General features: G+C 46.2%; 3 protein-coding genes and 1 long non-coding RNA gene across 7 annotated transcripts in view; 3 read left to right on the top strand and 1 right to left on the bottom strand.

The window, feature by feature from the left end:
• The first annotated feature begins 14,042 nt into the window (after window positions 1-14,042).
• Window positions 14,043-17,204, top strand: GPR148 (G protein-coupled receptor 148). The gene has a single exon (XM_038146003.1). It carries the CDS (start codon window positions 14,153-14,155, stop codon window positions 15,209-15,211), a length of 1,059 nt encoding a protein of 352 aa, XP_038001931.1. The 5' UTR covers window positions 14,043-14,152; the 3' UTR covers window positions 15,212-17,204.
• A 1,353-nt stretch (window positions 17,205-18,557) lies between these two features.
• LOC119704680 lies at window positions 18,558-21,262 on the top strand. The gene is made up of 2 exons (XR_005258018.1): window positions 18,558-18,760; window positions 19,850-21,262. It is a non-coding gene; the product is annotated as an uncharacterized LOC119704680 (long non-coding RNA).
• Window positions 21,202-43,131, bottom strand: KLHL6 (kelch like family member 6). The gene is made up of 7 exons (XM_038146272.1): window positions 42,759-43,131; window positions 37,659-37,824; window positions 31,363-31,812; window positions 29,000-29,237; window positions 25,483-25,685; window positions 24,316-24,529; window positions 21,202-21,988 (listed from the first exon to the last, which is right to left on the bottom strand). Exons 1-7 carry the CDS (start codon window positions 43,016-43,018, stop codon window positions 21,687-21,689), a joined length of 1,833 nt encoding a protein of 610 aa, XP_038002200.1. The 5' UTR covers window positions 43,019-43,131; the 3' UTR covers window positions 21,202-21,686.
• Window positions 43,132-58,492: 15,361 nt separating this feature from the next.
• Window positions 58,493-60,652, top strand: part of KLHL24 (kelch like family member 24) — a 23,027-nt gene continuing 20,867 nt past the window's right edge. For 2 of the 4 annotated variants that reach the window (XM_038145658.1, XM_038145655.1), the window contains exons 1-2: window positions 58,493-58,612; window positions 58,713-58,823. The gene's annotated coding sequence lies outside the window, so the exon portion shown is untranslated. Of the gene's footprint in view, window positions 58,613-58,712; window positions 58,824-59,083; window positions 59,260-59,797; window positions 59,952-60,652 lie in introns of those variants that run through there. The other 2 variants (XM_038145657.1, XM_038145654.1) reach the window with 2 other exon arrangements.

Here is a 60,652-nt window from a genome sequence, read left to right as displayed (position 1 = left end):
GCAGTAGTCTAGTGCCAGTGCAGGGCTGGGAGATGGGAACAGTGGTTGGAAAGACAGACAGCCAGGAGCTGAGCCCAGTGGGGCCATGCAAGTGGGGCTGTGTTAGTGTGGGGTGGATGCTCTGTTCTTTGTTGCTTTGTGTTGCTGTGAGGGTGGGAAGCCTGTAAAACAGGACACTTTGATTTGTGGAAACAGATTCAGAATTTATTCTTGAGCTTTAATACAGAGGTTATAGAATCATAGAATGGTTTGGGTTGGAAAGTACCTTAGAGATCATCTCACTCCAACCTCCCTGCCATGGTCAGGACATCTTTCACTAGACCAGACTGCTCAAAGCCCCATCCAACCTGGTCTTGGAGAGGGCAATTTCTTGCCCTAAAATGCACTTACAGAACCTGCACCTTTGAAAAAGAATAGTTGTTTTTTTTTAATACCCCTGTTTCTATGTACCTGGTTTGAAACATCTTACAGGGAATCTAACTTTTCTGGAAAATCAGACACTTTAAGGTGCTTCAAAGCCCTCGATATGTTGGGATTTTGCTGTGTAAAAGGAAAAGGCAGCAGGTAACTGATGAGTTTGCAGAGTTTGAGTGGGAGGTGTATGAGAGTGAAGTGGGGAGTGCTGCTGGCTGCACAGTTACAGCTGTGAAGTCATTTGGAGCTTGGTAGTGTCTCAAAGAGCCTGGTTCTTTCAGAGCTGAAAGAGTGGTATCCCAAAGTGGACAGAAGTCAGCCACAAAATGAGTTAACTTCTTCCTCAGCTCATTAAATGAGTTGCCCAGTGAAGAATGAAGTCTGGGTTCACATGCAGGTACGTGTGCTGTCACAGACATGGTATGAGGGTGACAGGCCTTGATTTCCTCATTGGTTGCTTTGGTATGAAGCTCTGTACAGGAACGTTGCTGCATCCCCTCACTCGGCGGGGAGGGGATCTGTGGTGGACGCCCTGCAAAGCAGTCAGAGGAGTGCCAGAGGGGGCTGCAGGAGGCAGCTTTCCCTGCCTTTGGCTCTTTTACAGATGCTTTCCCCAATGCCAGCATGGATCAAACCCAGGTTAGTCTGCTCCAGATTGGGAAGCATTGCCCCAGTAATTAGAATTACCTAAAATAACAAGGTGCTTCAATACCTGAGTAGTGGAAGAACCTAGGTAATATGCAGAGAAGCATGAGTCAGGGAGGAGGCCAGCTCTGAACTGCTGTCATCTTCTTCCCACAAGTGCTGCAGCCTGTGAGGGGAGGAGTGGGAGCCAGGAGGGCAGGAATCACCTACTTTCCCATCAGGTGAGTCTGTGTGCCTGGCATCATCCTCCCAAGACGCTCTGATCAGGGCTTCTAGATTCTCTGACAATAATATTGTTTTCCCCATCCCATAAAGGTCTTTTTTCAGCAACAGGTATCAGAAGTTGTGATTCTTTTGCCTGATCTACCTGATATGTGCTGCTGTTTCCAGGTGAAATGTCTGATGTAGTTCTGATTATTGAGGTGCTGGCCTGTCACATCCCTTCAGTGTCCAAGCTGAAGTAAAGAAGAAGTAAATAGTCAATGTCAGCTTTCATGGAATAAAATAATGGATTACACAGCATTAAAATGTTTTTTGAGGGAACATTTATTGTAGTATTATGGCTTGGTTTTAACCTAATTTCCAGATCAGAAAGAGTTATGAAATCTTGTTCTTTGTACTTGCTTACTTGTTTCTCCCTTTGAATACCTTCTACACCTATTAGCCAGGTTTAACCTAACTTGACACAGTGAGAGAGGCCTCAGAAAATACTGCCTTTATTTAAAGGTTTCATGAAACTAGGTAGAGATAGGCTGTGTAATGGGCTCCATGGGGGGGAAAAGGCTGGAAAAGAAACTCCAATTTAATTGGAAATCAGAAAAGCTGCACTCCTGGCAGGTAAACATCTTAGCAAAAGCAGTGGATTAACAAGGTCCCAGAAAAGAAGGCTTTGTTACAGTGTTTGAACTGTTACTTCATATGTAAATCAGAGAGAGGGAAAACCTGTTTGTTAAGCAGTAATGCTTTTATAACATTTGATGTGGTAGTAAATAAAACATGAGAAAATGGTAAAAACTTCATTATTTTTCCATGCTTCTGGAAAACCTAATCGTTTTCCAGATTCACTGTAGGATTTAGGTAATGCTGCAAGTTCTGTAGACCCACACTTCTCACCCTCCTCACTGCACAGATGGGGGAATTAATGTGAAGGGACATCAGTATTTCCTGGGTTATCACAGTCATTTGATCAGAGAATCTGACTCAGAACATTCGATATTTCTGTGAAAAATTATTGAGACCCAGCCAGCACCTCTGTCTGATTAATTCAATCCAGCACCGGAGATGGAGTGCTGCACATAAACTAATGCCTTTCTTCTCCATCACACTGTGCTGCCTGATAGTGTCACTGAGCCTTTCTGCACTTGTATTATTGAGAACAAAAACTGAAACTGAGGGGTTGGGGGGGGATATCTTCTTGTTGTTGTTGTTGTTGTTTCCTTTTTTGAGCAAAGCTTCCCAAAGTCAATAGTCAAAAGAAATTAATTTTAGGAAATGCACACTTTTGCAGCACAGGATCCTGCAGTGACAAAGGCTCAATTCCTTGTTCCTTAGGCTCTCCTGGGGATGCTCTAGTGGCTCAGCAGGGAAGCATTCCATCTGGAGAGAAAAACTCGTAAAATGCATTTCTTAGCTGTAACAGCCAAAGATGTCTTTGTTCGGGCTGTTGTGAAACGCTGCCTGTGTTTGGGCTGTTGTTGCACACGGCGACTTCCCACTAGATGGCCCTGCACATCCAACATTGGAAGAGTGTCCATGAGCTCACGGAAATAAATTCTTGGCTCTGAATTTCACTGAGTGTTGTCAACAAACCATCTTTTCCACAGTCTGCATAGGGCAAGCTCAAGTCATCTAAAGTCCTGAACCTGGGCAGCCTTCCTACATAAAAATACCTTGATTTTTTTACTGTCAGCCTGTACCCTGAATATATATGCTTAAAATCCTGCCTTCTCCTATGTGGGAGCTATAAAGCAACTGTTAAATGTGCTTTTCATCCACATATAACAAATTAAGACCTAAGACTCTAGGCTGTGAGATTCTCATGTGTGTGTCCATGAGCAAAAGAGAGAGCAGTGATATTACATCCTGCTCAGTTGGCTTCTTGCACCTGTTCTGCTTAAAATATTTACATCTAGTAGGGTTTCCTAGGGTGGAAAAACACAGAATTAGACTTTCAGAGGATGTAAACTAGCATTATTAACATTTAAGGAACTGCAATAAACAACCTCAGTGTTGATTTTGGTCAAGGAATTTTGTGAGAGATCCCCTCTGATTCTGATTCAGCCTATGCCAGGCCCACTGGAGGCTGTTTTTGGAGGCATCTTCCTTGGAGTGTGCCAGAGAATACTTCCTAGTGTTTGTTCCTCCAAGACCATGGTGTTTGTCCAAATTACACCTTCCTTGCATTTTGCTGATGCTGCCTAGCATTTAATTGCTGGATGCTTGACACGAGTCTCATCTTCCTGCCGTGAGCCCTGAGCAGCCTTTTCTGTGCTCCTTATTCCCAGAGGACAACTCACAGCCCATTAGGGGCACACAACCACTGCAAAACTGAGTACAGCCTGAGGGGGGATGTGTAGCACAGAATGTCTAATTCTGCTGCTCTGCAGGGGCTTACAAAGGGAGTTTCACTAAGGAGCTGACCAGGAGTTCATGTGAAACAGGGCCTTGGGGCTGACTTGGTGCTTTGTGCACAAATGGCAACTCACAGCACCTGCAGCAATCACACAGCAATTTAAGAGATGAAAACAGGCCTGAGGAAGAGACAGAGGCTGAGGGGGTGCAGGTTTGGAAGGACATGAAACTAAAGCCTTCCTTTTCATTTGTGAGGTGACCTGTGGACTACAGGTCTTAAATGGCTGCAAAATATGAAATAGGTTCAGGACAATTTGAAGTAACGAGTTGCTTGGCAGGAAAAGGGCAAACAGTGGTGTGGGGTACCACCAACTGCAGCTGGCAATGAGTAAATTAAAACTGCTTTTACGTGTGGTTGGCATTGTGAGCAGTGCTCAGTGGGGTTAAAAGTTGAAATTAAGTGATCATGACTAAGTAAACCAAAAGAAGAAAACATACGCTAAAGTGTGCCTTTGTGAGTAGGCAGAACTGGGAAGGAAAGTAGCATTCACTGGGAAGGAAATGCAGCAAGCTAACAAGAATGAGACCAAATAATGCTGTGGTGCCCTGGTAGGTGCTCTGTGTTTCACTACATTGCCTTCGAGGGGCTGGAATCAGTTTTTCTTGCTGAGAAGGGTGGTGTTGCTAAATGGTATTATGATAACATAATGAGAAATCAGAGCAGCTAAGTCTTGACAAGGCGTCCATCTCGAGTTAATTAAAATAGAGAAGTCATCCCATGGTGCCAAGGGAAATAGTAAAAGCACAGATGGGGAGATTTGATTGCTTACTGAGGATTAGTGTGGGTAGTGCAGAGGTCTTGAAAGGACAAAGGTACAATCTGGACAACCTCAAAGCTGGAAACAGAAGCTGAGAATAGATGTGGGCATGTGAATTGCAGATAGAATAATTTTAAATGCTACTACTGGTTTGAATTTGTGAAGGGAAAGACAAGCTTTAGGATTAACCCAACATTTGTAATTATGGGAGTTGGGTCTGTGGTGAAGTGTACTTGTACACAGTCTTGGCTTGCCATAATAAATGTCAGCACACTCATACTGTAGAGTGCCAAACCCGGGTCAGGTCTGTTAAACAAAAGACAAATTGTGCCCAGTCCAAGCCAGGCTGGCCTATCCATTTCAGTGGTTCAAGGCAGATGTGGTTCCAAAAGCACCTCAGCACACCAAAGTGCCAATCACAGTTCTGCTGGGGGGCCCAGGAGCAAGAGGCTTTGTGCTCTGGCCTGCAGGGGAATGCAGGTAGCAGGGGACAGGTGAGAGTGGCTTTTCTGTGCCACTCACAGCAGCCATGACCCACTCATGCCCAGTCCCCTCGAGGGATCAGAGTGCAGAAATACAACTGGATCAGCTGGAGGTGCCTTCCACGCTCTGCCTACTCAGAGTACACTGAATTAGACAGCCACAATTTCTCTCCCTCCTCCTCTGTGCATCCTCTCACGGTTGGCCTGGTTCCTGCACAGATCGCAGGGCACAGTACACTGGGGTATTGCATTTGTTGCTGTCCTTGTTGGACTGCACGGAGACACAGGAGGCCTGGGCTGATCAGCTCCTAGGACAGGTTTGCACAGAAAAGCCCTTTCCTCCACCACCCCCTCCACCCAAAATAATCCCCAACACCCAACAAAGGAAAAGATCAGAGCAGGAGTGGTAGTGCCATGAGAAGAGGAAAGAGATAGTCTACAGACAGAAAAAGGGAAATTCCAGGGCAGATAAAAATGGATACAAATTTCTAGATGAGAAAGATTTCTAGATTAGGAAGGGTCTTTTGAAAAATAAATAAGGTACATGAGTGTGGGAACATGTTTCTTCCCAGTGTTCAGCTGATTAGATGCTGCTTAAGCTCTGGATGTCTCTCCATCAGGCTAGAGATCTTCTTGTGCCTAAAAAAGGAACACAGGCTGCTTGTTCCTAAAGCTTCTATATTAATTGAAAACAAAATCAGTAAATTACTTAGTAGTTCAGAGCAGCTTTTGTTGGGCCACTTGCTGTAATCAGTCCCAATTATGCATAAATGATCAGAGAAGCTGGTCATTTATAGCATGCTAAAAACCAGAAAGGACAGCATGAAGGGTGGGTAGGAGGAGCTGACTCTCTTCCAGTTCATTTACAAAAACAAATCCCTTTTTATAATTCTGTATCCCTGCAGACACCCTGTGAGGCTCCAAGGACCCCATTTTGAGTCTGACAAAGAAGGAGTTAACTCACGGCAAGCTGTTCCTTACAGGCTGAAAGGCTTTGCCTGCTGGGGGAGAAAGTCCCCAAGCTGGTGTTTATTGATGGTTAATAATGGGACAGACTTCTCTCTATTTTGGGAACAGAAAGAGTGGGCCTGGGATCTTGCCAGCAAACAGCTTGGGGTGTACCTCGGGTGTATCCTCAAGGGCCCCTGCCTTCCTCTGGTCTGTCCTTCCATGCCTTTCTCTCCCTTCAGGGCTGAGATCACTGCTTCTGTGGTGCTTTTGGCAGTGTCAAGGTGATACACTGGCTGTGAAAGCGAGTGCAGACCACGGGACAGGCAGCTCCTGTGTCAGCCCAAGAACACAGCTGGGGTTCAAGAACTCCTGACTCGTGTGAAAAGCCTGTATTCATCATTGAAAGAATTGTGGTTGTTCAGCCTGGAGAAGAGAAGGCTCCAGAAAGACCCTACAAATCCTTCCAGCATCCAGAGGAGCTCAAAGAGGGATTTTGGACAATGATGTGCAGGACAGGGCCCTGAGCAACCTGGTCTAGTGGAAGATGTCCCTGCCCATGGCAGGAAGGTTAGATGGTCTTTAAGGTTCCTTCCAACCCAACCCATTCTTTGAATCTGTGAGACTGGAGGTGCAGATTTGAGGCTGTGGGGGCAGGGGGACTCCCCTTACGCTGGCTCCTCAGCTTCCCAGGCTGCCGAGAGCAGAAACAGCCTCAGACATGTGATGGCTTCAACTAAAAGTGGGGCTCAGTGCTGCACGTCAGAAACTGCCTCTCAGAGGGTTTGAAGAGGTTCACAAATAGGCATTGTGGGAGACTATCAGGCTCTGAGGGCAGAGAGCTGGGGATGAAAAGTGGCACTGTGTGCCTCGTTTTCACCATCATTCCAATCTCCAGTAGCAGGCAGGAGAGAGAAATAAGCAGAGAAACGGTCTCAGCTTAGAAATTGATGTGGAAGAAATTGGCATGATACTTGGCAGGAAATGAAGAGACACAAGTGGCAGGGGGTGAGGTGGTGTCCTGTGGGATGGTACACATAATTCCACAGCTGCTGTGCTGGAGCTGGAGCTGGCACTGATGTCACTGTGCTGGTTTGAACACAGCTCAAGCAAGATCCAAATTCATGTGAATATTGTGGGCTTCCCAGGGAAACCAGGTGTTTGAAAGGGAGAGGAGTCCTGGGGCAGCTGGTATCAGGGGGACCACCAGAACATCTGATAGTGGGAGTGCTTCCAGGAATGGGACCTGCACAGGAGTGTGTGCCCCTGAACAGCCCCAGAGCATCACTGCAGGACTTCAGTGAGAGACTGGGGCAGTTCTGATGTGGTTCAACTCACAGCTTGTTAAAATGGCTCATTAAAAAGGGTTGCTAATTCATTTAAGTTTTTTTCCTGTATATGTTGCCTTGAAGATGTTGTGCTCTATAGCAGTTTTGTGCATGTTTGTATTTCCCTTATTGCCATCCATTGTGCTGGGCTGGCATTGAAATATTTTCTTTGGAGCAAGAGACTGCTGCTTTATGGGAGGAAAAAACAGCTCAATTAAAAGGACCTAGGAATTCCTGAGAAAATGCTGAGAACGGATTAGAAAAATAGTCTGGTTTCTAGTCACCCCAGTAGCTGTAAATGTAATGAACAAGACAGGCATTTGTCTGTGAACAGCTGAGCTACCACTGAGATACCTGGAGGCAGTTGGGAGCCTCTTTTGGCTCCAGGTGCTGCTTAGGATAATAGTAAAGGAAAAAAGAGGATCTCTTCCCTGGTGCTTCTCATGAACATCTTTTAATGAGCAGGAATTTTGATTGGAGAGGAAAGAAACAAATAAATAAACTAGAAATGAAATTAACTCTGTGTTTTAGTGAAGATCTCAGCTTGCTGTTCTGTCCATGGCTCAAACTCTCCCTGTCGTGAGCTGTAACTCTGCCAGTTTGGTGAGAAGTTCTGAACATACCAGGGAGTGATGTACCTTCCTCTTTGTGACTGTGGAGGTCACCAGGAGAGTAAGACTGATGTGGGCTTACATAACAGTAGTAAAGTGACATCTTGCTCTCCCCCCACACTCCCCCAAAAAAAAAAAAAAATTTAAATCTCTTTTTTTAGTAAGTTTGAAACATTTGTGTTCATACTCCTACCCTAACAGCGTTTTCCTATCATGAAGTCTGAACCTCCAATGTGAGAGGACAGGGTCATGCTATGGAAATGAGTGGGAGCAGTACAAAGCCATTGTTAGAACAACAAGGCAGAGATAGGCCTCATGTGGAGAAAATCTCATTTTTAAGCACCTGTGCTGGATAAGTAACAAAGGAGCCGCTGGGAAGGGACAACAGAGCTGGTGAATGGCACTGTGTGTGCAGCCCAGGGCATGTTCCCTGCTTGGCTAATAAGGGACTGTGACTATTCAGCACATGCTGGCAGTTAATCTCTCTGCCATATGGCGGCTGTGCCTGGCACCTGCTTCCATCAGTGTGAGATAAGGTCAGCATCTCCCTGTGGGCACAGTTATTGCAGAGAATCAATGTTGCTTCAGTGTCTTTGCCACCTGGGAACCACTGCCATTCCCAGGTACAGTGCTGGGAACTGGGAAGGAGCATCTTGACTTTGGCAGCGAGGTTCCTTCCTCCAAGGATGGTGCTGTGCCTTGTGCTACTCTGTGCCACGGACATTCATTCACAGCCTGTCATCAAAAGGCATGAATAGGAAGACATATCATGTGTTTTCTTTCACACAGCATTTTTCCTCCCTCTTCTGTTTCAACTCCACCTCTAGAGTGTTTAATTCCATCTTGATTCCTGTGTCGCCTCTGCCCCCAGGTTGTACAGTCAGGTGAGCACTTCCCAGCTGTCAAGGAGGTGCTGTGGCTGTGCACCTGTGGCTGGGTTCCTCCCTGTCAGCCTGTATGTGCCAACCTGTCTCCTCCACCTGTTCTAATTCCAGCTCTGGTGTGGTGTTTCATTCTAACTTGCACCCAACACTCTGCAGCTATCTGTATCCCTTCTCAGGAAGGCATCTTTCAAGGAACTATCATGCTACACCTCTCCTGTGCTGCCTGGCTTTTTACATGAGACAAAACATAGTAAGACAAGGATGGAGCCAGATAACTTCTGCTTTTGCCTGCCTGCAGCAGCCCTTCCTAGGCAATGCTGGAGATCATCGCAGGTGAGACAGGACAGGAACATAAAATTTCTGATGCCAACCACCACCAGAAAGACAGACAGCCTGAGATGGATGGGTGCTCTAAGGAGTTTGGTGGATGTACCTCCCCCATTTGAGAAGCCTTCTCTCAGGACAAGGAGCTTTCTCCTATCTTAAAGGAGGAGTCCAGAAGCCACAAATTCAGATGTGTATTTCTAGTTCTGCTGATCACTCTATGTGGTATTGAAAATTGGTTTAATCTCTTCTTATAGCTGCTAAATACTCACATAAGAATGATTTTATTGTTCTTTATCTAAAGGACTAAGACTTCTGCAGGTAACTCCTGTTAGCACCAGTGTAGTTGTATAGTGTTCAAAACTTAAGCAAGATTTCTCCTTATAAATGAAACTGCTTCAGGAAAGAAGCTAATATTTTACAAATAGACCTTATTTAGTAGGCTATTTTTCCTGTTTCACAGATGCATTGCTATGAGAAGCAGGCAGGCAGGAGAGATCATTAAATCAAAGGAACAGTCTAGGATGGCTTCTCTTGGATTCCTGTAAGTCTGTCCATAAATGACCATGAAAAGTAGCAGTTGTTTGCTATAAATCTCTGGTCACATCTGCAGCTTGTCACAGGAAAACATGTTTGCGTGTCCTTTCAGCACAAAAGAGGAAAACCTGTCTTCCTCTGCTTTGCCAGGGAATGAAAACCTGTCTTCCTCTGCTTTGCCAGGCTTGGGGAATGAAAATGGGTGAGTTCTGCTGGCTGCAGATCGCAGCAGTCAGGGCCAAGCAGTGACCTGCAGGAAAGCAGGAGGTGTCTGGGAATTACACCGTTACTTCCCTAAACTTTCGTTGAAATATTTGTCAAATATTCAGGAATTCTGTTCTTCTGACATCCAGCTTATTTCTCAATATTGCACCTGCAAAACCAATTTGGTACAAAATTTATTTTGACTTTGACATCACCATGGCTTGATGGTATTTGGAATTAGAAAAAGTGATGTAGGGATTTAATGCTGAGTCCTCCCAGTCTCTCTCAATGTCCTCTTTTGTTTGGGAGCCTCATTAAAATGTCTTCAAACCAGCACTTTCTAATCCCTGTTTTCTTTTTTTCCATGTTCCTTTGACCTTTCAAAGCATTATAATCTGAGCTTAGTTTTCACACCCACTTCTTTTCTTCCTTAACTTTAGTAATTGCTCAGCCTGATTTGTGAACTTTGTACAGTTACAAGAGGAGTGTGTATGTCTCTTATCTACAGCAAATAACAAGCAAGGCACTGAACAATCCTTCTGGAGCCACATGGGGACAGATAGCTGAGGCATGGACGAGCTGGACCTCTCCCTGTGGCTTGCAGGAAAGTTTAGAGGGAATCTTCAAGGTCTAGCAAAGCCTTTTAATTGACTTTCTGTTTAAAGAAGAAGAAAAAGGGAAGGCTCAGCCAGAAAAACACCACAGTTAAACTGCTTGGATTACTTCACTGACAGCAGCAGCTCATTTGCCCAGAGTGAGAACACGGATACAGGCAGGAAACCTGGTTCTTCCTGCCGTTCTGGGAGGAGTTGGCCTGCTCATGGGCACTTGGCTGTTTAGGACTGGGAAAGCTTCCACAGCAAGGGAGGTGCCTTCTGGCCCTACATAAGCTAGAAGGGGCAGGGGGCATTCGTGGAAGGAAGCTGAAGAAACTCTAACAGCACATGAAGGCTCCTGAGGCCAAGGCTCTGTTACTGAACATGGCTGGAAATAGACCCATGAAACAACATTCCAGTAAAAATATTGCTTTGTTGGACCCACCTGTCTCATCCAAAACACTTCTGTTTGAGATGTGAAACAGCCTTTCCACCCCACTCTCCCCAGGCCCCTGGCCAGGAGCAGCAGTCTCAGGGGCAGACCCACAGCACAGGATAGATTTTTTTAGGCTGGGACATGGTGTGAGTTGCTGGAATAGGCACCCAGATCAAAGACTCTGTAATCACACTGAGACAGTGACATGATGACACCCAGGGAGCCTCAGAGGTGAATATGAGCATTCCTCTGGGTATCCCCTTCTAACACAGTCTCTTGGGATGAAGGGCTGGGGAAATCCTAGCATTATTCTGTTTGCTTCCCTTTCCTGTCTGCTGCTCCCTGTCACAGCAGGAGTGACTTGTACATGTTGACTTGTTGAATCAGTCAGGTAAACTCTGTGAAGTAGGAAGCATCTCTGTGTGTGTATGCAGTTAAGTGTGTGCCAAATGCTGTAAGACAGTAACATTTCTAACCTTTTCTGCTCAGTTTGACAATGCCTGTTTAGTCAGTAACAGAATACAATGTAGTGCAGTCTTTGCAGGTGTTACAGTGCTCAGCATGCAATCTGAGCTCCCAAACCCATCAGATAATTAACTAAGCTTTCAGCAGGATGCTTATTGAAGCAAAAATGAGTAAAGTAATTAACAGTGCGTGGTTCAGCTTGAAAATCAATACAGACTGTATTGAGCCAGAGTAAGAGCCAGAAGAGAGGCTGCTAATACCGTGTGGTCTGCATCAGCAAGATACGTAAAAAGTGCGTCCACCTAACATAAATTTACTAGAGAGCATTTAAAAAATCAATAACCAGAGCATTAAGGCCAGGTTTACAGGAAATTTCAAGAGGATCATTCAGGTTGGCACCACAAACTATTGAACACTGACAGAATGGCAAAAGGAGCTCAGTTCAGAATCCTCAAGAGGGGTGCTCAGAGCTGCCAGGCCCTTGCAAATGCCCAGATGTGGAAAGGCCTCCTAAGGTCAAGAAAATTAAAGGAGACAACAAACAGATATTCTTCAGAACCCCCTGTTCTGGGTTATATCAGTGTGCCAGGACACCAACTTTTCACATTTCTAAATCTAGCACAACTCTCCTGAGTTAAAAGCCCCTGGGGAAATCTGAGGGGAGTGGCTTTGGCTGGACCTGCCCAGGTCTAATGGGATTGAATCTCTCTTCCAGTAATATGCTGTTGTCCGTTTTTGTAAAACTAAGGCCCTCCTGCATTCCTAGGGCTTTTACAGCAGCGCTGGTAAAACTGAAGAAGCTCATGCCATAGGGCTGACTCTACCAGCTGGAGCAGAGGAATAGCTGAGCACAGGACACGAAGGGCTGTGAACTTGTGCTGCCATCTGGGCTCTGTGCTACTCCTTGTATGTGGGCTGAACAAGAGAGTCATGAGATCCTTTTGTCATGTGGATGTCAACTGAGTGAGCCTTCAGTCATCCATCTAAAACTGGACGAACTTTAAACTCCCTTCCTAACCAAACTTGTGATTTATTTTTTTATCATGCCAAAGGTGTGCAGCTGATGTGACAATGAACTATTGTTTTTTCACATTGACTCCTAAGCAGTTGGTGGAAAATACAGTTGTGATTTTATATGGAAATTAGAAAGTGTGCCATTAATTGGACATCCTTGGAGTGGCAGGAGCTGGGAGGCAGCAAACACCTCCACTATTAACAGAGATCTGAAATTGCAGTTGGAGGTGACTTATGCACCTGAGTTTTCATTCCCTCCCTTCCATTTTGCAACAAAAGTATAATTCAAAAGTTTTGAGTATACAAAAGTATAATCCAAAGTTTTAAGTGCTACTGTCTGCTTCAGGTACTACCTGTGTCATGACTCAATTATAGATGCAGGGCATGACCCTGACACCAAATGTATAATTGCATCAATATTGCTCACACACTTTCCAGTGGATACAGGATTGAGTGAGCAAAAATAATCACCTTCTGTTTAGCCTGCCGCAGACACCATAGCAACTGAAATGCCGTGCTTAAAATTATCATTGGTTTTTCCTTCTGTCTTTTTGTCCCATATGGCACACCCTGTCAACTGTCTCAACATCCAGCTCCTTGGGTGCCAGCTATCAGTGTGACAGGAAATGAAATGTGCACAGGATTGGATGAGTGATGCTGAGTTTCATGAGCTGTCTGCTTGTTACTTGGCATGCCCTGAGGCAGCACGTCCATGGCACAGCAGGACTTTCTGACTCTCTGCATGGTGAGCTGTGCCTTTGCTCCCGTGGAGGGAAGCTGCACTGCTGTGTGCTAGTAGCATTGGGAAGAAAATTAATACAATAATGCCAGGTTAAGTGAGCCTATTAAAAAAATTCGTGGTTTTTTTTGTGGGGTTTTTTGGGGGTTTTTTGGGGGGGGGTTTTTTTGGGTTTTTTTGGGGTTTTTTTTTTGATCCCACCATGCCTGGAAGAACTTGAAATGTTCCTTCCCCAGCTCTGATACTGAGATCTGGCATTAAAAGCAGCACAGTGCAGCAACAGTGTGTGGGCAAGAAAACCAGGAACCAATTGGAACCAGGAACCGTTTGGTCTCCAAATGGACACTGGAAGTGCCAAGTCTGCACTGGGCTATGCTGGTATGGGACAGTGTATGTCACTCATCCCAGACAATGCACAGATTGAGTGGAAGGCTGCAACGGAGGAGAATTCAATATTTGTAAAACATGCATGAAAAAAGGCAGGGGAAGGTTTATCATTCGTGAATAACATGGATTGATTCACTGAACCAAAAATGGTTTTCATCTGCAAATAAGATAATTTCATTCACTAGAGTGATTGTGCTACAATTTTACAACAGGATTGAGAGCCTTTTTTATTGATCACTTCAAATCAATTGTGTTGTTGCATACAAATAGGTACAAAACCACCCAATCCCATTTATGACTCTTCTACATCAGTACACGTGGAATCTTGATCTGTATCATCATGTATTTGTTTAATCAGGCTAATATTTCATCTGCCTCACTGGGCTGATAATGTGATGAGAAAAACTCAAATTACTGAAACTCATCAACCCATTCACTTCTGTTCAAAGAGCTGGCTGAGGGATTTGGTCTCTTTTAAGCCACCCAGAGATTCGTTTTCTTTTCTAAGCATTAGATTTTGCAGAAAGAAATTAAAATCTCCTTTTTAGGCAAAACCATCTTTTGGCACCACAGAATTCACTTGCAAGTTTGAACTTTCTGTCCTTGAGGAGAACTGGTAGAACTGGCTACAGAAATCACTTTGCTTCAATGGGCTTTTTGCATCCTCTGCTTCATTTGCCTTTCTAAGGACTCGGCATAGAAGATCTTCCTTTCTTCAAGTCAGACAATCCTCCCAAAATCCTAAAGAAATGGACTTCCCCGGCTGTGCCTCAGAAAGGAGAGCGAATAGAACTGTGATCCGCCTCAGGGAGACAGAGTTCAACAGTTCCTCAAATTTGGATGACACAACTTTGCTACTTTTGCTGGAGGAATGGTCTCTCACCCCATCAGGCACAAACACGAAGATGTTCTTAATCTCTCCAGTTGTCTGCCTCGTGGCAGGTGTCCTCATCATCCCTACCATCTTATTTGTGATCTTCTCTCGGTTTAAAATCCGCCAGGAAACAAGGTACATGCTGCTGGGAAACGCTCTGCTTTCTGATCTGATCTACCTGCTGTTCTACACTCTGTCAGCTGCTCTCAATGCAGCACATCTCCACCTCCCAAAGGAAGCTTGTGTCCTCCTCTTATTTTTGCTGGCAGTGGCTTACTGTGGAGGACTGTTCACAGCTGTTGCAATAGTCTTGGACACGTACATCGCTGTTTTGTTTCCTTTGCGCTACATTGCTATTTTGCCTCCTTCACGAACTAAAAAAGTCCTTGTATTACTGTGGATGTGTTCCGGAGCTTTCCCTGGGATTTTCTTCTTGGTGCTATGGACTACCCACAGCTTTGTGCCCTGTGTCTTGGAAACATGCTCAGTTCCAGTAATACTAATATTAACTCTGAACGGGACTGATGCTGTGAAACTCTGTTTCTGGCTTTCTACCACAGTTATCATTCTCTGCCTGTCTGTAATATTTTGTTGCTATGCTATTCTGTATTTTAAAACCAAACACTCGGGTATATGGGAGAGCATCTGCTCCAGAGCCAGTGTAACATTTGTAATGCACAACACTGTCTTATTTTTTTACTTCTTTCCACTCTTGGCCCTTTTTGTCGAATCATTCTTGTGCGTTAATGTTTTCATCAGACTGCAGACAGGAATCTTGGTCTCCCTGACAGTCTGCAATGTCCTCATGATTCTTCCTAAAGTTCTGTTCCCTTTTCTGTATGGGCTTCGATACAGAGAGATCTCAGCCTCTCTCAAATCCATAGTCAGGAGGAAGCGGCTTCGCCTGGTGTCACCTGCCCCACCACCATCCTAAGGCAGCGCAGAGCAGTCACAGCAGAGGAGCTGTCCTCACCTTGTTATTGTGCAAGACTGATGGAAATCACCCACCTTCTGAAGTGAAGAAGTGATCAATCCATGGTGAGAAGACATGGGTTCATCACTGCCTCCTTTATGCCAAAAGGCCACAGATCTTTCATCAGAACACAGCTGAGAATATAGTGAATGCTACCCTGGATGAAGTACCAAGCTTTGTTTTGATATGAAAGGCAGGACCTTCTGGAAGAGATATTGAATTAAGGTCATTTTCACCCACCTGTTGCAGATGCCTTTCTGGAGAAAAGAAAATTAAAAATAGATAACCCAAAGCAAAGGAGTAACCACAGGTCTCGTGACAGCATCACCTACAGCAGAGGATCCTTAACCAAATGTGCTGTAAAAACAACAACCATTTCTTTCGCACAGTATATTCTTGCAAGCTTGGCATTCATCCAAAGTCCTGTTCTTGAGAACTTGCACTGAGAGGTGCTTCTGGAAACTGCTGCACTTGGTGTAACATCATTGCTCAGCTTGTGCAGTGTGCTGGTGTATTCACTGCCTTACGGATTCCATCTGACAATCTGCAAAATACTGATGGTTTGATAAAATCTCCTCCTGATGGGAAGCCACCTTAGGTCAGTGTCTGCTGGGCAGCCCAGCACATGGCATGCAAGGCATCACACAGCTGGACATGCTGCTGGGGGAGGGAGGACGGGGGCAGCGGGTGGCATTCCGTCCCAGCCGGGTGTGGAACTGCAGTGCCCGCGGAGCCCAGCAGCTGCTGCAGGAGCCTGGGGCAGCCCAAACCTGAGTCCCTGCTGGGGCCACGCTCAGGTGGCTCGGCCAAGGCTGAGCCCAGCAGCTGGGGCAGCAGGGCAGGAGAAGAGAGGTGCCAGGCTGGGCACAGGAGAACCCACACCGTGGCTCAGACAGGACCCGGGGCGAGGGACTAAGCGTGAACACCACTTCTGAGTCTCTGCCGAGGCAGCTCCCAGTTCTGCCTCGCAAAAAGCTCCTCCAGCAGCCCGATCTCAGCTTACAGCTACACCATGTCAGAGCTGCTGCTGGGTACCTGCCACCAAAGCCTTGGGAAGGTCAGGAGGAGAGGTTGCTGAGCTGGTGGGTGTATCGGGGCAAGAAAAATGAGATCCTGTAAGAGCATTTTAGGTTTCCCAGATCAGCCACCTACCTACAGAAGACAAGCAAAACATATGTCTGAGCTTTGAAGAAACCAAAATGTCATTAAATATAAATATCAGTGTGGGAAATTTAAATTGCTGTTCTGTCCCTTGGACTTGAGAAAAGAGTTCTGTATTTCTAAAGATAATGTTTTTAGAATTTGTTATGTTTTATGCATAAATACATTGGAATTTTTAAAAGGTGCATGATTTCACTCTGTGCAGTATTTTCCTTGTGCAAACTTTCTCCACCTTCTGTTTGCTTAAAGCAATACACAGAATGTGCTGAATGTGGCTTTTGGCTATTTCACACTGATCTGAAGAATTCCACTACGTGTGAGCCAGAAGGAGATTGGTGTCTGGTTGCATGAAATGTTTTTGGCAGCAAAGTGAGTTCGAGCAGTTCCTGCTGATCTTCTCTCCTCATTCCCAAACTGCTTGTTACTCTCCTCACATTGCAGTCTCCACTCTCTCCTGTTTGCTGATGCAACTGCTTCTGGGGTTGCAGGTTAAAAATATCTCTTCAAAGAGAAATGATATTTTCATTTTAACTGAGATTATCCCAGCGATCTGTTTTATAGGATGTTCTGAAAACAGCTGCATCAGCACAACTGAGGGTCTAACAAATTCCAGTTCAGAGGTGGGGGGCATGAGCAGGGACATCTTAGAGGCTTTGCTGCTAAGGGACACTTCTTGTGTGAGAAGCCACCTTAGAGTGAGAAGCATCTCTAAGGTAAAATTGTGGCAAGTGAATGAACTGTAATATTGCACATTTGCTTTAACCATGGTTCTGTGCTTCTCAATCCTCTTCAATAAAAGGATCTAGAAGTTGCTTTTTTCTGTCTGCTTCTATTTTTCTCCAAGATGAATGTACCATGGACATCTGTCACAGAAACCACGTTTGTGTACTTTATATTCAACCTGTAATAGGGGTCTTCCATAACACATAGGAAGGATGGGGGAAGTGTCTGCATACTGGATCAGGTTCTTTCTGCTGAACCCCTTTGGCATGTGGGAAGATCAAGAATGGAAGAGGTGTTTGTGAATCCCCAGGCTTTCATATCCTGGGCCAAATTTTTATGCCAGTGCCCAATGACAAGGATGCTGATAACTCACAGGTTGTTTTGTCCATGCAAGGTCCATTCACGTTTACCTCTATTAGAAATTTTCATGATAAATAGTAAAGATAACTGTGTAAATAGCATAAAGTAAGGTAATTCTCTAGGGAGCCATAGCTGACTTTGTGTAACAGCAGGTTAACAGTACTTGGTCTTCCTGTTGACTTCTGACAATTATGAAGGTATAATCTGGACAGGATTCTGTTGCCACTTCTGTAACTCTCTCTTACATACACATGTCCTGGATACAACAAGAATTTTGGTAACATAAAGAAGGATGCTGAAAGACAGAGCACACGAATCAGTGATTGTGGGAACTTTATGTATAAAGCCTGCCCACAGAGACATCACAAGGACCAGGCAAACAAAACACTGCTCTGTGGAGATGGTCTTCTGAGATAGATCATTCCAAGCTGATATTAATTCTCTTTAAAGTGGTTTAACATTAGATAGGGATGTTTTTCTTAAGTGACTACTTGAAAACAACTTCCCATGGAATATTAGTGTGCTGTTTGGAACAAAAGCAGCAGGTTATAGTGTGCAAACAAGAAACACACCATGTGCCTGACCCATTTGCCTTTGGGATTTCCCCAGTCTATGTGAATAGGACCAAAGGGCTCACCCGGGCAACATCACAAGCATTAGGTTCCTATAATGCTTTTCATAAATGTTCTGAGTTTTGTCTCAAAGAATGTTAGGCTTCTGCATTTTCCAGAACCTCATGGGTGTAGTGATCACCAGCCTTGTAAGGATGTCTCCACATAAGCTCTGGAAATTCAAACTGAGACTGTTTACCAGAGCCCAGTAATCGACCTCTCCCAGGTCACATAAGTGAACTTCTCAGACGTCAAGAAGCTTGGCTGCCCTGCATTTTAATTTGAAGTGAAATGGAGAGCAGTTGGCTTTAACACGCAATTTGGCAGCTGGGGGCAGTAATCCTTTAATGAATTGCAACAGCATGAATCACTAAAGGTATTCTAATTTATAGCCTAAATATATTCCTGGTCAGTTTTTCCCCTCTTTTCTTGTGCCAGTACTGTCACAACGTTTACCTCTGCTCTCTTCCCTCTCCCAGCTGGATTTAAAGTGCAGTTTGCTGTCTGTAACCTGCTGACTGAAGGGAGCCGGACCTGCATTCCAGGGGTTGGGGCTGTGCCATACATCACTGCAGACATAATTACATCAGAGATAGGTCTGTGCCTCAAATGAGATCAGTTTCCCTGTCAGGAGATACAGAGGATCTCCATGCAGGTAAACAAGCGCACAGCTTTGGAGCTGAGATACAGTAAATTGCAAGCATTTGAGTAATTATTCAGTAAAACTAATTAACCTCCTGCAGTTTTAGTAATTACTGTTGGAGTGTCTACTTGTACTTCATCAATTGCCTGTGTCATTTTCTACTGGAACTGTAACACAGGAAGAGGGCAGAAGGAAAGTGCCACTGCCTGGTTGCACTGGGGGCAGCCCGAGAACCCTGGGGCTGCGGCAGTGCTGGGGAACAGCACCAGCTGCCCCCAGGCAGCTCAGGCAGCTCCTGCAGAGACAGCCGGCTCTGTGCTTCGCTGGTCACTGTTTTGTACATCCGATACCCTGTGTTCCTTGGGCAGAAACTGTGGTTGTGGGCATTCCTTGCCGGAGGAGGGGGGGATGCACGGCAGATGAGAAAGAGTCTGTGATAGGAAAAGGAAACGGCAAGGTTTTGAAACTTGATTTCTGTCGTCTCCTGTCTCCACCCCCACCTGGCTGCTGGCAAATGAATGCCCAGCACTGCTGATTCTTGCCATTATTATCACAAACCTTGTGATTTTTGGTGTCTATATAAAACTACTGATTTCAATGTTTTTGGTTTTCAATGTATTTCAAGTCCTTCGGATTGCAACATGAATCCAGAAGGTACAAAGAGCAGAGAGGCAAATAACCACAACTCTTGACTCACCGCTATTAAAATGTCAGAATTTGTGAGCGATTCATGAGTTAGGAGAGGGGAAAGGAGCCAAGCTGTGGCTGTGCTGTCTGGTGTTTGTCAGTGAGGGCTGTTTTGGCTTATGATTGCCCAAGGTTTGCACATGTGACTAGGAAACCACCTTAGGACAGACAAGAGGCTGTTTCCTGCCTTTGAGATGTGGAGTTAAGGATTTGTACTAGGAAGTTTATTTGGGGAACTTTTTTCTAATTCAGTGGTTTATCTTTCTCAAGAAAAAAAAAAATACAAGTTTTTGCTACAATCATTACAGGGAGAAAATCAGCAACCAGTTCCCGAGGGCTGCTGGTTTTTAGGATGATTCTCAGTAGGAAGAAATAGTTAGATTCAACCACTGCTATAATTAATTTTTCCAACAGGTAAAGATACAAAATGCAGCTCCTCAAGAGGAAAAGGAGAACCCTCCCATTCATCCACCTTCTCTGTCCCTCTACAACAGCCAGTGCTACCAACCAAGGCAAAGGTGGTAACTGCTCTTCACAAAAACTTTTTAAGTTTTAAGATACTCTGTCTGGAGGGTCCTTCTTCATGCCCGCTGAAAAGCAGAGTGGGATGGAGAGTGGGGGCCAGCATGGAAGTGGGAGAAGTGCTGACCCTGCAGAATGACAGGAACATAAAGAAGGAAGGGAAGCAATTAAAAAGTAGTTGAAAATGGAAGGCCTGTGGGAAAATTAGAGTGAGAAATTGTGGGGATTGGCTGAAATTACAGAGATGAGTTCAAGGCATGGGGCAAATTGCAGAGGAAACAGGATTTCTTGCAGTCTTTGTGAGGGAAGGACACAGACCTGTTGGAGGGCTGCCCCCGCCCCACAGGCTGTGCCTGCCCTGCTCAGCCTGCACCAGGACTGTCTGCAGGCCCTGCCACGCCGCTGAGCACTCTGCCATTAGTGTGCTGGAATTCAGGAACTTGTGTTTTTTTCCCAGCCTGACACGACAGAAATATTATTTTTAATACTGTATAAGGCAAGAGGAGACGTTACAGAGAGGGAGGGAAGGCTGGAAGGAGTCACTGCTCTCTGCTTGGAGAGATTTGTTTTGCACTGTATTTTCTGTCTTGATTTAATAGTGAGTTGGCTCTTTCCAGCAACTAGGCAGGGGAGGAGGGACTGGAATATGTTCCCAGTCTTTGGCCAAGAGTGTCCCAGGGCGTCCCGGGCGTGACCTCTTCAATGTTTGTTTTTCTTTCCCTACAACTGACCCAGATGCTGGGACTTGAGACTCGGGCCCTCCCGGCCCGTTGAACATTTGCCCGCTGTGGTACAGCATGTGACAGTCCCATGAACCAGGCTGGGAACAGTACCTGGAAGTGTTTTTCTCTCCCGCAGCCTGTTTAGTCCGGTTGCGTTCCGGGAAGGCGAAAGCCGAGCGGGAAAGGCTGGGAGCGCAGTGCCACCCAGCGGGGATGCAGGCAGGAAGGGAGCCGCGCTCCGCTGCTCCGCCTGGCCGCGGGATGGGAGAGGAAAAGGCCTGGCAGGCACGACAGTCACCCCACACACAACAAAGGAAAGGGAAACTACGGTTTGGCCTGTTTTATTTAGAAAACAGCCGCAGTGAATGTTCCCCGGAAACAAATTAGCGTTCATTTACATTTGCAGCCTGTGCAGTCTCTTTCTTGGGAATGACAGCAAGGTTTGCAAACTGCGATGGATTTTCTTTGGTCATGCAGAATTGAAAAACCAACAAAGTATCTTCAAACAAACAAACAAACAAACTGGTTCAAACTTAATCTAATGTGCCAAACACCGGGAGAAAAAAAGCACAGCTTTGGAAGACACGACGTTATGACCTACCAAAGTTACAAATATTTAATTCCAAAAGCAACTTCTCTTTTTTTCACTAGTAGGTATTGCAAACCCAACTTAACACAATAAATAGTTGACCAAACTCTGGGACTAGACTGAGCCAGTTCAAGCACATTCCAGGGTAGATATAGCTGGGAAGTAAATTTCCCACCTACATTTCTTTGCCTGATTCGAGGTATTGTGTTGGCAGGAGTAAACTACAGCTGGTCCCTTTGTTTTTCTGTGGAGGGAAGGAATTAAGATAATTTAAGGATATGTACAGAGGAAACACAAGGACTGAGCATATATACAGATACCCCCCAGAGGAGCTGTGGCGGTGTTCTCATCCATTGCTCCCGAAGCTCAGAGCCATCCTCACTGCAGTCTGTGCCAGGAGGCACCGGGTTCCTGCGGGTCAGACAGAAACTGCCCCGGGCACGATCTTACGGATGGGCGTGTAAGACTTCCTGAGGGTAACGCTGCCGTGGTGAGACACCCCCCGAGGCAGGACACACTCTTCTGTCAGCTTCTGAGTTTCAGGGTCCCAGCAGAGCACTGTTGCAATGACTTCGTTCTTTTCATCTCGGCCGCCGGTGATGAACAGCTTGTTGTTGCAAGGAGAAATTCCACAGCTGGCTCTCTCGTGCGTGAACTGGGTCACCAGGCACCATGTGTCCTCCTGGGGGCTGTAGGAGTACAGAGCTTTCATTGCCCCACCTGGGAAGGAAATGGATATTGGTTTGCGCTGGCCATTCCTGTAAGGGATTTTAATTCAACCATCCACTTCAACAAGACTCGTTCCTGACATTTGTAAGAACGGTTTGTGCCCCAAAGCCAAGAAAAAACAAGGTCACAGGATACTTTATTGTCTTGAAAGCCTGATCTGCAGAAGGCTATTTATTGTTCATAAGGCTGTGAAATTTAGGGCCAAAGCAAACTGCTGTGATCCTTCAGTGAGACCACAGTGCACCTAGCAACAGATCTTTCTTGTACCTGCTGCTCCAGCTAAAGACACAGCTTCAGAAAAATGCTATTTTGTTTACAAGTACTTAGATCATGGAGGGCCAGCTGTGGTAAACCATCACTGCTAGAAATGAGAACAGGATTTTTCCACTCATTCCTCTGTCCATCAATCCTTGCTCTTCCTGGAACCGGCTGCTTTCAAAAACCCTTCCTTGTTTAGAGTTTGTCAGACTGAATCAATAATCTCTCTATGGGTTTGTTAAACAGAGAGTGACCTTCAGTTTCTCTGTGTTTCCCAAAACTGAAGTTATTAATGATTCTTAGTTAAGGTTCTTAGTGCACCTTTTCAATCTTGCAGTGTCCTTTTCTCTTGAAAAAATAGTCAATACCTCAATTCTCATGAAGGGCTACGAAAATATATTCCTTCCCAAGATTACCAGCAGCTAAATGGTTCTTATTCTGAAATTTACAGGCACTGAATATGTCTTCTGTATTAGCTGTACAGAATCACAGAATTATTAGGGTTGGAAGAGATCTCTGGAGATTATCCAGTCCAACCCCTCTGCCAAGGCCTCTTCCAGGGTCACCTGGAGCAGGTTACACTGGAATGCATCCAGCTGGCTTTGGAATGTCTCCAGAGAGGGAGACTCCACAGCCTCACTGGGCAGCTGGTCCAGTGCTCTGCAACCCTCAACATAAAGAAGTCTTTCCTCAGGCTGAGGTGGAACTTCTTATGTTGTAGTTATGGTCATTGTTCCTTGTCCTGTCCCTGGCCACCTCTGAAAAGAGTCTGGCACTGTCCTTCTGGATAGGGAAACCTTGAAGCCATGGTCTTATTGATGAGGTGCAACAATGCCTGGCAATCGCCCTGCTGGCAAAGTGAGCATTTTTCTGTGGCACTTATAATGGAAGCTGAGTTTGACAATACTAGTACAGTACCTGAGGGGTGATCAAGTCATTTAGAGGTGACTTAATTGGAACAGACTGAAAACAAACATTGTTAGTTGTAGTGATACACCTGGCAGTTGGTAATTCATCAGTCTGGGTAATTTGATTGCTTTGGATGCAGTAACCAAATGCTCTTTTATCTTTAAAACTTCAGATGGAGCATATTTCTATCCAGTTGGAGTAGATTTGTTTCTCAGATAGATAAAATAGAGATTTACTAGTGGATGTTGCTGGCTGAAAGGTGCTGAATGAATGTGACTGGAGAATAATGTCCATTTTATCAGGAGTTATATCAGCTAGCCCATAGGTCATGTGCCTTCTCTCTCTGTCATCCTGTACAAACAGGGTGAGGTCAGCTCCAGTGCTGAGGACAAGCATGAGGTGTTTTTGTACACAAAAGGGGTGTGTGTGTGTGTGTATGTGCACATATAAATCTCCTCCAGAGCACCATTAATTATTTGGTGAATACTCCAGCTCTCTGCCAGCTCTCAACACCATATTGATTACATTGAAATTCCCTGCACCAAGGCTGAGAGAGGGAGGGGAAACTTTTCAGAGCTCCTGTTTCGGAAGCAAATGTTCTTCTTTTCTTTTGGTTTTCCCAGTACCATCTGGAGATGTGTGCAGGCTCCCTCCTTCCCGCATAGTTCAGCTCAAACTCTTGTTCTTCCATTTTTTCTTCCATTTCTGGTGATTGACTGAATTAACCCCAAGGCAATCTAGTGAAGAGCTCTGGGTCTTTGGGTCTCAGTGGCTGTGTTCCTCTGACCTGTTCCTAGTACTCTTATCCCTGCATAAATCCTGTATGCAGTGGGTTGTGTAATGCCTCTGGAGAGGAGAGGGGGCATGATGTAGCCATGAGATCATGCCCTTGCCACTATGAACACATCTTTGGATGGCTTTAAGCTGTCTGGGCTAGCTCCAGCTTTCCAAGATAGCTGCCATGCTAACAGGGATTTTGACTTAGTGACCTTTCCCTGCTGTGAACGTCCTGGATTCCCACCCCTCGCTAAGCCCACCAGGAAGAGCCATCTGACCATCTGATTAAACTCCATGTGGGTGAAACTATCACAGAAGCACAGGAGCAAGCCCTGCTGGGTGCAGACAAGAAGAGCCCCGGGTTCTGCACTTACCCACCACATAGATGTGGTCCCTGAAGCTGGCAGCGTTGATGCACTTGGCCTCCACAGGCATGGCAGCCCTCAGGCTCCAGGCGTTGGTGGCCGGGTCGTAGCACTGCGTCTTGTCCGTGGCCAGCTTCCCGTTGGGGCCCCCCCCAATCACGTACAGCTTCTTCTTGTAGCTGGCTGCTGCAAAGGAGCTCACGTTGACCATCAGGGGAGCAGCCTGGGGACCAAAAAGAATCATTAGTAACCATGTGAAGCAGTCAGACTGATGCCCGTGGGGAGGGAGCCTGTGCAATTTTAAGTCAGGTGTCCCTTTTTAAGCAGGATTCAGAAGATGATGTTTCTAAGGATAAGGGGAAAGTATATTTCAGCTTTTTCTTAAGACTGAAAAAACCCTTAATAAAAATATGCTCTGTTCAAATGCTGAAATTAAAATTACTTTGTCAACAATTCAAAAGCTAGAAAATATCAGAAATGCCAAAAATCTTCTTTACATGCTTCCGTACATTGCAAAAAAGCACAAGAAATTTGTTTGTACTGATCTTGCTACTTGCGGCTGTGATTGCTAGAGTCCTCCACATTGCTTTGTATAATCTAGAGACAATGGGTTGTATCTGCTGTTATGATGCCTAATCTCATTACTGTCATGGATTAATTGGTTGCCTAATTCTCTCCTCTCATTGCTTGAAGTACAGTGAGTAGAACTGGAGGGGGGGGGAGTGGGCTTAATTCTGTTTACCTTCAGACCTGTACTTTCACTTTAATGTATAACCCATACCATATATAAGGCACAGCTTGATAGACATATTTTATATACATATAAGATATGTCAGAGCAGTAGTTTTCAGCCTGTGCTCTGGCTCATGTATACTATATTCTTACTCCTTGATTTATGGACTACTAGCTTTAAAAGCCAACTAAAAAATGGAAAGTTAGGCATTAGATGTCTCACAGGAAATGATTGGCTGGCAATCCGGGGATTTTTACCTTCTAAAGGATATGCATTTCTATAGAAAAAAATATTTAGGGTTTTTAAAGACCATAAGTACTTAAAAGAATTATACAAGATCATTTTGATGAATCCAAGTCCTATGATTTTCTGAATAAAATATTCCAAGTAATTAAAATGAAATATTCCAAGTAATTAAAATGCTACGTGATGCAGCCTCTTACCTCTGACCAGCAGTTATGAAAGGGATCATATGCTTCCATGCTGTTGATTCTCTGCATGCCATCGAAGCCCCCAATGACATACACTTTGCCTCCCAACACTGCCATTTTATGTCTCCAGCGCCCAATGTTGAGATACTCAATTTGTATCCATTTGTTGATGGAGGCGTTGTATTTCCAGACATCGTGCTTTGTTTCTTTGCCACCTGTAGTGTGCATGACATGTGTAAATATGATAGCACAGCTTGTATTTACTTGAAAACTCCAGTATGTTTAAATTTAAGTGTGTTCTCTCACAATGGAAAGTAAATCATTATTACTGATTGTTAACAGGTCCTGTTACAACAGCAGAAAATGTCTTCATTTAGTTTACTTACTAGTGAAGGAAACTGAACAATTTCTACAGCCAAATATTCAGTGAAGATAAATCACTGTTCCTCACTTTACCAGACCACAACCACTTTCATTTCAATACTGAGTGCACGCCCAACCACACAGCAAGGTGACATGCGGGAGATTTTTGTGTAACACCTGGGCTCTGCAGAACTGCTGCAAAGGGACAGACAAACAAATGTGATTTAAGTAAGATAGTGGAGGATGCTGCAGCTGGTAGTTCCAAATCCCTTGAAGACAGGCTTGCACTGGAAAACTGCCAGGTTGTGCAGGGCAGATCCAGCCAGCCCTGTGGTTTGCATCATAAAGCAAAAGACCTGACTGAACTCCTACCAACAATAGTCCAGCAGGACTTGGAAGTTAGACTATTCAACCCTGGGAACATATGGCTGGGATCTCATTTTTGTGCCTCTCCTTCTGGTCTGTTTCTTACAGACTTGGGTAAGCTTCATGTTTATAGCTTGAAGATCAAAACTGGACCCTGCAAATATTGTAGAGCTGACGCGCAAGTGGATCTTTGCTTGTGCTAAAGCGGAGAGCAGTGTTTTAAACAAGAGCTGTTGTTTGCCTGCAGTTTCTGGTGTAACTGTAATACAAACAGATCTAGTTAAGCCTGAGACCACATTTACAGACTGAGTAGCTTATTCGGTCATCTGCAACGTGATTAAACATTTGCTTCACTGGTGAATATACTGAAAAGATAATTCATATTCCATTGAGAAAATGTCTGCCTTCATTGGTATTCCGTACTGCAGACAGATCACTGCAAACTGATGGAGCCTATCTCTGGGCCAAACAGCAGATTGAATGGGAGATAATTAGCATGCTAGAAAGAGTCGTTTGTAATGCTTTTGTCCCAGTATTTTTCACATGTATGTGTTGAATTTTATTTGCACTCAAATAGCTGAAGTGGCCAAAGGGCCTGAATGCAGCATTCATGGCTACAATGGGGCTGAGAGACTGCAGGTGTTCCCTTTACTCTCCCTTGAAATTTCCCTTTGACATGAGCTTGTGCTTTCCTTCCTTTTTCTACAGGCTGAAACCCATGTAGTAGCTTGAGCTGGACCAGTAGGTGAATTTGCTGCACATAAGGGGCAGAGAGAGATTTTTGAGAGGACTGGAAGTTAATTTTGTTTCTGTTTTTCCTCTGGACAACAATTTTTCTCTAATTTAAAGAGAAATTGTACTTTAATTAGTAAAAGCATCAGAATGGTGAATGATAATTCATGTCATTTTTAGTTATGCTGCAAATGTAGTGTTTCAGGTCACCCAGTCAAAGCACTGAAACAGTTTTGGGGAGATCCTAATCTAACAGTTGTCATAATCTTGCGCAAAGGACTTTACTATTTTTGAGATGCTAAAGGAGCAGGGAAGACTCCAGACTGTACCAAGATACAGAGGGAAATGAGCACGTGGAAGGGGAGATGAAGTCAGGAAAAATGAAAGTCAAGTTAAGAAGCCAAGAGAAGAAGCAAATTAGAGGAGCTAAAGAAAGAAAACAAAAGTAGAAAGACATGCAGAAGGAAGCAGCTGTTTAATCAGGACTGAGACACTAATAATTGGTTTAGCTGAGAAAGATATGCTAATGGCTTTGGTCAGTCTCTGTGTGCAAAGGACAAAAAGGTGAAAGGCAATGAGGGAATGGAGAGAGGGACTCAGAGATATGAAAGTAAGCAGAGAAGGAAGAAAGAGAAGCTGTGAGAACGGAAGCAAATGGAAAGCCAGCTTAGACTCACCACAGCAGGGAATGTGTTAGCCTGGCCGGGAGGTAGCCTGGATACAACATAAAATAGAAGTGAAGAGACATTGGAAGAGATGTCAGGAATAAAAGAATGCAATAAGCCTTGAAAAAGAGGGAAGGGTAATAAATTGAAGGCAAATGGAAAAAAGACCTGTCAACTCAAGGGTGTGAGGGTGAGGGGAATATTCCCTAGTTGGAATGTTTGACTTAGGATTCTCTATATAGCTACCTTTTAACAGAGGGGCTAATGCCAGAAACTCTCTACGGTGGACTGAAAGGAAAAACTTTATTTGTAGTTATTGAAACAGTAATCTATTTCTTATCCCAGGATAAAGCTTTAATAAATGTTAAATTGGAATGAAGTATCAAAAATATGTGGATTCCCAAAAGAAAGAATGCAATGGGAGATACTTGAATAAAGGCAGTTGACCACTATTCATACTTAAGCAAAGCATTCACACTTTGGCCTTCTCTCCTCCTTTCTACTCTTCTGTTTTAATGGAGTGTAGAATTTGGTGGGCAGTTTTGCAGAAAGGAAGTATTCTACCTATGAAGGCCCTGCTCTGTATCATGGTCTGTAATGCCACAGTGATGAAAAGCTTGCTGTCACTTTTCCTCTGGAAGCAGAACAAGATCATCCAACTTGGTTTTTGACAAGCCATGAAAGGCAGCTGTCAAACTGGCTAACAAGCTTGATTTTAACATTTTGATTGTCAAAGCAAAATCTCTGGAGCTCTGGGATCAAACCCCTGTATGGAGCTCAGCTGTATTTGTGTGGGAAGTTAAATACATCTCCTGAAGCTCTTGGGATGATGATCAGTACATGAGTTGTTCAGACCCACACTGGGTGTCTAGAACATGGGATTTCATCTGGCTTTGACAGTTTATACTGCCAGGTTAAGAACTGTGGGTGGGCAGGTCTAGAGTCCTCTGTGATGGCAGATTTCAGGGGGCAGCCAAACATCAGTGACAGTTCCCTGCAGGTTCTTGACTGACTTTTGCAGAATGACTCAGATTCTGGCAGGATCTGGAGCTTCAAATAAACTTGTCACCAGAAGATGCTGAAGCAATTTGTCATTTTATGTTTGGTGAACTGTTCTCAAGAACCCTCCTGTGACCTCAGTCGCTGTTTAGGGTGCTGCACACAAGTACCCATGCATATAGATCAATATTGTCTAAAGAGGAATCCTGTGCTCAAATCAGAGCTAGGCAGTGTCCTTACAAATCCAGTGCTCTCTGGAGCACGTCCAAAGCCAAAGCATTAAAATACCTGTAGTGCTTAATTTTTCTAAAGCTGCCTCAAGCATGGTCTTGATAAAAGCTGGAAATAATTGTGAGAATGCTTTGCTCCCCTCTTGCACTCCCAGTCAATGCCTTGTTCCTTACCTGATATGTAGACTTCATTTTTTAGCGTAATGCATGCAAACTCCACCCATTTTTTATTCTCATTCTCCGGCTCCTGCTCTGTGATTGGTAATTTTGCTACTTCCAGACGGCTTCGCCTCAAAGGATCCAGGCAAGTCACCTCTGCTACAAACTTCTCATCTTTTGTACAGCCCCCTATGATCATAAACACTTCAGACTGGAACTCGTGCATCCTGGGCTTGGTCCTTTCTGTAATAATCTAAATGCAAGTGGGACAGAGTGAGTACACAGGGCACTTACACCTACAATTACAGAAAGGCCGGGTGACCTTTTCTTTGATTACCTGTTTTTCAAATCACAGCAGGCTTTCATCAACTGAACCAATTAGCCAACGCTTTCTAAGTTGAAAGCCTGAAAAGCATCCTAAAAGCATTCAGTAGAGGTTGCTGTATCCTTCTTTCAGCAGGATTTTTCTAACTCTGAACTTAGTTGCTTTTGCGTACCCACTTGGATCGTTTCAGATCCTTTTAGGAATTACCAGGATGGCACCAAGAGCTATGCAGGTGAGCAGTAGTGAGAAGGCTGGGTGCATGTCAGGTAGCTGAAAAGGACAGGTTTTATTTCGGTTGACAGAGTGAGGGCAGGGTAGGGGGACCCCCAGGTTTGTGTATGTCTTGGGGAGCTCAGAGAGAGCAAGACTGCAGTTAGTGCTAGCAGAAAATAAGTGCTCTCATTATTTGTCCTGAAGAGATATGTTAGTGTCAGAACAATAACAATTCTCAACTGTAGAGGAGTTATTTTTATTTGTTTCTTCGTGTATAAGCTCTTACCTCAAGCCAAAATTAGAAGACTTATTTAAAGCCAGCATCAGGCTGTGAAATGTGCTTAGCTCTGATTTACTGCTCGTTGGCACAGTTTATTGACCAGGTCTTTGTTTCAGGGACACTGGAGGAGTTCACTTGCCAGGTAGATGTTCACCAGGAGCAAAGAATGCAAGGGGTGCTTGGAAACTTGTGTTCTCCTTGGAGGCAATACTTGCAAACAAGACCCACAGGTTAAATGCTGCGTCAGGAGGCAACTTGCTTAAAGTTTTACCTCTCCTTTTGCTTTTAACATGTTTCTATAAATTGGTATAATTTATCCGTATTAAAAGATATTATCTCCACAGACGCGAATCTTGCATTTTGACTATGTCCAGAAAATGAATCGGCACATTTTTATAGAACGCGAGTCCCAGAACTTGCCAGCTTCCAGGACTCTGTTTTAACCTGCCCGCCACCGTTGCCAGGCGTCAGCCCCGGGGGAGGGCAGCTGGCAGCGCAGCTTCCCGCGGCTGCCCCTTTGAAGATGAGTGTAAGGCGTGTTGAGCCCGGGGCGACGCTCCCTTTATCTGCCCGCATGCACCTGACAGCGCTGCTCAGTGGGACAAGGCTTGCCCGGGAGCTCCCTCCAGACCCGCCGGCACTGCCCCGGCTCACCGAGCAGCGCCTTACGCTGTCACCGGCACAAGGAGCGCTTGGTCCGTCCCCCCTCGCCGTGCCGGTGACACAGGTGACACATCCGCCGTGAGCGACGGGCCCACAACGCCCTCCTGCCCTCCTGTGACTCCCACTGAGCAGGGACACGTTTCCTCACACGCTCACGAACTTTGCTCCTGTTGTGCAATCAGACCTCTTGGTTGCTCTCCCCTCTCCCCCATATTGAGACCTAGGAGATGTGACTGATACCCAGCTTTCCAAAGGGGATGGGCAATGGGAGAGCTGGAGATACACCACAGCCTGCGCTGAGCAGGCAGGACAGGACTCGACTGGGTGTCAGGATTAATCTGTCTCTTTGGGTGCAGGGACCTCTGCAAACACCAGATGGGCAGTCCTCTTCTCTGGAAAGAGACCGTCTTCTTCACAGGAGGAAGAATATTTCCTTTATGAAACATTTTCCCCATAAATAACAGGGGAAGATGTTACATATTCACATTTGAAAGAGTCATTACAGATTGTGCCCAGTTTGGTGGGAAATTATTCCTCTTTTCTTAGGCTTGAAGTAATAGCTGAGAGGGTGAGGTGTCAGGGCTAACACCATTTGCCTTTTTACTAGGGAAGCTACCTGGGGTCTTCATTCAGCAAGAGTGTATCTGAAGGGTCAAGCTCAGATGTTCATAAACAAGAAGCTGTGCACTTTGTTTTAAACCCACCAAAATCTTCTGAACTGTCTCAGACAGCAGGAAAAATTCTGAGGCCCATTTTGACTTTTCAGTAGCACCAGTTAGTGGAAATTCAGTGTGATTACCTTTTTCTGCCCCATGGCACTGCTCCTTTCAAATCGATTTTTGAACTGAAGCATGAGATATTTACAAAGAGTGGCTAATACCTTCCTGTTTTACTCACCTCATTGCCTGACAAATGGTACATTCTTGCTTCTTGCAGCAAAGGGAAGACATCTGGACACTGTCTAATGAGTTGATCAGCTTCAACAGTCTCTACAAAATACCAAGGGTCCAAGAGGGGCAGCCGGACGTTCTCCAGCACGTACGGCAGGAGAGAAAACCTTTCGGACTCCTTGTAACGGACCCAGCTCATCACGGTTTCGAACACCTGCGCCTCCTCCGTGACACAGAGCTCATCACTCTTCAGCGTGCTGCACAGGATGTCCGCCGGCAGCTCCAGGAACTCCTCGTAGTTCAGGACCTGGGTGAAGTTCTGGATAATGTAGTTCTGTACCTGTTGTTTGAGGCTGTGCAGGGAGTGGGCATCAGCCAACCTCAGGATGCCAACGCAGTTTTCCGGCTGGAGTGCTTCGGTGAGAAAACTGGCACAAGCATCTACCATGCGCAGGAACTGTGGGCACAAAAAGCTTGTATAAGCACAGAAAGGTTCATGAAAACTATCACAGGGGAGCTGTGGAGCAACCAGCCATGCCCAATACAGCAAAGAGCTGGGGGAGACAAGAATTAGATCATCTGAGCACAGGTATCCCCCAAGATCTGCAGTTTGAAATGATAATTTCTTCCTCCCACTGCTTTTATTCCCTCTGCATCCAATTGCTCCTTTCCCCTCTTGCAGGATGCAGAAGACCTGTGACAGTCATGAATTTTATTTGTTTCACTAAAGGGTTTCCTACTGTTCCCTTTTCCTCCATGAGATCTCTAGGCACTGGCAATCATGGAGTTACAAAACACAGATAAGGACCCAAGGCATCCAATTTGCTTCCCCTGCTTCATCTTGAGTGTCAGCTCAGACCAGCTAGAGCAGAGTCTGGTTTTAGAGTGAAAGTGGCTCCACTGTCTGCATTTCTGCTCCCACCATCCAAACTCCAAGTTCATCTGAAGCCTTGTGAGAGCGGTGGGAAATGAGTGCTGAGGTCTGGGAGGTTTGGAGCAGTGTGCTGCCCCAGAAGGAATGGGCAGCAGTCCTAGACTGGGGTGAGTGGCAGGAAGAGATTGGCCATCAGCAATTCTTTTGAGATTTCTGACAGACAGGGCTTTTTGGCAAGAATCTGTTGTGGGGGAGGCCTTCAGAGGGTCTAGTGACCTTTGTCATCACCATTGGCTGAAAAAAATATTGATACGCATTTTACACACTGAGTCTCCTTAATCAGAGAACTGGCTGTGTTTGCATTCAATCAGGCATCGCAACTACTCTCATAAATTTCCTTGGCAAAATAACCCCACCTGAGGGTCCCAAATGCACATATTCAGGTGTCTGCGGGGGTTTTTCTAAAGACTATAATTTGAGCTGGATTGCTGATGATTATTCAGGAATTGAGAACCAGTTTTGGGTAGAACTGATGAGTTACAGTGCTTCATCCTAATGGACTTTCCATCACCTCTGTGATTTCAGGTACAAATACTGCCACTGAACAGAGCAATAAAGATGGGTCAGAGCTAATGTGCATTTCCATCTGTGCTTTTTGGGTTGTTTTTCTGTCCAGGGTCAGCAAGCAAACCATTTTAACTCATGTTTTCTCACTGGGGAAAGTTGTGCAATAGTAATTGAGGGGCAAAGAGGAAGCGAAACATTTTTAAGCACTGTAGTTTGTAGATTTGTTTCAGTAATTAGGGTAGAATCTTCCAGACCCGTCAGTGTCGTGTTGACATATTTAGACTGTTTATCAGAGCTGAGCGATCGCAGACGCTGTGTACAGACTGCCTGGTTCCTGTTTTACATTTAGATGTGGTCAAAAGTTTAGGGAAATGCAACTGACTGATGAACGAGGCTATGTGAGGTCTCAGAATGTGTTGCCACCACTGACATTAATTGTGATAAAATATATCAGTGGCCCACGGTGGCACCGCGGCACAGCTCAGTGGCACCGCAGCACCTGCCACATTCCCCTTGCCTGCTCTCAGGGCTAGCACGAGGCAAGCACTTTGAACTCACCAGGGCATTTCCTTGAAGATCTGAAAGGACTTTGCCACCAGGTAGGCTTCAGACCTGAGGCAGGTTAAGCATCAGCCTTATTAAGCTCATTAAGCATAAGCATTTAAAGTTGTCAGTAATGAGACACAAAAATAACCCAAACCTAGCATTTGCCAAGGTCAAATCGAGTCATCTGTGAGTCTGGGAACAGACCCCAAAACAACGTTCTCACCAGCCTGCAGCAAACCTCAGTAGAGTTCTCTATTTATACATGGCTTGTTGAGAGCGGTACTGAGGAGGTGACAGGGAGGTGCACATTGCTCTCACGGCCAGCAGGCCCCACTCCCTCACTGCGGGGCTGTTTGTGGCCAGGCAAATGCAGAACTGTGAGGTGTGGGTGTGAGAAAGAGCCCTGCTGAGAGCTCCACCAGAGAGGCTGGGCTGCTTGGGAGCAAATCAAGGCAGGACTTTCCCTGGTTCTGCTCCTCATCTCTGCGCTGCACTGTGTCCCCACCACTGCCTTCATTTAGACACTAAATTCCCCCCAGAACTCCCCCAAAACTTGCTGGGCATATGTCAGTCAGTCCCAGGAGAGCAGGTGGCTGACTCAAGAGAGCATAGAAGGAAGAGCCTCTGCTTCATCTGCTCTAATTATTCTGGCAGAGCTCTGAATTTTCCACTTGTCCACTGTGAGTACCCCTCCTAATGCCAATCCAGGCACTTTAAAACGCCTGTTCCCTGAGAACAGTTTCTTCAATAAGTTAGTCCTTCTCCTAATACCCATTTGAATCCAGGTTCTTACTTGCTAGAGACATCCCATTCACTTACTTGGCCTCCAGTTGGCTTTCACTCTGACTAGTAAAATTTGTTCTCCCCATATGAGTCTTTGCTTGTCTTCAATTCAGTGGTGGAGTGCAAGCTGTGCCAGCAGCCCTGCCTCCAGCTGGAGCCCCCAGAAAGGGAAGGGAATGGGGACTGAAAGGTCTCTCACTCATAATCCCTCTCTGCATGCACCACACTGTGGAGCTGGATCCTGCACCCTGCAGCCAGTGGCCCTCGGCCACCGGCTCTGCTGTGGCTGCAGGGCCAGCACGTCCTGTCCCGGCTCAGCGGTGACACCTGCGCGCCACGGGAGCCCCGGCCAGAGTGGCTGAGGGGCACAGCCCCCTTCAGGGCTGCTCCCGGGGGAATGGAGGCGTTCTGAGCCTGCGAGAGCCAGCTGAGGGGCACAGCCCCCTTCAGGGCTGCTCCCCGGGGAATGGAGGCATTCTGAGCCTTGCCAGCCCTTCTCCCACCGGGAGCTGCCCCGAAGGCCTTTGGTAGCAAATGGTGCCCTCTGTCCAGCATGGCCTGCAGCTGGCACCCTGGCTCTGCCCTGCTCTGTGGCCTCAGGATGGCTGTCAGGTATTGGAGCCCTATTTCCCTTGGAGTGTCTTCTCCTGTAAAGTGGATTAACCCAGGGATGAGGGGTGCTTTGGGGGTCAGTCAGGGCCATCAGGCTGGTGGTGCTTCAGCCATGCCCTGAGGGCAGGGCAGCCCTGCTCTGCTCAGAGGGGGCAGCTTGGAGCATCCTCCACTGTTCCCACTGCACCTGGCCTTTCCATGGCAGTGGGCATCACAGCCTTTGGCCTTTCCATGGCAGCGGGCATCACAGCCTTTGGCCTTTCCATGGCAGCGGGCATCACAGCCTTTGGCCTTTCCATGGCAGCGGGCATCACAGCCCTTGGTGACACCACAGTTTCTTTTCCATCTGCTCAGAAGCCTGCTTCCCTCTCACCATTTCTTTGCTTCTGTCACCACAGTTATGTGGTCCCTCACCCAAACCCTGCTGAGGGAATGGGTAATACCAAGGTTCCTGGAGGGGCAGGAGCAGTGTAGACAGGTCTGGAGGTTGTTGCTGAGTTCTGGTGAGGGAAGCAGGGCTGCCTGCCATGGCCCTGGGAAGCAGCTGAGATCTTGACCCTTCCCAGAGGTGGCAGGATGAGCAGCTCTGCGGGCAGTGTGGGTGGCAGAGGCTGCTGGGCGGGATCCAGGGTGGGCACCAACCTTGCAAGTGCAGTGGCTGGGCAGCCACCAGCCCAGACAGAGGAGGTGACTATTGAACTCATGTTGCAACTGTGCTTTAGGTGGAAAAAATTTGTCTGGCTCACTTGAGGGTGAGGCTTAGCTGTTCAGCTGTTCCAAACCCTTCACCTGCTTCCCCCACCGTGGCAGGGACGCCTGCTCTCTCCAAACAGCCCTCCACTTCTTCCTACTGTCAGTTTTGACTGCATTTGGTCAAAACTTACTAGAAGGGAGTAAAGAAAGGCATAATCATGTAAAACTTTTTCAAAAACAGTTTCTAGAGAAAAGGAGATAATTTACATTGGAATATCTACACTGCAATATCTAGAACTGTGAAAGGTATTTCTTCTTTGGTTCTTTGCCAAGTCCCCAAGGTTAAAAAGAGGCTCTGCCACAAGTTCTTGCTAAAAAGATAAAAAGATTCTATTTGGAATTTTGATTTCTCACATGTTACTAATTTGAAAGAATTTATCGAACAAAAATGTTACAATAAATTGCAGAAATAATCTTTTCAGCTGTTGATATATCCAAATGAAACATTTGACTCTTTCAACTCTATTCTTCAGCATAAATAGCATGGACAAGCTGGCAGAACTCTAGTTCTGTCAGCTTGATAAAGTAGATTATTAAAGATTTAGTAGCTTCTAAATCTTTTTTTGTACAAAACAAATTTTCAGCCCAAACCTTCACGTTTATAATGTGAGGCTTTAAGGCCTTATAAAACTTGATGGTATCCAAGAGAACCATTGTTTTTACCTGAACATTCCTGGTGTTCTAGATTTATCTAGTTTTTTCTGGTTTACTATTCTTACTTATGGTACCCTCACAATTTTATCATTATTCTAACAGAGTTTGATGGTTTTCTTAAAGTATAATCCTTGGGAATCAAATTAAATATTTATTTTAATGAAAAATAGGGAAAATGCATGAAAAAACCTAAGTTTATAATTTTGATAGTTCCAGAAAGAAAAAAAGAAAAAAAGAAAAAAAGAAAAAAAGAAAAAAAGAAAAAAAGAAAAAAAGAAAAAAAGAAAAAAAGAAAAAAAGAAAAAAAGAAAAAAAGAAAAAAAGAAAAAAAGAAAAAAAGAAAAAAAGAAAAAAAGCTGAGGAATTATCCTAAGGAAAAATGTTCAAAAGAAAACAAAAACAAGATAGAAAATGTCCTGAAAATGAACATTTAATGCTATCATTGGTAGTGTTGGTGCATGGAATATGCACTGCAGGCCCAGGCGACATTAAAGTTACCTTTGTGAAATTTTTCGTAATATCTAATCTAGACCTCCCTTAGTACAAGTTGAGAATAATTTCCTCTTGTCCTATCTCTTTTTACCTGGGAGAAGAGCCTGATCCCCACCTGGCTACAGCCTCCTGTCAGGGAGTTGAAGAGAGCAATAGGGTACCCCCTGAGCGTACCCTATTTGGGTCCTCCTTTTTAATAGGGTCCCTTTTTAACAGGGTCCTCCTTTTCTCCAAACTGAGCACCCCCAGCTCCCTAAGCAGTTCCTCACAGGACTTGTGTCCAAAAAAGCAGAGTTCCAGAACTCCAGAGCAAAATTTCCATGTAGGATTCAAGAGTCTGAATTCCCTCATGAACCACAATGGTCACAGAGTTGGGTGTTTCTTGCCTTCCCTAATGAGAGGAATGGACACACACACACATTGGCACTTGGCAGGTTATGTTGGTTACAATTTGTTAGCAATTTGCAGCATGGTACCAGACACTGCAATTTGGTAGACCTCACAGGTGATTTACAGAACACGTGAATACCTCGTGGACCAAAGGCTGAGTAACACTGCCCAACTCCGGCCTCCCACAAGTCCCAGGTCATGACTAAAACCCTTTCCATCATGAGTTCTACAAAGGAGGATGCTAACTTTGGCTGGCAAGCCTCCGTCTCAAGGCAGAGGAGACAGAGAGGCAAAGTAACTTCCTGCTCAGGCCAGCCATGCCAGCTGCTGCACACTAACCCTTCTGACTGGCCTTCATTGACCTGAATTTTGGGGAGCACTGCCAGGCAAGCAGCATGTGGGAGCAGGTCTTGGAGGCACAGCCAGGCTCTTTTCCTGTTTCCATGGCACTCAGCACAGCAGAATTCCAGTACATGGCTGCCACTGCCATTTTTTACCTTAATGTAAGTAAATATGAAGCAAAATGCTTCCAGAACCCATGAAATCTGAGAAGTTTGCAGTGTGCTAACCAGGGTAAGACATGGTGTTGCCAGAGCAGTGAGATTGGATCAGTGCATGTGAGTTATCTGTACCTGAAAGAGGCTGGCGGCTTCCAAGACTTTCTGTACATTTTGCTTTGTGATGAGCATCTTGCTGGTGTAAGTGTAGTCCAAGAGTATATTCATGGTTTCTGCATCAACTCCTTTTAGTATGATCTTCTCCTCATATTTCTCTCTTAAATCATTGCAGAACATAGCCCTGGAAAGAAAGACATTTATCTTTTACTGCATTCCAGTCAGGATGAGGCATTCTGAAAACATTGGGCTATTTAGATTTCAACACAGAATACTCTGATTGCTTCATATTTTATGCAATTACTGCTGTTGAAAAGAAACAAAATATCTTTTTGTTGCTCTTCTACCTCTGTACTCATGAATTTCATAAGGCATACACACATGAGGGATTCCTCCGAGCTGTCCTCTACAGCACACCTAGGGCTCCATGGCAGCAAAAGGCAGCTGGGACCTTGCCTGGGAGGGAGTGGTCCCCTGTCTGGGCTGGTGCTGGGGGGCAGTGCTGGTGTCTCACCTGCTGCCTCTTGCTCCGTCTGTTTCCAGCACAGCTGCAGCTCGTTAAGGCCTGGCATTGCCCAAACTTCATTAGCCCATGTGCTTGGCGCCCCTCGGCAGGTCAATACCCCCCTGCTCTGAGCTGCAGGACACTGCTGGGGCTGAGCCCCGAGGCCAGAGCAGATCCACGTCTCTGATGAGCCTCCCTTCCCAGCTTCCCAACGTGTCTTTGACCACATTAACACCAGTGGTGGGCCAGGGGAGAATGGCTTATGGATTTTCTTCTAATTTAGACTCTGACTTTTCTTCTGGTAAATTTTGGGATTGTAGAGTTGGTACCTCTTGGCTAGAGAAGCAATTGAATTTGCATTAATTGGAACTACTGTTAAGGCAGAAAGTGCAGTGATTCCACACATGTAGATATAGCAACTCTTCTTTGGTGGATAATACTGCATCTGAAAGGTGACCACCAGACATACCTTTGGCACTAGGCAGATATTTCATGTGGGGTATAAATCAGAAATTCTCTAAGGGCTATTGAAATCCATTTTGCATTGTGACAGCTGCAAGACACACACGTCTTCCTCTGCATTTTCAATTCATAGATTTAAGTATTTCTTCCAATGCTTTTTGATTTTACTTAGGATTTTGATCACTGCATTTCAGAGAACAAGATGTCACATCATTTGGAATCTCTCAACAGATCAGAATTACATGAGTCCACTTGTAACAGCATTGGTGAAAAACATGTGCAGATCTAAAGTGTAATTAGAAGCACTCTTTACCCTGCATTCCAAGCCCTTCTTTATTAGTCATACACAATGTTGACAGGACAATGCAACCTGGGAAATGGCTAGAGGTCCCAAGTCTTAGGCCATGCTTTTCTTGTAAAAAAAGTGCCTGAATTAAGCTGTCTGATTGACACATTTTACTGGAACCAAGATGTAAACAGATTTTATTGCAAAGCAGTTAGGCACGATGAATGGCAAATGGATGGAAGATACCAGCTGCTACTTGCTCTAAGAATTAGCTGTTCCTTACCTCAGCAGAAATTTTATAGCAAGGTCTTAGTTACCTCAGTGTGCAAAACTGCCTCAGGATAGAGAGGCCCAACTTTTGAGCAGGAAATTTGGGCAGAGAAGTTACTTGTAGAAAAGTTGTTCAGCCAAAATTCTCATTTTTCCTTTCACTCATCTCAGCTCATGAGAGGCTTTTGCTTCACTGCCCTGCCTCATGGTCCAGCTTCTGCTGCTACTGAAATCAGAATATTTCAAAGGCGTTTAGACAAACACTCCTTAACTTCAGTGACCACAAGACTGGGATTCATTTATTTTCTCTCCCTCTGGCACTGTCAAGTGATATAAGAGGGGATGTGTGGGCAGGTGGCCATCTGAAAACAGCAGCCTTCAGTTCCCACTTCTCCCTGGGAATGGGCTTCAGCAGGGGAGGGAGGCTGGCACAGGAGAGCTGTTTGAGTCGTGCGGGATTGACGGATGCCGGATGTTTCATCTGAATGAGAAGCAGGCCCATGGAGGGTGCAGGTGGTGTCTGCTCTTCTTCCTTTCATCTCTTAAGCTGGTGACTCCAGACTTGTATTGACCCGTCCCTGTCGGGGAGGTGAGAGTCTCACTTCTGTCCCACAGACCGGAGTGTTTGCTAGGGTCAGTCAGAGATCGCCAGGGTGACACTTGTGCAAGGCTGCTCAGAAACCAGCTCAGCATTCTGCTGGTGGCTGTGCACAGGGGTCTGGTCAAAGTGCTTTGGCCTATCTGTCTCCTAATCTTTGTAATTGGTTTAGAGCTGCCATCCACTCCCAATTTCGTAGGGTGTGGATTGATGTAACGTGGCTGTGAGCTGCAGAAATCACACCTCTAAAGCACGGTGCTCTCCCACCAGTTCTCTGCTCTAGATTGAATTGGGCAGTGCTGCACAGGACAGCTGACTCCTGTGGCCTTCCTTCTGCTCAGATGGAGTGGTTCTCGTTCCCACCCTGTGTGCTGGCAGGGGAACACCTGACTCCACTCAGGCTGATCAGGCTGAGCTTCTCTCCTAGGGATTAAAATGATGCCTCTGAATATTTCTGAACTTTCCCTCAGGAGGCTCTAAATCTTTCAGATGTGGCTACTAATTCTATTGTATGTTTCCCTGGTTCTTGTCCCTGTGTAATTCTAAACTGCACCTTTAAACCAACAGGTACTCTAAGAAATGCGCATCTGAATTGAGGGCCCAGTGCCAAATTTAGATACCCAAAAATGGGTAATTTTAGAGAAAATTCTAATTTTTTTTCTAATTTAAAATTAGAGAAATCTCAATAAAATAAATTAGATGTTGCAGTTTCGTGAAGCACTTTTTAAGCACCCTCCCACACTGGAATGATTGTGCTTGGAATGATGAACCTGACTTCAAACAATGCTGGAGCTCGAGGATGCTCTGGAAAATGGCTTCAACCTCTCCCAGCCCCATTATCCCACTACTCTTGGGCAGTGCAGGATTAAAGAATTACTGTTCCACTTTAGTCAGCTGGTATTTCTCTTCTCTGCTTTGTTATCATCACGGAGGTAAATGGAGAGTTAATGTTTTCATGTCTACGGGTACAGGACATCCATCTATCTACTCCCCAGCAGTGCTGAAGAAGGCCTGGAAGGGGTTAGCTTTGTTTAAGTGTGTTCCAGTCAGCTGCTGTGGGCTGCCCACACTGTGGCACCCAGCCTTCAGGAAGGGGTTGTGTAACGAGCAGGGGAATGAAGCCCATGAGTCACTGGGTCCCTTTGCTTTGCTCCCGTGCATGGCTGCTGTTAGACGTCCTGTCATAGCATGGAAAGTACCCACAGGAACAGTGGGATTTAAGAATTCCTTCTTTCTCTAGGGCCATGCAGCTTCTAGAGAATTATGGCAAGACGAATGAAGGCTCTTTGTGAGCAGTAGAACCAGCGAAGCTCGGTTCCCTGCAGACTTGCGTCCTTCTTTCCCTCCTCACAGTAACCTCAGCTTCCCCTTCCTGAGCCCTCCATTCTCCCTCCTTATTCCTCTCACACACTTCAGGGTCCCTCCCAGGAGCTCAGCTCTGTGCTGGCTGTGCAGTGTGGTTGTTCTGGGCACTGTGTACTGGCTGGCCAGGACACCCTGCTTGTTACCCTGCAGAGCACCGAGGGTGCCAGCCCAGCATCTCGGCTCTCTTAGCTGCAGATTTCCATCAAACTCATGGGAACTTCAGGTTTGAGATTTCCATCTTGTGCTAGTTGTCACTGAAACTAACCCAAAGAGTCATGACAAGAGGCACAGGCAGACAGTGAGATGTAATAAATCTCAACTCTGTGGGAAGCCAAGCCAAACAGAAGCACCCAGAGGGGCAGACCCTGCACATGAGTGCAGTTGCCTTGGGATGGGATGACCTCCAGCCAGGTGTCCCCGTTCCTTCCAAGGGGCAGGCTGTAGCTCAGGAAAAGCTCAGTGGAAAGCTGGCCAACAGCTATTCTCGTAAAACTATCATGCCTGGATTTAGCTGGGAAATCCTCCTGATTGTAGCACCTTTACTCATTGTGAAATTGAGTTTTTTTGTCAAAGTATCATTATGATAATTTTGATTTTAATTTGTGCATCTGCTGTCAATTATGCACACAATGCTGGTAAGAAATATTTGGGCATCTCTGCTTTTAGCTGTATATTTTCTCATATGCAATAAATATAGTCTCTCTGTAGAACATAATAGCTTTCTCCAAATATTCACAGACACAATCTCTATTCTAGATTAGAAAAACAGAACTGTTCTGGCACTACCAGCAAAGCTTACCAGACTTGATTAAAATTAGCTTTCTGCTCATGTCACAAGTGGTCACAGGTCCTTTTTTCTCGTGTTTCCTCTGTAGCTGTTCAGTCATCTGACCACTTTAGCAGTAAAAGAAAGAAAGAAAAAAATCCCAGCCATGCAAATGTGATGGTCTAAATGATATTGTCTAAATGATAATGGAAAATCTGTGCTAAAACTGATACCAAGTTCCTCTGTGTGTCTAAAATTTGTTCTTGTTGGCCAGTAGTCTCAGACAGAATATCTATTGTATTGAAAGAATGAAAAATTCAAGAGGACCAGAAGGAGACAGTGAAGTGGCAAAATTGCTTTCAAGGAGATATTTCCCATTGCAACTGACTTCCAGAGGGAAAATTCCTTCTCTTTCCTCCTCAACAATTTAATGCAATATATATTTTTACCCCAGAATGGTAATGGGAAAAATCAGCAAGTTCCAGAAACCCACTCCTACTTCAACAAAAATACCCTGCTATCTGAATGGGTATTCCTCTTTGCCCAGGTCCCAATGGGACAAGACAAGTGGCTGAAGATACTTGGTCAAAACACCCTTTTCTCATGCACTTGTCTGCCAATATTCTGTCTTCCTTTGCATACCTCCAGCAGACTTTTTGAGTGCTGGTATCAGAACTCCAGCAAATCCACAACTTGGCACCTGCCTTATTTAAGTCTCCAACTTTAAAAAAGCTCAAAGAAGTAAGGAATTAGAGGCTCACTGCGAATTTGCAGACTTTAATGCCCAGTTTGCACTCCTTTGAGACCTACAGTTCAAGTCTAAGAAGCAAAATAAGTGTATTGGTTTTGTTTGTTACAAACCTTACCTGAAATAATTGCTGGCTGCAGCAAGGACCACTCGGTGACAGGAGAATTCCCTGCTGTCCACGCACAGGATGACGTCTGTGAGGGAATTTTCAAGCCGAAGGTTCTCGAGGCCATTCTGGAGCACCAGAGAGAGACCTGTATCGTCAAACTTGACTTTTTCACCACTCGACACTTCCACCAGGTCCCCCATTTTCGTCAAACACTCATTGTTCAAAGAGATCTCGGGCTCCTCAGAGCTCTTCTCCAGCGTGTCCCCCATTTTCTGGCCAGCCCCGTCTCATTCTGTTGGTGCTTCGATCTAAAAAGAGCTCCTCAGCTTTGGGCAAATCACACTGCAGAAGTTGGGCGGATTTCCTGTCCAGAGGTCTCTGCTTATCTGTAGCTGTCACACACACATAACAGGAAGCCTTGCACTTTCTCATCCTGTTAACACAAACAAAGGGTGGGTTTTTTCAGTGATTTTCAGGCGGTATCAGCGTGTTTAGAAAGGCCTTAAGAAGCCTCTGGATGTGAGAAGATTACAAGTGACAGGGACAGCCTGCTTCCCACCCTCAAGCCAGTCCCTCACTGTTATCTGCTGGTTATATTGATAGGTTCACCACATGCCTATCAAGCACTCCTGGTGGACTGGGCTGCTAAGAAAATATTTTATATTTCTTTTTCCAGGTATGTTGTAATTAATAACTGAGCTGGTTTGGGGTTTGGTTTTGTTTTTTAGTAATATGCTTGTATATTCAGAAAGCCCTCCAAGTGGATGTTTCTGCTCCCTTATGACTTGTTAGCTGGCAACCATTGCATGGCTTTTCTTTAGGGCCAAACAGGCACAGCTCTCTCAAGGACATGGACCAGCATCAAAGATCTCACAGCCGACGGTCTTCAGGCTCCACTGCTGGGCGCAGGGATGTGGTCCATGCTGCCAGTGCCCTGCCATCAGCTCTGCCCAGCAGTGAAAGCTCAGGGAGAGACCCGGGGGAGCAGTGTGTACCCATGCTCATGCCCAGCATCGTCACTGATGGGCACAGCCTGAGGCACAGCTGCATCTGACTTGTCCCCAAGACAGACACGTGGTGGGACCAAGGCTGCACATCTGGCAATGGGGACGCTGCAGGCAGCTCTGGGGCTGAGCCTGCAGCATGACAAGAGCACCCAGAGCACAGTGCTGAAGGTTTTGCTGCCACCTAAGGATGGACCAGATTTACTTGGACATCACCTAGATGAGAACCTGATCCAAGCCAAATTAATAAGCAACACAGCCTACTGAGAGTAACAGTGCAAATCCCTGGCTTGCTTAGGAAACTCTCACACTGGGAAGTAGAAAAGCACACCTCTATCTCCCCCTGAGAAGAATGTAGGACCAATCCTCACCTTGGTAGCTTGAGTGCTAACCAACCTTGCCTTTGTGATAATTACTTCTAGGAATCCTTGTTTGGCCAATCCACAGGTTCTTATTGTGTGTTTGGTTTCCTCTTTTGCCTCCAGCTTGGAAAGCTGAGCTCACAGTATTATGAGAAGCTTGGCTTCCCCCTTCTCCAGAATGAGGTGAAAGCAGGGTCTGAGTCAGATTGGAAGATGAAGAGGAAGGAAAGCAAAAAATATCCTGCCTGCTTTCCTCTACAACCCTCCTTGTAATGGGGTTTTCTTCATTTTGTGTAGTCTGTGCAGCTCTTTGGCTTTTTCCTTTCCCAGGTGATTTAAATGTGTTCCTGCTGCCTTTTGTGCTAAGTTTTGCTAATTAATGCTTCCTTTTTGAAAGCCAGTCCCTTCTTCCCCAAATACTCCTGTAGGAACGCAACAAGAAAATTAAGAAAACCCCTCGAAAGTACTAGGTGTGCTTTAAAAATCACAATACTTTAACCCTATCTTGGGCTAGGTTCTCCTTGTTTATCATCACAACTTCTGACCTTTGGGAATTCATCTTATCAGGCTTTTCTCTGACGGTGAGAAGCTTCACATTGTGCTTATCTGCTTATCTGTTTAAGCAAAAGCTGAGATTCCACAGCGAACACTTGATTCCAGTTGCTGAAGCTTTAAGCAAAGCATTAATAATTGTGAAATTGAAGTAAGTCAGTGTTGGCTGTGAATGCTGGGAACGGAAACCCTGCAGTAACTAGGTCGATGGCTGTGGTATTGTCAGTAACTGCACTGCAGGAAGGACCTTGGCAGCTCAAGGAACTGTTGACTATTAGCAGCAGTGATCATTATCCACAGTCTGTCTCCTTCTATGCCATTGCTAACCCATATGGTGTATTTTTAACCCCTAAATTTTATTTTTTTCCTGGACAAGCACCTCCCCTCCTTTCTTCTGTTGCCATGGTGTTGTGGTTTAGCCCCAGCCAGCAGCCCAGCCCCAGGCAGCTTGCTCACTCCCCCACCAGTGGGATCAGGGAGAGAACTGGGAGGACAAAAGATGGAGAACTCATGGGTTGAGATAAAGACAGTTTAATTGTGGTTACTTGGGAAGAATGAAAATCTGTGCCCTTTGTGCCCCACATTGGGCTGCCTTGTATTCAGAGACCCCCTTGCTCAGGGATTAATCTGCAAATGCAGTAACTAGTTTCATTGTTTGGACTAGCATGAGGACAGTGCTGAGGTGAGTCTTTGCAGGTATAAGGGAACAACAAACCCAGCAACCAGTCAGCTGCTCTCCTGAGGTGCCCTGTGGCCCAAGACTGCAGTAGCAAGGTGTTATTTAATCCTGGGGTAAATCCAGCTTGTTACTTCATGGTAGAAGCTTCCAGATACATTCTTCTATTTGGCCTTTAGGGACTTTTTCTGTCTGCACTCTCATACTGTTTTCAGTGAAAAATTACCTGCTAGCTAAATGAACTGGTAAGAGCTGAAGGCTCGCCTGTTCATGACTTGTTTGTCTATTGTCTTTACCTTAGGAATACTGAGCTGACCTCTGTATCAGCTTGAGAGAACTGGCTAACTGGCTGGAATTACTGTGTCAATAATGTATATCCCTCACTTGTGTCACAGCAAGTTTACAGAGCTCTGTAACATCACAGGCTGCTGCTGGTAGTAATGAATCTCTGCACAGTACATTTGAGCTGAGTTCAGAGGCTGCTTTCCATCCTGCCATGACTTCCTCACCTCTGTGTCTTCTGTTCCCCCTTGACCATGCTCCCTGTTTAAATGTTGATCTGTAGCCAACAGCAGCCCATTTTCAACTGTCTGTTCCTGAATCCAGGATCTCATCACTGTGGCATTTCAGCACTGTAAAGTTTGACCTCGACAGATGAATCTGCCTAGACTAGCCAGGAGTCCTGGTTCCCATCTTGCAAAGTGAAAGATTCAGGCGGTCCCAGGAAAAAGTCATGTAGTTGGGGCCACGACTAAGAGAAGGGACAGAAGAAATCACACCCACCAACAATGGATCAAGAGCAAGGAGCTGAGGCATTCTTTAAACAAAGGCAGAAATCCAGGAACCTATTTCTGACAGTTCTTGTTACTTGTTTTTCTTCCCACATTCTTGTACTTTAGCTAACAGAGTTTTTAGGGACCAGATGAGTCTGAGAGGAGCTAGCTAGGAAACATGAGAGTGTGTGGCTGCCTCAAGGAAGAGGCCAGATAAAGATTAGCAGGAGGTTTTCTGGAGTGAGAAAGAAGATGCTCAGCCATCCTGGTATCACAGTGGGACCTGGAAACTTCCTGCTTTAAGAACTGAGGAGGTTGCTGAACTTGCAGATGGCAATGACTTCATAGTTTTGACCTGGAGCTCATACAAAGTTGTCCTTGTGGTTTGTCTTCTTCCTCTTATTCCAGACCATGTCTGTTTTGCTGCCACAAGGGATACTCCAAGTCTGTGTGTTCTGTGACCAAGTGGCTTCTGTTCCAGGCTATTCCACTTCCTACACTCCAGAGAGCTTTCAAAGCTAAAGCCACCCAACAGCACGTTGACAGCTACGTCTCCAGGCCTCACCATGCTTCCTGAGGGCTGTGGAAGGCAGCATTCCTTCACCTGAGAGAGCCTTTTAAAGGCCCTGGCCTCCAAGAAGGCAAGGACCCAACAGCAGAAGAAAGGTCTTGGCAAGGTTTTGACTTCTTCAAGTAGAAAAACACTGCAATTGCTCCCACTGTGAATCCCAACAAGCACTGCAGAAAACACCTCAGAGCACAGAGGGCCCTGCTGGGGAGCAGAGACAGCTCCTTGGTGTGGGAGCAGGCGTGGAGACTGCAGCTGGACACGTATCAGGGCTCATCTTACCATCAGCTGTTTTTCTAGCACAGTGCAAAGCAAGATAGCTGAGGCCTGAGATAATCTTGTCAACCGTGGAAAGTTGCTGGATTTTTGTCTGTGTTTTCAGTACATTGGGATAATGTTCACCAGCTCAAAATAGCACGTTCTTAATTTAGCTATGGGGAAACAAATGGGATTTCAGTTTTTGAAAATACATACAGAACTTTTGGATCAGATTTTCTGTAAACTGCAAACTGGAGTCTTTGTTCCATTGCAGTTTACTTCCTCTGCTGAACCAGCACCACCTTCCATTTCAAAAACTACTGCTTGAGCCTTCTCATATGCCTCCCTCTGGGCAGCTGCACTTGTTCAAAGTCAGCAAACAATGGTGATTTTGTGAAGCTGGCCTGTCTCATACCCTCACTGTTGGGAATTACCTCTTATTTAGAGAGGATTGCAGTGTTACCCTGCTGTGTTGCATTTATTACCTGTCCATCTTTTGTTCTCAGAGTGTTTTTGCATGTACTTTAAGTCACTGGGATGTTTCTAGAAAAACTGCTGCTTCTATGTATTGTTTTCTTTGGGATAGTTGTAGGAACCCAGGACATCCCTCTGGGTGCCCTGGATGGCCAGAGCCGCTGGCAGGGGGCTCTGAGACCCTGGCATGCAGCCAAAGACACACGTGGGGTTTGGATCTTAGCCCATGGAGCAAATTACTAACTCTGTATGAAGAATTACAAGCCACACACACAAGTTTAGGTGTTGTAGTAGAAGTAGTCACGAAGTGAAAGGAAGGATTTCTGAGTGCTGTACAGGGGGGTTTTAAGCCTTGCACGCAGGGGTCCAAGTTTTGTACATGGGGGTCAGGGGTTCTAAGATGGAGGGATTTGGGTGTGCCCTGTCCTCTTTCTTTCTCCTTCCTCGCCTCCATGTCTTTGGTGATGTTGGCACTCACAGATTGGTCTAGAGTAGAAAGTCACCATTCAATATAGATAGCAGGCATTGGGGGAAAAGGTATAAACATGTAACACGTAATGTGTGATATAAAAGATGGCAGCAGCCCCTGGGAGGGCAGTGTGCCTTTGTCTGACCTGCTGAACGGGCCACAGCAGCTCAGGGAGAAGAATCTTTTAGATAACCAACAATAACCTACCTTGAGACCGGACAACAGAGGACTGCTGAGTCTTTCTTTGAAGGCACGGGTTGGAGGAGAGACTTTTCCATCTTTCGGGGTCACCCCAGTCCGGGGCTGGAAACCCCACAGATAGTCAGGCCTTGTGCTAACTATCCAGATGAGTGACTCCAAACCACTCTTTCACCTTGTATAGTAGAGAGGTGCCAGCTGACAAAGCTGTAAATGCCAAATTATTGGGGTTCAGTATTTGAAGTCTGGTGGTTACATTGCTCCCACGTGTGCTGCAGGATATGGAGGTCACCCTGATGTGTGGATGGGCCAGTTGAGCTTGAGAATCTTTGATCTCATTAGCTTTTGAGGGAGTGGTGGAGGAAGGTTGCTATTTAAATAAGTGTTTGCTTTATTTGAAGCAGCTGAACTGCAGTCTGGGGGTGCAGTATGGTCACTCCCAAAGCGGCAGGCAGAGCAAGCTGAGACATCACTCAGCGCGGTATTTTAAGATTTTATAGCCCAAGATGAGATGCATCGGAACGAAATGAAACTGGAGCGGCTGAGGCCAGGAATGTGGCTGTAGGTAAGAACCAAAAGAAATGCAGTAGGTGCCTGCCATGGCAGTTGAGGAGAGCTGTAACAAGCCTTCCCCAGTCAGAACAGTCCTTTCCTTCTCCCTGGAAGAGGGATATCCTTTCATCAACACCTTACACTACTGCACGTCTTTCAAGACAACAGACAAGTGTTCCTCCTTTTTCTGTCCTCTAGATAATCAGTCTTTGAAACAAAATTGCAGCAGTTACTTCCATTTCTTGTTGTTTGTGAAGACCAAAAGAAGGTCCTAAAGTTAGTTTCTAGTAGGAAAGAAGAGCCAGAGCCTCACTTCCTTTTAACCTGGAGTTGAGTTATTCTCTAAAAGATTTTGCCAGCATTACTCACAAAAAGGTTTTGTCATCAGCATCAGACTCCCTGTTGTTTCACTTTATGTAACAAGATGCTCAGGTCACTTGTCTACTGCTGTCTGCTCTGCCACCCATTAGAATTTATTAGCATCTTTGCTGTATTATTAGCTAGTGGCTGTTTATGCACAAATAATTCTTCCTCTAAGTAAATTATACCTTTGATCTCCATAATAGGACAGCAGGAACCAGGTCCATGCTAGAAGAAATAGAGGCCTGTTGTCCTGAGAGATATTTTGATGTTGTATTCTTTGTGCACCTCAATGTGCTGTTGCTGCTAGGTTCTGGCATCCAGCACACAAGCGAAGGAACACAGCCTTGGCAAGAGCGATAGCACTATAGCTCAGACACTTGTTCCACAGCTTAACAAAACCTGACCAACAAAGAGCTCTTGAAATGCAGGAGAGCTGTTCTGCTTGGCATGAGCTGGGAAATGGAGGAAGCTGCCATTGCAGTGAATTATGAGGAGGTCCAGGTTTTAGTGCCTGTTTGGTGTTAATGGGACACCGGTTGGACCAAAGTTTGAGTTCTTGAGTCTATTCATAGTATTTGCTGAGTTGCCCTGTGAAAAGCTCACAGTGTGACCCCAAACCATGGGAAATGAACCTAGTCTCTGACTGATATCTAAGGCAACACTCTGCTCTATTTCTCATGAGGCCTGTTGATCTCAACCAGTTCTGTGCACCTAACTGATGAGTTCACACTCTGAGTGATGCTCCCGAGCTGTGACCAAATTCTGCTTTGGTTTTCACCATCGTGAAGCTTAGAAATACTGGCCCTAAAATCAGTGTGGTCCTTCCTTACCTTCCTTGTGGTGGGATTCTGCTAGTTTGCAACACAGATCTCCTTGGGTTGTAAAGCCTCTCAACCTCTTACTTGGGCAGACCTCAAGCAGAGAAGCCAATGCAATGGTCTGTGTGCTCTGCATCCTCACCACCAGGCTGCTTTGTTTGCTCCCCTGCAGGAGTGTGTCTATCAGACCAGAAACCCATATGGACCCAGATCAAAAGAATGAAGTCCAATTTAAACTTTCTGAAGCCAAATGAGATTTTTTTTTCTGGAGATGGCAACAGGAGAAGGGAACAGGACTCTTTTCAAGAGGGAATGACACTCTGTGTGGTGCACTCAGCAGATCACAGTCAGTCATTTCTTTTGACCATCATATGGTACAGTTTCTACTGCTGGCTGACATGGGGTCATTTATTAGCTTGTGTAATTATCAAAAAAATAAGGATGACATTATTACTCTGGAATATAAGCTTATCCCTTGAAGTTTACCCCTGGGATAAATATATCCCAAAGTTTCTGGAATTAATTATTGTGTTTCCTATTCTTACACAATAAAGGGAGAAATCAGTTGGTTGACTGGCAAGTGACTGCTGAAAGCTGAGCCTTGGTTCGTCTGGGGGAAAGAATCAAACTGGAAAGAAGCAGAAATCTTATAATAAACAAATAACTTCTGGTCGAAGTGCAATTTGATTTAATACATCTACACACAAGTGCTCTCCTGTACAAAACCACTACCTACATCCATCTGATTTTCCAGTTGACCCTTTTCATCCACAGCTACATTTTTAGCTCGAACCTGACATTTAAATTTGCCATTTAATGGTGGGAAGAACAGTGAATGTCTGGTGAACCTAAATGTTGGTTTAAAAAAACAGACTATGGTTCTCAGTTAGTTCCACATCATTACAGCAACTGAAGCTTCATCAAGTTTTAAAATACTGTTAAAAAGTTGAACCTTTGCAGTTTTTCAGCAGAGTGTCTTAACTGTCTCTTTTGCAAGAAATTTAAACTTGTGTGAGACTGGTCTTTAGGTAGCATTGTTAGACAAGAGAATTCAACATAACTTATAGAGGAAGTGTCTTTAATCTTAAGTCTGTATGACTCATAGAATGGCTTGGGTTGGAAGACCTTAAAGACCATCTCATTCCAGCCCCGCCATGGATTCACTGGAATCATATGGTGTGAGCCAGGGAGCTTGGGGATCTGGGTAAGCGCTGCTTCCCTGCTTCACAGCTTCCAGCTACCTGCAGCCTATGGAAGAATTGAGTTGGCAGATTGTTAGCTAAGCAGCTGAGCAGGTGGGAGAATATTTATCTGAGCAGAAATCATGCTGTAGAAATGTACATTTTGCTAATTAACCGTAGTAGCAAAAACCGTTATTGCCTTTTACGTAAGTGAATTATGAATGACCTAAAGTTAGAAACCGTGTAGGTGAGTTGTTACGATCCATATGCAAATAAAGGTACTGCATGAAGTGCAAAGATTTCAAATATAAAAAGAGGAAGTGCTGAAAAAGTTGTAGTATTTCCTCTTGAGGAAGGGAATTATCTGAGTGCTTTAACTGCCTGTGTACCAAATTTGAAGGAGTTCTGCTATTAGGAGCCTGTGCCTTTGCTAGAATGGTTTTTAAGCTGATCAGAGTTATCTTAGCCTAACACAGCTATAGCTGTGAACATCAGATTCCCGGCAGCAGAGGCCAGAAAAGCACGGACAGTTTCCAGAGCCAGCCTCCTGCTCCTCCTTTGGGATGCAGGCCAGCAGGACGTGCCCGGGCTCTGCTCTCCCAGCTCCCGGCACCGAGGGCGGCCCAGCCCGGTCCCTCTGCATCCCCAGCCCCGTGTGGCTCCGGGCGGTGCCCGAGCCAAAGCTCCTCGTGGGGCACAGCAGGACTGCTCTCACCTTCAGCAGGGAGCCGAGGGGCCGGCGCTGCCCGAGAGCTCTGCTGTTCCCCACGGGAGGCGCAGGGAAGCTCCGGGAGCGGGGGCGAGGCGGCCTTAGAGGAGCCCTGCGGCTCCGCAGCGCTGACATTCCCCGAGAGCCCGCAGGGCAGCGCTGGCACTGCCAGGGACCCGCCGAGAGCTCCTCGCTGGCTCTAGGGGCTCTGCGATCCATCAGGGAAGCTGTCTGCAATGTAGGGCATTGGGACAGCCGCAGCGGCTCGGGAACGCCGCAATGCCTCCGCTGCGGAAAGCGGGACAGATCCTGCGGGGCAGCGCCGGGAGGAGCACCCAGCACGGAGGGAGGGAGGGAGGGAGCCCGAGCCCCGCTCGGAGGGAGGGAGGGAGGGAGCCCCGCTCGGAGGGAGGGAGGGAGCCCAGCTCGGAGGGAGGGAGCCCCGCTCGGAGGGAGGGAGGGAGCCCCGCTCGGAGGGAGGGAGCCCGAGCCCAGCTCGGAGGGAGGCGGCCCGAGCCCAGCTCAGAGGGAGGGAGCCCGAGCCCAGCTCGGAGGGAGGGAGCCCGAGCCCAGCTGGCCATGTGTGAAATTTTGGCCGTGTGACATTGGAGAAGGAGGCGGCCAAGGCCTTCTTAGATTGGAGAAGACAGGGAACTTTTTAAAGTTTGCCACTTCCAATTACAGAGTTGTAACTTTAGAAGCGCTACTGTAACTTTTCTGGCAATTAATACTGACTTAAGAAAAAGTTTTCTCTTAACATTTTCTCTTAAAAAGAGAATGGAGAATTTTAATATTTCAGTGCTATTTCCATAATATCTGCCCTGGAGAAAGACAGAAGTTCTTCAGAACTTAACACTCTTATTAGTGTGTTTCTGAGTTAAAGGGCATCATTAGGTTTATTTAATTTTAGAGGAAAACATGAATAATAGAAATACAGCTTACATCTAAAGAAATGAGACACGTATTTGCTTTATATTGCTTCCTGCTTACAGTAATGATTTGTTCCTCATTTCAGTCTCCTCCTCTTTTAAAATTACAAAATATTGTATCCTATACATAAAAATGTTAATTAAAAAGTCCAAGAAAGCTTATCCTACCATACGTAATAATTTAGATAATCCATTTTTTCTTCAAGGTTCAGTACCATGTTAAGGTATGCCAGCATAGTCTAGCAACCACCCGTGACATGACAAGTCAATTATTTTTATCAGAAGCTCACTGACAAACCAATCTTAGTTTTACAATCATTTCTGTCTAATGATACTGCTTATGAAAAGATGGGTAGGGAAGGCTTAGGATCAAAGAGTAAACCACAGATTTCACAATGTTTCCTTGGCAAAGCAAGGTGTTGATTTAGCTGCTGCACTGGAATCTGCAAACCTTCATTACATGTGTTTTTCCTGGGATTACTTTGGCTAACATTTTCTTTCCTGTTCGTCGTGTGACAAATCTTTGTCCAAGACCAGTGATCTTAAGTTGCTTTAGTCTGGCTGAACATTTTACTAGAGCTAAGAGCTTTGTTTAGAGAAGCACACAACTCTTTTCCATAGGATTATTCCAGGTCCCATTTTAGATCTCAGAACAGGTGCTCAAAAGCCTGTTTACAAAGGAGGGGGTGACCGGGGAGTTGATCTGAGCTGGGACTTTGGGTGCTGCTCCAAAGCAGATGTATGGGCACAGCAGCTATTCCACATCCCTCCCCAGCTGTCCCTGCCCAAGGCAGCCACCACTTTTAGACAAGGCTGTAGATTTCAGGCTGGGAATGCTGGGCTGGTGAGTCCAACCAGGGATTTCTGGGTAGTAGGGGGCTTTTTACTGTGCTGCTCTCCCAGGTGCAGGAAGCAGGAAGCATGGGATTTGAGGACAGAATTGTCAGTTATCCTTCTGGCATCCATGATTCTTCCATCCTTGGAGAGCCAAGTCAGCCTGGAGAGAGATTGCTTTGCACCAGTAAACCAGCTTTGTGCCAGTTTCAGAGCAGCTGCTCAGTGTGTGTTAGAATGCAGGTGCTGAGCCATTTCATCAGCTCTGGCTGCAAGTAGAGGAGGAAGAAATCACAGAGCTCCTGGTGAACTGCCTCTTCTGGATTAACTTTACTCATGAAGCTTTGTTGATGAAAAATGTGAAGGGGTAGACAAAAATATGAGAGCAAAAGTCATGTAGGTGTTTGCCCAAGCACCACGCCAAAGGCACTGCAGCCCAGAGCAGTGTGAGGACCTTGGCACATAGAATGGCTGCTTCTGCAACTTGAAAGTGTCCCCTGTCACTATTAGGGGCAGCAAGGACATTAGTCCAAGCTAACCAATTTTTAAACTTTCTGTTCTTCAGCCTATTGCCAGAGGGGCACCAGAAGCAGGTGTTGGCAGGGATCTGCAAGCCTGGAGGTCTCTGATAGCTTTGAAAGTCTGAGATTCTCTATTCGGGAAGACTGCCATGCATATGCCCATTCAAAATACTGTTTATTTGCAACCTGTTTTCTTCACTGTCAAAGCTTTTCATGGTTACTTGGCTTGGAGAAAGGACTCATTTAGCTTGTGAAATGCCTGAAGGTCTTGGAGATGAAGAGGTGCAATGCTCCTGCCCATTAATTGATCCTGGTATTGGCAAATGGTTTGAGGAGAGAGCTATTTATTGTGGCTGAAGGGCAGAGCTGGAGCTGTGTAGGGTGTTCTGTGGCAGCACGGTGTAAAGGGAAGGTCTGGGGGGGAGGGATGTGCAGAAAAGTACTGTTGTGAGAGAATATTTAATGCAAACACTTGTGGGGCTGTGGTTGGGCTTGAGGTTATGGGGCTGAGTGGGAACACAGTGATAACACCGCACGGGCTCAGGGAACTGTTTTTGTAGGTACCTACTGCTCTCTTGCTGGGTTAGTGGTTGTATGCGTCTGTCTGCCATTCCACAAGAACAACTCCCCTCAAGTCATCACCCGTGGGACCAACAATAACTCAAACATCTTTCATTTCTTTGTTTCTTACTTCTCCCCAAAGAGAGGGAGCAGACAAACACTAGCACAACTGACTCCATCTCCCCAGCTAGGCATCGGTTTCATGGTGTCTCGATACTCTGTGCTGCACAAAAAGAAATAGCTCAATGTTTATGGCAGCAGTGATGCAATGTTCATTCTTCTCAGCTCTGCAATTTACACTCCCATAGTCATCTCCCAGGATTGGAACCTGGAGATACTGGGTGGAAAAAATTAGACACATACTTTCTGCACAGGAGGACCGTTGGCAGGGGCCTTGTTTTGAGGTGCTTACAGCAGTGAATGAGTGGGAACCACTGGGATGAGTGGGAAGAGAGGGGATTTGCACGGCATAGGAGCATGGGCTAGCTAGCCTAGGACCAGGGTGGGATAGGCAATCCTAATTGCAGTACTGAATAGGTAAATAAACATAATGCTGATGTTTTGTGTGTACTGGAAGTAACCCAGTGTAATCCCAGAGCCTCCCTGGCTGAGTGAGCACTGAGCCTGCAGGCAGGGGGACAGGGACAGCACCCAACTGGCCATGGTGCATGGCAGGGTTCTGGAGAATGCCCCATTCCTTCCCATCCTCCTGCCTTGCTGCAGCAGAGACACCCAGGGAAGCACTGCCAGCCTGAGCAAAGGGCTACTTTATGTGCATAAGTGTGCAAAGCATAACTGTCTGTAGGATCTACAGAGCCAGCCAGGAGGCAGTGAAAATGGCAAAAATAACTAGAGGAGTGGTGTATTTTTTTTGCCAGGGCCCTTCCTATGCAAGTACCAGCGCAGCAACCCTTGTTGCAGATGACATTTCCTGGTGCAGCTGCCATTTCAAACAGGTAATGGGAGAGGAGAGGCTGAAAGGGACTGGTCCTGGAAAAATGCCTTCCAGCCTAAATGGGTGTACCTGCTGATTATCCCAGCAGACCAGCTCAAGTCAACGTGATCCACAGGACTTTTGGCAGGACAGTGAAAGAGACTGGAGTCATGGGAAGGATTTTAGAAAATTTTGGTGTGTTCTCTGTATTTCTGTGATATGTCTTTTATCACAGAATAATAGAATCATGGAATCAGAGAATGGTTTGTGTTGGAAGGAACATTAGAGATAAGCTCATTCCACCCCCCCTGCACTGGGCCAGGATACCTTCCACTTGACCAGGTTGCTCAGGGGCCCCTGGAACAGTGCCAGGGATGGGGCAGCCACAGCTTCTCTGGGAAATCTGTTCCAGTGCCTCAGCCACCTCACAGGAAAGAATTTCTCCTGTATATCTAACATAAAATTCCTGTTTTTCAGTTTGAACCCATTACTCCTTGTCCTATCGCCACAGTTCCTGACCAAGAGTTCCTTTCTGCCTTCCCAGTAGCCCATTCAGGTACTGGAAGGTTTCCATGAGTTCTCCACATAACCTTTTCTTCTCTGGGCTGAACAGCCCCAACTTTCTCAGCCTGACTTCACAGGGAAGGTAGTCTAGTCCCCTTATCAACTTTGTGGCCTCCTCTGGACTTCCTCCAACAGTTCCATATCCTTCTTATGCTGGGGGACCATGGCTGTGTTCAGAACTCCAGGTGGGGTATCACAAGAGCAGAATAGAGGGGGGCAATTTTCCCCTTATCACATGAAGAGACTTTGCTGAACCTTCATCTTCTTTTTTTTTTTTTTTTTTTTGCTATTCCCATACATTTCTTCCCTTTTACTTACTGCACCTTAATGCTATTTTCTGGCATACTCAAAAAGCAGATTCTGCAATAGTTACTGAACTCACTCTTCTGCTTTTCCTCACAAATTCCTAGTAATGTCACCTTTCCTTTTGCTCAGCACTATTTGTAATCCTGCTGAATGGCTTCTGCCATTAAATTTTGTGCATACTTGCGTCAGGCTCCGCAGTGATGTCACTCAACAACACCTTTTTTTTTTTTTTTAAGTTTTCTGACCACTAAAACTTCTCATACAAATGTCAGATCTGTTCTCCCTCCTTGTACTAATGGATCTGTTTCGTCTCTGCTCCCTTTGTTGCACAGCTCTTCGTAACGTTCCTTGTGTTGGTTATTAGTTGTCAGTCTGTACTCATCTTTCTCAAATGTCTAAATCCTCTCTTTTATCCAGTGATACCCTCCCCGTGTTGCATTCAGGGTTTTTAATGTTGTCCAAGTTACATGCTGCTCTCTTCTCTCTGATCAGTGATCGGAGTAAGGGACGTGCTGCTTAGACTGTCCTCTCCCTTCCTGCTCTTCCTCAGCCTCCTCCTCTGGTTGCTGTGGCTCACTTTGACCTCTTCCCTCCTTCAGATCTGAGCCCTTCCCCAGACTGTTTTGCATAGATGCCCAAGAGCAGTAATCATGGACTTTTTTGGGGTTTTTCTCTGTGTGAGCCACTTGAACACCTTTAGGTCTGGCAAGAAGCTACCATGCTCCCGACAGCAGAGGGAAGTTCCCAGGAGCATACTGGCTCAAACTTCCCAAAACAGCCAATTCCTTAACCTGGAGGAATGCACAAACCATTTAGGTGGCCCAGTGCATCGGTGAAATGTGTCTGAAAAGTGCCCAGCAGTGCCATTCAAATCCAACACCACCAGAAAAACACATGAACATTGGTGGATGCATGCCAGAACCTTCACATAGGCTTCTAATTTTAGCTTTTAACCTTTCCAGTGCCCTGAAGAAGCCTTCAAAATCTCCAAAATCACCAACCTGTTTGGAAAACATTGGCCTAAATGCTTTACAAGTGCTTTACATTGTTAAAAAAGTATTAACAAAGCTTTATAGAAATGAGTAATCTTTAATAATTGGTTTCAGCTTCTCAGGCAGCGTACAACTGCTTATTTTGAGAGAAATGCCTGGCGCAGCTTGAGAAAGAACAGCCAATGCCCCTGCTAGCAGAGGAATGAAGAGCAATAGGATGTAGTGGCAACTCAAGTATCCTTAATTTCAGACATCCTCAGTGACGTTGGCTTTCAGAACTGGAAGTACCTGGATGTGACCACATGCATACATGAGCACATTATTAAATGATTGATGGCTCAATGAATATTTTTAATTAGTATTTTCTTTTTAAATGCTCCATTTACCTTCTTCACTCAAGATATTTTTGCCACGTGCAGTTTTTATTGGAGTAAACATAGTCCCTTCAGAATAGCTGCTTCAAGCCAGTGCAGAGGTATCTTGATCCTGTTTTGATTTTTTCCTTCCTCTGACTCATTCCTTTAATCCCAGTTATGTTTTCTCAAGTGAACTCTACATACTCTTATTGACCCCAAGAGTTACAGACTCAAAGAACGGGGGCAGACAAGAGGATATAAAGGATAAGAAATCTATTTTAAGCAAAACATTTTTATTAGGCCATATACTTTTAGATTTAATGTCTTTGTAACAAGTAAGACTTCAGGTTATTAATATTTCCTATAATCAGTGGGTGAAACACATCATTGCAACAGACCTGTATTCTATGAGGTGAACTTGCTGCTGATTTTCTCTTTGCTGTTTATGTTGTCCGGGGTCCTTCTTGCTTTTCCAGGCAGAGATGGACTGAATGCTCTCACTTCTAATGAAGTCAAGCAGTTCTGAGTTTTAGCTCTGCAGGAAAATAGTTGAAGGTTTCAATTGTTTAAGATCTATGTGAAAACTATTTACATACCAAAATCAATTGACATTTTCAGTCTAATTTTAGAACTCGGCCTTTTAAATTTTAATTAATAATTCTAACTGTTTTGCAAAGCTGCAATTTACCTCACCCCAGGAGAAATCAGAGCTTGTTTAGCCTATGAAAATCTGAGCCTGGTTTGCTCCAGGGAGGGGAGAGGTGGGGGTCAGCCCTGGAGTCCTGAGCACACTCTGCTCCTCTTCAAGTTTCAGGGGCAGATCACAGTCAGCTACTGCCAGGAGCACACGGCTGGGTGCACTTCCTGGGAACATCCTGGGGTCAGAACACCGGGGAGGTTCACCAAAAGGTAAAGATATATTATGCCTGGGATTGCTATCCAACATTTAGGACAGCAAAGTAGGAGGGAGCTAATAGAAGAACTTGTATTTCTTCCTTTTCCTTGGCAGTAAGGGGCCAGAGGGGGAGGTCATCCTTCTAGGAAGGACAACAGGAGAGCACAGCCAGTTACCTGCTCACATCAGCTCCACGGCGTTGCATAAGGCCTCATTTAGTACCAGGTAATGATCTTAATTTAAGCATGCATGTCCCTGCCCTCGTCTCGCTGCTCTGCATTATGGGCTCGCAAGTTTGCTTATGCTAAAGGGCAGAACAAAAATAAATTTCCATACTCCCAGGCATGTTCCATCAGCCTGTGTTGGAGCATGGGCCAGTGTCCAAATACTTCGGATATGAAGTGAATTTGGGCTCCAGGACAGGCTCAGACCTGCTCATGAAATTGCAGGGCGATGACACCAGGGTCCTGCTTTTATATTTGCAGTTGACTGGCTGCCACCACTGAGACCCCCAGCTGTGACAGAAGAGCTCTCTTTTAATGTCCCAGCTTAAAGATGACCTTGGCTTTCCGTGGTCAGCAGGGACAGGAACACTCTGTTTTGTGTTACTGTTGAAGAGGAACTGGAAATTCTGAATTAATTGGGTGGAGCTGTAGCTCAGGTAGACAAAGATTCTATCTTGGTTAATTTTTTTCATGTAATGATTTTTGTTTTGGTCATGTAGGCTGAACACCCACCCCAAGACAGGGTGTTGTTTTCAGTTTTGGAGCCGGCTCTCGCTGGAGAGCTTCGGTATGGCTCCCCAGGGTCGGCACAAGGGACTGTCCCGCTGGAAGATGCCCTCCCGATGCAACCGCTTGCTTCGATGCACCTGAAGCTTTTGCCTGCTCACGGGGCGGGGTGGGTCGGATATACTTGTGGGGTACGTAGGGTGTGCTCCCCCAACCCCGGCAAAGGGACGGCGATGGCAAGAGCTCGCAGCGACGGCACCTGCTGCCATCCATCGCTGCTGCCGCCGAGGCTCTCCCGTCCCCGCCGTTTGTCCCGGCTCCTCCCGGGGCGCTGACGGCCGCCCGGCAGCGGGGCCGTCACCGGGCGGGGCGCAGAACTACAGCTCCCAGGGCCGCGCGGAGCCGGTGACATCATGTGCGGTGGCTGGGAGGTCACATGCCCCGCCAGCCCCTTTGTTTTGAGCGGCGCTGGCAGCACGACCGGCGGCGGAGAGGCCCGAGCGCGCTGCACCGCTCCGGATCGCAGCGCTCCGCTCCGCGCCCATCCACCTGGCCCGACCGACCCCGGCCCCGGCCCCGGCGGCTCCCGCGGGGCGCAGCGCGGCAGGGCGCGCTCCCGGCTGTGAGTGCGGGGCGGCGGGGCGCGCTCCCGGCTGGGAGGGCGAGGGGTGCGGTGCCCCACGGCGGGCCGGGAACCCCCGGGGAAGGCGCGGAGGCCACTGCGGGACAGCCGGGGCGCGGGGCCGAGACGCGGGGTAGGCCGGCACCGTTAGTCGCCGCGGAGGGGACAGCGCGTCCGGGGCTCTGCTGGCAGCGCGGGGCGGCGGTGCCACGTTGGGGAAGGGCTGTGGGCAGCGGCGGAGCCCCGGGGCCCGCGGCGGTGCGCGTCCTGCGGTGTGCGGTGCTGCTGCTGCTGCTGTTGATGTTGTTGTCGTTGTTGTTGTTGTTGTTGTCGCCGTTCCCCCGCCCCGCGGCGCGGCGGTGCCGGCGGGCGCTGCGCTCCCGGCCCGGCGGGCAGAGCGGGCGAGGGGCGCGCGGTGCCCCCGCGGCCGTTGCGTCCCGCGGGTCTGCGCGAGCCCCCCGAGCCCCCCGGGGGCGCGGATTGGCCGCGCGGGCGGGCGGGGGCGGGGCCGCGGGCGCGGATTGGCCGGGGCGCGGGGGGGCCGCGGCGGCGGCCCGGGGTGAAGGTGAGCTGGAGGGCGGGCCGGGAGGAGCCATTTTGTGCCGCCGCCTCCGGCCGCGCTTCCGTCGCCTCGGCTCGCTCTCGGTGCCGCGCTGTTCCCTGCGGCTGCGGCTCCCGCGGGCTCCCTGCCCGGCCCTGCC

Source organism: Motacilla alba, chromosome 9 (assembly GCF_015832195.1).
Source record: "Motacilla alba alba isolate MOTALB_02 chromosome 9, Motacilla_alba_V1.0_pri, whole genome shotgun sequence".
In the NCBI taxonomy this organism is placed as follows: Eukaryota; Metazoa; Chordata; class Aves; order Passeriformes; family Motacillidae; genus Motacilla; species Motacilla alba.
The sequence above is the reverse complement of the archived record's forward strand: the minus strand, read 5'-3'. Positions and strand labels throughout refer to the sequence as shown.

Bases quoted from the DNA above. Each gene is read 5' to 3' on its own strand.
- GPR148 (XM_038146003.1), top strand. From the start codon at position 14,153: ATGGACTTCCCCGGCTGTGCCTCAGAAAGGAGAGCGAATAGAACTGTG.
- KLHL6 (XM_038146272.1), bottom strand. From the start codon at position 43,018: ATGGGGGACACGCTGGAGAAGAGCTCTGAGGAGCCCGAGATCTCTTTG. The intron at 37,825-42,758 runs GTAAGGTTTGTA...CTTTCTTTCCAG, and splicing joins GCAGCCAGCAATTATTTCAG to GGCTATGTTCTGCAATGATT. The intron at 24,530-25,482 runs GTAAGAGGCTGC...TTTGGTCCCCAG, and splicing joins TTCATAACTGCTGGTCAGAG to GCTGCTCCCCTGATGGTCAA.